Source organism: Acomys minous (assembly GCF_964271855.1).
Source record: "Acomys minous genome assembly, chromosome: 12".
Taxonomy (NCBI): domain Eukaryota; kingdom Metazoa; phylum Chordata; class Mammalia; order Rodentia; family Muridae; genus Acomys; species Acomys minous.
The window spans coordinates 81,515,888-81,587,001 of NC_140493.1; the positions used below are offsets into that span (position 1 = coordinate 81,515,888).

The window sequence follows — 71,114 nt, forward strand, 5'->3', positions numbered from 1 at the left end:
AGAGAAATCCAGCTCAGGGAGGAGAAATTAGCCTTTCTTGCCCAGAGCACCAGGGTCTCTCCGAAGCCGGCTGTCTCCACCAGATGTCAGCTGGGCCCACTTCTCTCAACAGCCAAGATCTTACTTAGAATCCTTCTCTTTGTACAGATACAAGTCAACCAACCTCTTTAAGAGGAAAGCTTCAGTTGGCTCTCGTTTTCCGAACAGATTAGTCCCCAAATAGACCCTGGAAAGGCTTCCAAAATCCACCTGCACTTACTTAAGATGTATAGCTAGCCACTTATGCTGTGCACATTCACAAGCGCAGGCGTGCTAATGTCACAGCACATGTATGGAGGTTAGGACGACGGCAAGTGACGGCAAGTGATGGCCGGTCATCTTCTGCCCTGAGACAGGTTTGCACACAGCTACACCAGGCTAGCTGCCCCGAGAGCTTCCTGGGGCTTCTCTGTGTCTCATCCTGTCATGGACACACTAGCAATACAGACGCACACTAGAGCATCCAGCCTTATGTGGGATCTGGGGTCCTCACACTTGCATTTTTCCCATCACCTCCGTTTATTTATTTATTTTTTAAAGTGAGGAACAGAGAGCAGGGAACTTGTGCCAAGTCAATAATATAGCACATGAGTCGAGCGGTGGTGGTGCACACCTTTAATCCCAGGACTTGGGAGGGAGAGGCAGTGGATCGCTGTGAGTTCGAGGCCAGCCTGGCCTACAAAGGGAGTCCAGGATAGCCAAGGCTACACAGAGAAACCTTGTCTTGAAAAACCAAAAAAAACCAAAACAAAACAAAAACAAAAACAAACAAACAAACAAAAAATATATATAGCACATATGTGGTCCTGAGGCCAGAGAAAAGATTGAGGCTGTGGATGTTTGATTTGGAAGGGCCCCCATAGGCTCATAGATTTGAATGCTTGGTCATTAGGGAGCAGCCCTATTTGACAGGGATTAGGAGGCGTGGCCTTATTGGGAGAAGTGTGTCACTGAGCACTGAGGAGGGCTCTGTGGTTTCAACTACCCAATCTAGGCCCCAGTGGCACTGTCTCTTCCTGTCAGTCTCAACCTCTCCAGCACCACGGCTGCTTGTGTGCCATGACAGTGATGGACTAAACCTAACAGTTTCCTTTTTTTTTTTTCCCTCTCTTCTTTTCCTTTTTTGGTCTTTTGGAACAGGGTTTCTCTGTGTGTAGCCGTGGCTATCCTGGAACTTACTTTGTAGACCAGACTGGCCTCGAACTCAAGAGATGCACCTGCCTCTGCCTCCCGGGTGCTGGGATTAAAGGTTTGCGCCACCACCTCCCAGCTGAATGTTTTCCTTTATAAGAGTCGCCTAGCCGGGTGCGGTGGCGCACACCTTTAATCCCAGCACTCAGGAGGCAAAGGCTGGTGGATCCCTGTGAGTTCAAGGCCAGCCTGATCTACAAAGTGAGTCCAGGACAGCCAAGGCTACATAGAGGAACCCTGTCTTGAAAAACTAAAGAGTTGCTTTGGTCATGGTGTCTCTTCACAGCAATAAAACACTGGCTATGAGAGGTACTTAAACGAACAGCACCAAGCAGGCTGAGCTAGAGATCACAGATGACACACAAACCTCATCCTGTTGGGCCCTCACCCCTACCTCCTTTACTCTCAAACATGGCTGACACTGGGCAGAGGGGGAAGGAAAGCATGAAAGAGCCCACCCCATCCCACCCCCGCCCCCCATCTCAGTCAGCCAGGATCCCTATGTGCAACCGGGCTGAAGGTCACTGTGTGTGTGTGTAGAAGGCAGGATTCTTGGCAAGGGACACCCAGTTAAGCAGAAATGCACAGCCAAACACTGTCAGGCAAAGAAGACATACACATTCTCACATTTAAGGTTCGCATGTCCTAACAGCAAAACACTCAGACATAGTCCAAATGAAAACCTCAGGGGCAGCAGTGTAAGGTGCAGGTGTGCAGTGAGGACGGCAAACAGCTGGATCAAAATATATTTTATAATGTTGACTGGTTTAATGTCACAATTCAGAGGCTCGAAGCCAAGGGAGTGGCACACATCTCTAACTCCAGCATCCTAGGACATAGGATTGAAAAGTCTGAGGCCAGCTTGGCCTATACGACAAGAACACACACACACACACACACACACACACTTTTACCAACATGTCTCTCAAGCACGCTTTTAAAACTACTACATGTGATGTGGTCACACATGTGCTGTGACATGAATATGGAGGTCAGAGGACAACTTTTGGAAACTGGTTTTCTACTTCCATCCTGAGTCTTAAACTGGGGGGTTGAACTCAGGTCATCAGGCTTGCACAGCAAATGCCTTTTCCTGGTGCTGAGACGCCATCTCCTGACCCGCCTTGTTTTTGACAACCGCCATATAGCCCAAGGCTGGCCTCAGTCCTCCTGCCTCTTGCCTCCAGAATGCTGCTTGTGTGGTGATGGCTGGTCCGTCGAGTGTTTCGAGTAAGAAACAGTACCACTAAGGCTGCTGCTGCTGAGACTGGTCCAGTCTTGCTGCCCAAGATAGGAGCCACAAGCCAGTTGCTGCAACAGAGCCCAGAAACGTGGACAGTCCGAGCAAAAAGGCTGCTGAGTGGAAGTCCACACCAGATCTTGAACTCTGAGGAGCTCCTCACTAATGCCTGTTATATGCTGAAGTGAACATTAAAATTCCTTGACTTTATCATAGCTCTCAGAATATTGTCACACTAGTAAATCAGGTTGTATTTCTATTATATTTCACCATACTAGAAAGAGACCCAGATTCTCTCGTGTACCCATGACATTGTCAAGGGAGATTAATCGTCACGCATTAAAAACATTCATTCACCCTTTGGCTCAGATGTTACAAATTTCTCCAGGCTTAATTCATGTTTAACTTAAAATTTTTTTAGTCTATTTTAAAGATTTATTTATTATTAGGTATACAGTGCTCTGCCTGCATGTATACCTGCAGGCCAGAAGAGGGCATTAAATCACATTATAGATGGTTGTGAGCCAATGTGGTTGCTGGGAATTGAACTCAGGACCTCTGGAAGAGCAGTCAGTGTTCTTAACCTCTGAGGCATCTCTCTAGCCCTAACTTAAATCTTAAAACAGAAACAAAACCACCTGTTGTTCCTGTATTCCCCTCTGCTCCCTATGACTTAAACTATCCCCTTGGCCAACCAAGGTGAGGAGGGTTCCATGTTGCTTAGCCTGAGGAATGGCTGGCTTTGTTACTTGGTTCTGCACTGTGTTCTAAGTAGCTCACTATGAGCTACTGCCTCATGGCCTGCACACTCTGCATCACCACAGCGAGCCACGGGTCGCTGTGGGAAGTACTCTAGACCTGTGGCACCTCATCTTGTTTTACCTTAAGCTACAAGTGACGTCAGTTCTCAAGAGCTGGGTGCTGATCCTGGTGTAGCAAAGCTGTACTTGTAGCAATAACCCCAGAACCCAGGCTCAATGACCAACCACTCCTCCTGTCTCTCGGGGCTCTGAGGACACTAACACCTGCAGCAAGCTGGAAGAATCTGTACTGCTGCAACCCAGCCCTTCATCCCCACAAGCTTCTGGTTCTTACTAAGATGCTTCCGGGTGACCACTAGCAGCAGGAGTCTTAGAGGAGCTTACCTGGAAAGCTCTAGAACACCTCCTTCCCTGAAGAGTGGGTGTTTGAAGAGTACATGTCCTTCATGACTGGCCCACCAACTCCCACACTCGTCCCATAGAACCACCCTCCAAGGACGACACCTTACTATCTGAAAGACCAAGAATCTACCCCCTCCCCACATCAGGACCACAGAGGCCTACACCTCTCTCCCCCACCTTTTTGTATCTTCTCCCTCTATCAGATCCTGTGATCTCTGAATGCAGAGGTCTGGGGAGGCTGGGCTGCCACCTGGCGGGGTAAGAGGAAGAACTGGCCAAAATGTCTTCCATTGGGGGATGGGGCGATCTTCTCTTTTATCATGGTCCTTGGAGAGCCACAGATAGACCCTCCTAGGGACCACACCTCTCACAACCACTTCTCCTCAGTCCCCAGCCACAAATCTTTGCCAGCACTTAAGAAAAATGGACTCCAAGTTATAGTTTATACAATTCAAGATTTATGTAAGTCCAAGATACTTAAGTTATTCTTAAATTGCACAATGCTAAAGACAGTCTATAAAAGAGTCAAACACGCCACTGCAAGTAATTCAATGATTTTTTTTTTTAAATTAATGTGTACAGGAAAAAAAAAATCCCCAAATGACAATCTCCCCTACAGCTTCCTGTGCAGGGGAAGCAGTGGGATTCCGGCGGTGGCGGCGGCAGCAGGGGTGCGGTCCCACTCTGTGGGATGGACTTCTGTTTCCAGGTGAAAAAACGTGGAAGAGTTTTGAGTTCCCTTTGTTCTCCAGTGTGTCTTGTACAAAATATTACATTTTTAAACATATATTTACATAGTTTGCACAAATAGAAAATGGTTACAAATTACAACCAGGCTTGGCAAGAGAATAGCTTCCCCTCTCCCCGCTCATTGGGGTCAGGTGTGACAATTGCTCCTTATTTACATCCATGTTTAAAAAAGTCTGAGCTCTAGAGACCTGGAGGAAGTATATAAAAACCGGCTAAACACCGTCAATTCATCCATGTGAGCTTTACAGTCCTTAAATATAGACTGAAATTGACCCTCTCAGCCAGCCCCACACCCGCCCTGGCCTGCCTGCTGCAGGGTGTGGGGTTTTGGTGGGGAGAGCGGAAGGAATGGAACGGGACAGCCTGGTAAGACCTCCCTGCAGCAGCCTCCAGCCGGGCTACGGGCTACGCCAGCTGGCTGCTGAAACGCCGTCCTAAGGTTCTGAATGGAACACGGAGCTCCACATCGAAGCTCCTCCTCAGAGAGGAATCGCCTTTCTGCACAGGACTACAGAATGGGGGAAAGAAGACTCGAGAGAACAACGTTTGTTACTCTGTTGTTAAATCTCTGTCCTGAGTGCCAAGCCCAACCTCAACAGTGCAAAAAAGACCGAAGCAGCTCAGGGGGCCGAGGTCAAAGGCTGGCATAGTAGCTGTCCACCCACTGTGCAAGGCCTCGCTCCACCAGCGACCGGTTTATCAACACCACCTGGAAAACAGAGTTTTCTTGAGAGTTCTGCATGGCACCTTTGGGCTAGGTCAGTGAGGGTCCTCCTGGCAAGTCTCCAGTCATCAGTCAGGGAGCAGGTGCAGACCCGGAGCACAGCTACAACAGGGTTCTACTCAGGTGCTGGCCGTGCCAAAGGGGCGGCTGCTAATATTCTGAAGAAACCCGAGCCTTGACAGTAAAGACAGGAGCAATGGACAGAGGTCCTGGAAGGGTAGAGGAGGGTCTCCCCTGCCTGGCACTAAGGGCACCTTGGCTTGCGAGAGGCTGTCCCAGAAGTTATATATTCAGCAGCACTAGCTTCATGGCACTACAAGACACTTCTAGCACATGGCACTACCATCACCATTCCCAACCATGGCATCCAGTGTCCTCTGGGTGGCAGCAGCCCACAGTCGTGTCATCTAACAATTACCAGAACTAGCACCCAGTCAGCCCACCGCTGCTGACAACAACTTGGGGGAAAAGGGGCAGACTCACTTCATCGCCAGCCACACTCCACAGCTGAATCAAAGGAAGGCCAGTTGCACTGTAGCTTGTCACCTGGAGAGATAGAGGCACAGAAAACACCTTAGCCTGTGCACCCTTAAAACTTGAGGCAAGCTTTATTATGTAACCTAGACAGGCCTCAAACTCAGAATCCTCCTGCTGTAGCCTACAGAGTGCTAGGGTTATAGGAGTGTGCCAGGCCTGGCTTATGTACTCCTTCAAGGTTGCTGGTCACTCCATAGGACACAAGGAATTTAAATGTCAGGACTCAAGAAGCCTGGACACTTAGTTGCACCAGGCAGGAACCTCCACTGACAGTCCTCTGGCTGGCCGGCCAGCCTCCCGCCCCAACCACACACCTGGGCCAGCAGTGCTGTGTTGCCCGTCATCTCACTCATGGCTGCGTCCGCCTCAGGTGAAAAGTGGTCATCATCTGTAAGAGAGGAAAGAGAAGGCGGTTTCAGATGCTGGCTGGGGCAAAGCAGTCTTGTCACCTGCAGGCCACTGCAGACGCTGCAGACTTCAGGACTGCGTCTAGGACAGCCATCTTGCCAGCAGAGCCTATGCCCCTGGTACTCAAGTGGTTGAACAGAGGGAAGGCCTGGATACATGCATCTCCTGAGCCTCAGGGCAGACAGAAAGGCTGCTAATGATGCAGGCAGGTCTCACCCCAGCTATCTGAGGGCCAGCTGTGATGAACAAGTGTGTGCACTTCCACCAAACTAGCAATGCCCCAGAAGACAGAAGGGCAGGTCCACTTAACGGACAAAGGCTTATCCCCAAGGCCAATCAGCTCCCACCATGTTGCAGGTGGCATTCCGACCCAAGCAGTTGGCCCAGTATGGGCAGTTACCCTCTAGGAGGCAGGACTCCGAGGCGTCTTCTACCAAGACGGTTTACAAAAGTAATGTATAAGAACATGCCCAAGGCAGGAAGTGGTGGGGTGGGAGGCAAGAGCTTGGACGGTGTGGTGGCGGGCGAGCTTTGCGACAAAGCAGGGCCTGGACAGATTGCTTAGATGGACAGGCAAGGCTAGGCCGAAGGGAAGGGACACGAAACAGAGACCAGGGCTGTCACAGCACTTCAGCTAGACTGTAATGTTTCTGCTTCCCTTTCTTTTTTTCCTTCCTTCCTTGCTTTTTTTTAAGGACAGAGTCTTGCTGTGTACTTAGCTCAGGCTGGCCTCAAACTCATGGTAATCCTCCTGCTCTGGCCTCCTGAGTACTAGGACTGCAAGTGTGCAGCAGCATGCCTCGCTATACTGTAGCATGTCTAGTGTACCTAAACTACTCTGGATGGGAGAAGGGGACAGGTTAAGCAGACTTTGCTACCTACAGCCATAAAAAGCTGGACCTGGCCACTTTCTACATTAGTACACATGGGACTCTCACAGCTACCTGAAAATCAAGTGCTGTGGCATCACGCCAAAGAGCACTAAGGCTAAGGAACATCTGCACCCCAGCCCTAGCCATACTTCCGGTCTCACAGGTCAGCACAGTCCCTACAATGCCTCAGTAGTATGCTGACCGAGCCTGCCCTCTCTGGACCACGTTGTGAAGTTCCTCACTGGAGCCCCTCAAGCTAACAGCTGGGTAAAGTGTAAAGCAGCAGGCCCTGGATGAGGGGCCACAGCAGCGTTGGCATCGCCCGGGGCCTTGCTAGAAATCCAAGGTCCTGGGCCTTGGACTCGACCTACTCAAGCAGAAGCTAACAGAGGCACCAACCATGTTAATATAGGCTGTAGGTGGGAGGAAGGACGCCCTGCCGTTACCTGACAGAGGAACCACGCTGTCCAGGAGGACTTCTGCTCCTTGGAATGGCAGAGTCACAAAGTCAGACCTAGAAAGACAAGAAAGGATTGAGTTTAACATGTGTCTGAATTTACCTTCCACTGGACACAGTGACAGCTACAGCCCAGGATGACGTGCACACCTGAATGCGAGCGGGCTACTGCTACAAGCCTGATGGCTCAGAGGGACATCCTTCACCAAACTCAAACGTGTCCCTCTCATTTTTCATGCCTGACACTTGGGGGCTTCTCCCACGGAGCAGCCTTCTAGTTCTGTGCAGCTGAGGCAGGCCATCATGTTTGTTTACACCTGACTGTTAACACAAGGTTGGCAGCGGGAAGAAAGACTCCAGCCCCATCTGTAGCTGGGAGGAACTGAGCCATGTACCCCATGCCATGCAGGGGTGACTTGTGACTGGCCAAGGAGTCCCACTCACCTAATTTGCCGGAGCACGTCGACTTTCACCCTCTTATATCCACCATAGTCCACGTAGCGAATCTCCACCTCATTGGTCTCCTCATAGGAGGCCACTACTTGGGCTCGCCACCAGGCCCCGTCCGCACCAGGGGCAGCGCAGATAACCGTTACTGCAGGGTGGGAGGACAAGTGTGTGGAACACGCGTGGCCTAGGACAGGGCTGAGGGCTACCCTGGTCATTGCTCCCCACCTTCCCACATTGTCAGGGGAAGGGACAGGGGCAACACGAATGAATCCGCCACAAAAACTTCTCCCAGAGCCCAAGATAAGCAAAGCAAAACCCAAAACACAGAAAATCCAGCTTAGCTTAGCCCCAAAACCACCCAACCCTGAAGGGCCTTCGGTCTAGATCTATGACTCTGAAATTTATTGCAGCCTAAAACTAGCACGAGAAACTCGGTGGACAGGGATGAGGGCCTGCCTTTGGCGTGTATGTGCACAGGTGTGGAGGTCAAATATAACTTAACTGTCATTCTTCAGATGCTATGCCTTTATTTTTTAAATGCTGGCTGGCCAGTGAACCCAAAGATTCTGTCTATCTCTGCCTCCCCAGTGCTGGGATCACAAGCATATACCAGGGCACACAGCTTTTTTTTTTTTTAATACAGGAAATCAAATTCACATCTTGACTGAGTTACCTCCCAGCCCCTGTGCCCAAGGAAAAGTCCCTGAGAGAATCAAGAACTGCCAAGCACGGCTGGGCTCAGTGGCCCAGTACCTAAGGTCTGGTCTACTCCACCCCATAACTCCAACGGAGAGCCTGACCAGAGGGCATCCTAGGTCTGTAGCTCACACCATCTGCCTCTGCTTTGAGAAGTACACAGTGGTCCAGGCAGCCACCAAAAGCTGGGCAGCCATGGGGGTGAGGGTCACAGCAGCTGACTACACTTGGTTGTGATCCGGACATCGAAGCTACAATGCAGCTACCCTTACACTCCTGTTCTATCTTTACTTCTGGCTAGAGTGTTAGAGAATCTGATCTTCCAAAGGTGGCATGGGGGGGGGGGGAGTGGGTCGGGGGCACGCTGCTACAGATAACCTCAAAATTTCCCCCATGCCTCAAAGCCCATGAGGAGCCTGGGAGGAGTGTTTTGACATTTAGTCCCCCTCCCCGCTGATAAAAGCAACAAAGGTACTGATAACATCCCAGCCCTGCTCAAGTGTTGCCTGAGAAAGTCCCTTCATTTCAGGGATGGTTTCCTCACCTGCCATGTGGCAACAACCCAGCCCACTGCACAGATGCTAAGTATATACCCGAAGTGCCCTACATGGAGAGCATAGCCACTCCACTTCCTGGTGGGCAAGCCTGGGTACCACTTGGAAGACACAAAGCTCAGGCTAGAGAGGTGGCTCACTGATTAGGAGCACATGGACCTGGGTTTGATTATAGTATCCATATGGTGGTTCACAACCATCCATAACTACAGTTCGGTGGCACCTGAAGCCTCTTCTGCCCTCCACAGGCATGGACACCAATAACATAAAATGAATAAATGTAATCTTACAAAATATTTTTTTAAAAAGACATAAAGTGTCAGGACTATGATCTGAGTCCACCATCAAAACACCACTCCAATCCTACTGCCTGGCCAGTCAGCAAAACACAAGCTAACACCAGCCAGTCAGAAAGCTCGGCTCAGCATAACTCCACGGCAATGCAAGAACTCAGGGATGCTGTCCATGAGGGAGTCCCGATCAGTCTTTCCTGGTCCACACCAAGGGCAGAAGGGGCAACCCACCTTGCTACAGGTCTCTGCCTAACTAGAAGCCAGGGCTCTCCCTGACTCTCAAGGTGGCACTTACTTTCCACCGGGGTGGGCAAGGTAGGGATTCCAGGCTGAGAGTAACAGAGGTACATCTGCTGGTCCAGGCTGCGCAGCGCATGGAAGGTGGGATGTGTGTGTTGCTGTACAAACAGGTGCCCAGCGTTGACCTGGTTGACCACGATGACTTCCACAGTGATACCATCAGGCAGCATGAGCTGGAGGCGGGGAGAGGCAGCCAACACTGTATCAGTTCTTCTCTTGTTTGAGATACATCCTGAGGCCCCAGGGCAAGTCCGTAAACTGGCACAGCTATCAATAACATGGTGCCAGAGAGCAGAGTGCTGTTGGTGGTTGTCTTGTAATACCAAGACCTGCCATTAGAGGGACCCTCACCTCAGGGTCAGACAGGGGCACCTCTACTCCAAGGCAGTCAGAGGCCAATTGCTGAATCCTCAACCCATGCTGGGCAGGGGTCCATCCCCTGGAGCATGCCCTCCCTCCCTCCCTCCCTCCTACTTCTAAATGAGTGAGCAGTTTGCTTAGAACAACAGGCCTGAGAATACCTGGTGAGCAGCCTCAGGCCCCTTTGGACCTGCAGCTGGCTCCAGAGCTCACCGCCTGGAGAAATTTCCCTGTCTCAAAACAAGCAGCAGCCCCAAGCCAGGCCCTCTGTTAAAGTCTGACAGAGCTGGTGTCCTAGGGCCCCTAGGTCACCCCACCCCCAATATCTTTGCTTTGGGCAGAGGTCTCGGCAGGGGTCTGTAGGTATGCTCAGCTGCTAAGGCCCTATGCAAAAAGTCCTAACAGGGGTCTTTAAAAGGCGGGCAATAGAGGCGCACACCTTTAGGTACAGCACTCGGGAGGCAGAGACAGGCACATCTCTCTGAGTTCAAGGCCAGCCTGATCTACAAAGTAGGTCCAGGCAGCCAAGGCTACACAGAGAAACCCTATCACTTTTCCTGATGCTATGCTATAGGCAGCAAAGCAAGGTTCTGCACACAGGATTTGGATTGCACCATCAAGCCTGGCGGTCCAAGAAGAACGTCCCTTGACTTCTATGGGTCCTCCAGGGCCTGCTGACTTCAAAGCACCTGGAGTCTCCTCCCTGGCCCCACTGAACAAGCATAATGCAAGGGAAGAAAACTACCCCCACTAGCTATTCCATTATTTACGAAGAGAGGCTCAGAAGTAAAGCATAGAGCAGGGCCCAGCCCATTCCCTAATGCCCACAGAAAGGAACACCCCGGCCTACCCTCCCATAGCACAAGCGTCTCTGGTGGGGGAATACAAAGCTGAAACACCGCCCATCCTAAACAAAACCCAAAGGGGCAATTTTCCTGAAGCAGCTTGCTCAGCCCATCTGTGAAATGCAGTAAACAGTCTGTAGCCCACAGAATGCGTGTCTATTCCCAGTGAAGGCAAGCGGCCTGACGAGGCCAGAGGCATGCCTCTCACTGCTCTGGGAGACAGTACCTTCCCTTCTGCTAACCTCTTGGGCTTCCAGGCTAGCGACTCTGCACTTACCAACTACAACCTAGGCAGCTCCTGGGGAGAGGGAAGAGGAGGGAATCCTTCACCAGGGCTGCTATTCAGACCAGCTGACTAGAAAGAACATAGTAGTCCACCTAAGTCTCACTCAAATCCATCTTGGCAGATCCTACCCAGGCCTCTGGCACTGGGAAGTGACTCTAGGTACAGCCCCAGCTTTTTAGAAGCCCCACACCCAGCCAACTGGCTCATTCCTCCATAGTCAAAAGCCTAGGGAGAAAAAAAGCATGCCTTGGTAGGTGGCAGGAGTGTGTGGGGTCAAAAGGCCCTGGCTTCTAGGGAACACTCTATCCTATCTTCAGAGGCAGCTAGCTGAGTAGAGGCCAGAGCAGACAGCACACACAGGAGGCTCGTGGGCCTGCGTGGGAGAAGTTTAGGGGAAGGGACAAGAACTGAGACCCTGGAGGGCATGCTCACCCAAGACGTCATCGGCAGGGAAGGTAGCGCCAGGGAAGGCAGTGGTGGCGCATAGATATTGGTGAGGTTCAGTTCCTTAAACTTCTTCCCAATCAAGTTCAGAGCTTTGTCTACATGGTGCTGAGAGCCTAAGGGCAAGGGACAGGACACACGGCCTCTGTGGGTACAAGAAAAGAGGCAGCAAACAAGACCCACCCACATGCCACCCCACAGGATTCTAATGTGAGAGAGTTTCCCAAGGGCCAAACACTTGGCTTTGCTTTAAATCCACTCCCCTTTGGCACCTTTGCCATTTTGACCCAGGCTTTGAATAGAAAAAGAAACTGGCAGATGAGAAAGACAAAAATGGACTCAACCAAAAGGTTCCTGTGCTCTGTGAGGAAAATGTGTGTGACAGTCACTGTGACCCAGGACCTTGGCTCTGTCCACTTAGCCCTCATCCTTATCCTGGCCAAACAGAGATGGCCAGTGTCTTGCAAGCACCTGGACCCAGCGTGCCCTCTACCTAGACACCTACTGTTTCTGCTCAGAGGCTAACATTCCAAATGGACAGTGGCAACCGGGATGCTATTGTCTTAGATTTCAGGCATGGGAGCCAGGCACGGGGCAGCACCAGCACTAACCTTCTATGTGGCAGATCTGGATGTTCTGTGTATAAGGCAGGGTAGAGATGTAGATCTTGGCACCGGATGTCTGCTTCAGAAAACTCACGTACCTGCCTTGCTTGCCAATCAGGCGACCGACTAAATGCTTCCAGGGAAAGAAAGAAGGGTGAGGGCAACAGGAAACCAAGTCCTCACCTCCCAAAGACCCAGGCTTGTTTTGTGTAAAGTCAAGCTCACACTATTGGTATCAGCAATTATTTTTCAGAACTCTTCTAAGCACTTACGTTCACTCATAGTACCTATGGACGACAAACTTATCATCTTACACAGGAAGAGAAACAAGCCAGAGCACACTCGGGAACCCACCCCAGCTGCTAAGGTATGCAGCTGAAGGTGGCAGCATCTCATCCCAACCATGTGGCCCAGACCGAGATAGCATACATACATTCTCTCCCCTCTCTCTCCCTCCTCTTTTTCTCTCTCTCTCCCTCTCTTCCTTCCTCCCTCCCTCCCTCCCTCCCTCCCTCCCTCCCCTCTCAATGTTCTGCTGCTAGAAGGGTTGACTTCCTCATATCTCTGCCCCTTCATGTCCACTAGGGACCACAGACAAAGGAACTGGTTGGACAATGAACCCCACTAAGGAACAGCATGTACAAGTGCCTAGTGCACCAGAGTTTAAGGCAAACAGAAGATGCCAGAGTTCCTTAACAATTCTAAACGACCCCAGCCCTGGAGGGTGGCAAGGGCCATGGTCCCTATTCACCCAGAGCCTCCCTCACCATGCCCTCTGTGACCACTGAGGGTAGGATTGCTAACAAGGTCACTGGGGAAGGAAACTACCACAGGAGCCAGCAGCCCGGGGTCAGCATAGGAGTCTTGACCTGAAAGTTCAGACTGAGCCAGCTCTCCAACTCAGCACGGAGCCAAGTGCCCTGGGAGTAAGCAGTCTGCCAATTATTTCTGAGCCCCAGCCATAAACACTAATAAGTTGTTAAGTTTTAACAGCAAGGGGCTAGAAACCACTCAGGCACTAGGGACTAGTGAGGCAACAGACACTCATGCGATGAATAATGCAGTTAAAACAATGTTTTTAAAGACTAGCATGGGAAAATTAAATTGTTAAATATTTAAAAGTATTAATTAAAACACCACAATCTTGGCTTCAACAATCACAGGGTATGAGTTTGGTGGGGGAGAGGCGAGCGTGCTCGAAGCTGCTCCCAGGCAGGGCTAGAGCTGGCCTGCCTTTGCGTCTCTGTGTCTAGGCTGTCTGCTCTCTGCGGTGGCTTAAGCTCTGCACAGTTACCTAGCACACTTCACAGTGCAGAGCAGGGTAGGGGCCTGATGCCCAGTCCTCAGGCTGATGTTTGCTAGCATTCCTAAGATCTGTGCCCCAGGCCACACAGAGGGACCTGGGGGACCAGCAAAGCATGTGAGTGAGGAACAGTGGCCAATGGTCCACCTGCAGCCTCCCAGCCTGGTCCATCTAATTCACTGCCTCCTTTAACCCTGGCATTAAGAACACTTCGAGAGCCCACAGAATCCAGCCTAAAGGAATGTTACCACCCTTACCTTTGGCACCTCGATCTCCCAGATGATGAGGTCAACCTTCTTAGGGTTGGGGTCTACCTGGACATTCTGGGGGCTTTCTGGTTTGGTAAGCCCACAACAGCTATCTGCTGAATCCATGCTGTTCCCGTCAGAACCTGCAGGGGAGGAAGCGGCATATATACACACACACACAGATGCCAGCTTAGCCCTAACTATCGCAGCTTCCCAAATTCACAATACTGGGAGGCCCTCCGCATGTGCGTGCATACACACTCTCACTCTCTCACACTCTCTCACACTCTCTCCTCTCTCTCTCTCTCTCTCCTCTCTCTCCTCTCTCCTCTCTCTCTCTCTCTCTCTCTCCTCTCTCTCTCTCTCTCTCTCTCTCTCTCTCTCTCTCTCTCTCTCTCTCTCTCTCTCCAAGCTTGGCAGACACCATTCAGCTCACAGACTAGAAGGCTTGGTAAAACCCAATGAGAAAAGGCTTAGGGTACCCATACACCTAATTTTAGCCTGTCACTTAACAGTCCCACTTGCTTATTTGGCAGCCGTGCCCAGCCACAGCTGCTGGGACAGACACACACGTGGTAAGCTAGAAAGAGACAGACACACTGTATACCCGGGGAGGGGAGCCAACAAGATGATCCACTGATCTACACGGTTTCAGGAGCTGGCCTTGACTTTCTTGTCACAACCACCTTGGTCCCTTTCCAAATGTCCCAGCCTCTCAAAGTCTCCAAGGTCTCGGGCCTAGCTTCAGGGGAGGAGGAGGAGCCCTGGGGTGGGGGACAAGACAGTAAGATAGCCTACTAAGGGTCCCATTCTCAGTCCTGACCAGGGCCCTGCTATGAGGACAAAGGCAGGTGAGCCTCCTCCCTTCCCCCTTGGCCTGGCTTGTAAAGCTCTGAATATGGGGTGGCTTGGTGAGACAGACCGAGCCTCATTATTCCAAGAGGACAGTGGGAAATGTGGCTCTGGCATCAACTTAGGCTGCTCAACTCTTTCCTGGGCCATGACAAAAGAAAGGACCATTGCAAAAACGAAAAAGAAGAAAAGGAAAAGACCAAGTAAACACCAGGGACCGTCCAGGGTAAGTTAAGAGATTCAGCCCTGGCTGAAATACCAACTCTGGCCTGAAATAGATCACCCTTGAGAGCCAACTAATTAGGCTATTTTCCACCTGGTTTCCCCAAACTCAGGACATAATTCTTCCCCAAACAATCCATGGACTGGATAAAAGACTGTGGTCCTCTGGCCCTAAGCAAGGAAGAGTCATCTCCCTCAATACTAGGCTTGAGGCATGGAACTCCTCCACTCCCACCCTCCTACCCATGCAAGAAAGTTCCTTGGCCAGCCTTCTGGAAGCAAAACAAAACTGGACTGGCCAATACCTGCATCTCCATGGCTCCCAGGAGTAACTCAGAACCATACCAGGCCTTTAGCGGGCGGCATTCACTGACTGTTTCTAGCTCCCTCGGTCTGACCCCCGCCCCCATACCCTGTTAGCTTCAACCTCAAGGGGAGCACACAAAGCAGGGTTAAGGAGAAGACGGTGTTGCTAGGCAGCCACCAAGCACTCACCAGTTACTATTCCCAGGCTATGACTGATGGGCCACCCTGCCTCCCCGCCCATTGACTATGGTCTCTTCTGTAGAGCTGTGCCCAGAAGCCTCAGGCATCTGTGCAGCTACTACAATCCATCCGGCACTGGCACAAGGCTGAGGGGCTCGTTCATCACAGTAACAGGCACCAGGCAAGTGGAAACACGTTATTCTTAAAAGTTTTTTAAAACCTTCCTTTTTGCCCATTTTAAGATGCAATTTTTTTATCTTAGCTTTTTAGAACTCCAGCATAGAATGTATGGTACAGTGTCCAGCCTCCCACAGTTACAATGGGCAGAATTTACTTGGGAGGCAGAGGCAGGTAGATCTCTCATTTTGAGGCCAGCCTGGGCTACATAGAGACACCCTGTTTCGGGGGAGGTGGGGGAGGAGAACAATGGGCAGGATTTGCTTTCTTTTAGAGGTATGTAAAATCATCATGGTCTCAATCAACGGCATTGTGGGGTGACAAAACATGTGGTCCCCCCAGGTTCTAATGACAGCAGTAAAACACCCAAGAAAAATGCCCAAGTTTCCTGGATGGAACTGAATGGCTGGGATGCTCCATGACAAACAAGCCATGAGCCACTTGGATGTCACTGGGAGATAAATCAAAGTACCCCTGGGGAGCTGCAAAGCAGGGTCAGGAGCTGCTGACCTGTGAGTTAGCGGTCTGAACTGTCTACGCTGGGGTCAGCACTCGAAAAACCCAGCGCACCCTTCGTTACCAAAGTGCCCTCTTTCCTGGGGTGGAACTGCAACTGCACAGAAAAAGGACGGCTGAGGCTCTGCGGAGGAGGAGGTCACAGCAACAACCCAAGACAGCGCGAGCCTCCCACCAGTGCTCAAAGCTGCGGCTGTCCTGGGGGAACTTACCCTGCGAGGGCTTCTGGTCGAGAGCAGGTGGAGACATGGAACAAGCACGTGAGTAAAGGAAGTCAGCCACTGAGAGATGCAAACCCATCCCGGGCGCTTAGGAGGGACCACTAAGGAGGCCTTGTTCTCAAAGGCCCATCAGAGGGCGTGTCCAAAGGAGAGGAGACACTAAGGCTGACTGGTGGACCCAACAGCCCTGGTCCCTTCTAAAGGTCTGGGGAGGTTCCCTGGCTAGCGAACCCATGGACAACTCTCACAGCCTTGGGATCTCGTGGTCACCTGACTTCTCGGGTACCCACCAGCTCCCTGAGGTGCCCAACTGGCTAGATAAGGGAGTTAGAGAGATGGGCGGCATTGTTTTTGTTGCACAAGAGGAGGGAAGGGTAGCCAGCAACTTTTGCCTAGCAAATAATAGGAGCCCTCCCCAAGGTCACCAAGAAAGCACCCAAGACCCTCCTACCTCCTGAGTGATCTGCTTCTGCATCCATGGTCCATCCATCGTCGGTCCCCAAGTCTGACAACTCCTCCTTCAGCACCCCATTGCTAAAAGGCTCAGTACTGTCTGGCAGTGGCAGGGTGATAGCCTTGTCTCCGGGGCTTGAGATGGTCTCTGTGCCAGAGTCTTCAAACCCCGAAGTACTGACAGAATCTGAGCCTTGCCCTAAGGAGGCCACTGAAAGGACATTCTGGCCGTTGTTGGACGTGCAGGTGACAAAGGTGTCATCTCCTTCCAGGTCATTTGTCCCATCCACAGACTGTCCCTGGAGGGTAACTGGTGGTGGGCATGGGGCCAGGGAGATATGGTGTGCAGAGTTCTTTGGCTTCTGGTCCTTGGTGGGGCCTGACAGAGGGCTGCTGAGACAGCTCACATAGGTCTTTGGTGGCAGGATTTCTGCTGGTGGGCTGGCAGTGGCACCTGTTGTGGTGGAAGCAGGATCTGGGGGGTCTTGTCCCACGCCAGTTCCCTGACTGTCTGGGACACAGCTCTCCTCCTGCCTCTGAGGCTGAGTGGCCGAGGTTGGATGCACTTGTGCCACAGTCTTGCCCACTGTGGTGGCCCGCATCTCTTCAGTCGCTTCCAAGATCACCTGGGAGACGATCTGGAAAGCAGCCTGCTCAATCTGATCATTTTTAGGCAAGGTCTCATCTTTGTCTAGCTCTCCAGCCAGGTCTCCGTCCCAAGTATTGCTACCTCTGACCTGGGGTACCAACGCCTCTTCATCCTTAACCAGCTCTGAGTGAACCGGCGCCACAAAGCTACTTGGCAACTTCCCAACATACTCTTCTTCCTTTGCAAGCTCAGCCATCTGTCGGGGAGCACTGCTCACCTTCTCTCCCTCACCTCCCCAGGCCTGGCTTGGAACCTCACTTTTCTCCACTTCTGAGACACACTCCTGGGACAGCAGGCCTTCCTCAGGTTCACTTTCCCCCAGCACAGCATCTCCAGTCCCCTCTGCCCTGCCTGTCTCTCTTGCTTTCTCTCCAGAGGCTGCACACTGGCTGAGCCTGCTCCTTCCAGGAGTTTTGCCCAATGCAGACTCTTGCTTGCACCCTCCCACTGCCTCACAGGGGAAGGGCACATCCTTTGGAAGGAAGGGGCATCCAAGAGGAACAGATTTGGCTTCGTCCCCCATCAGGGAGAGTTCCACCTTTGAGTTGTCATCTCTGCGCAGTCCTGGCTGTGACCTTGTGTCTATGTTGCTGGAGAGGCTGCCTGAGGACTCTGATCTTCGGCGGACCTGGCGTGTCCTGGGCAAGGCTGGGGGTTCTGTAGACAGCCTGCCCACGGAGAGCTGTTCCTTCTCTGGAGGCTGTGTGACACTGGGGGGCACGGATAGGACAACAGAACAGGCCTCTTCACTGGGGAGCCGGCCCTTGATGTGAGGGCCAACCTTCAGTGTCTCCACCTCCTTTTCATTACTGCTGAGTTGGTCTTTTTTACGAGAGAAAAACCACCACCAGCCAAGGAGCGCTAGCATTCCAGGCAGCGCCAAGGGGAAGAGTGAGCGGAACTGGATTGCCATCTTGGCGGCGAGGTGACGTAGCTATGCCTAGGGAAAGTGAGGAGAAGAAAAGAGGTGTGCACCATGGAAGCCAACTAAGAGCGAGTACAGGAAGCTGGGCATGGTGGTACGCCCCTGCAATCCCAACACTTGGGGAGCAGAGGCAGGCAGATCTCTGAATTCAAGGCCAGCCTGGTCTACATAGTAAGTGCCAGACCAGCCACTGGCACAGTAAAATTCTGTTCCAAAAACACAGTACAAACAAAACCAACTTGGAGTACAGGAACCGTACGTTGACATGGTACATTACATGTATACCATGTTTGTGTCTGGTTGCAGAGAGACAGTGTAAATGCCTCAGCAGTCCCCAGTTGGTGCTAACGTCCATCAGAGGTTAGGAACGCTGTTCTAGGACTACTGTTTCTCCCAAGTATGGGCTATAGATCAAAGGTGCTGCTCACGGCCCAGAACATGCTAGAAGTGTGTCCCTACTGAGTCACATCTATACTTTAACAAGATCTCCAGAAACGCTCTATGCACACTACAGTTAGGAGGAATGCTGGGACCACCCCCAAAATGAAGGAGATTGACAGGAGTGCAGGGCAAGAGGCCATCCCAGAAAGCCCTTCCGGCTGTAAAGATGGACCTCCTTTAAATATCCAAAGGCAAAGCAAGGAGATTGCTAAGTGCAGAGCAGGGCTGAGCAGGGATCGGACGACTTGAAAACACCCTCTGGGAAGAAACCTCCCATGATGCTACCTGTGGCTTCAGACTCAAGCAGAGCCACCCCGTACCATTTCGCTCTCAACCGGCCCACTCATCCTATCACAGCCTGAGTGGCTAAAAAACCTCAGTGTGATGCAGCTGAGGGACTGGGAGCCTAACTCCCATCGCACTTGTCGGTTGGCTGGTCCATGGGGGGAAGCTGTGCTGTGTGAGCCAAGAAATGAGGGAACTCATGCTAGCTTTGTAGAGCACCAGTCACAGCCCAGGAAACCTTATGAGCACACCCTATGATCCAGCAAGCCCACAGCTACAAACACAAGAAACAAAAATAACTACGCCTAGGCAGAGGCCCCGAAGAACCCCCACCAGGTTACGTTTGAAACAAAGTTGGAAGTAGCCTTTTTCAGAGCAATGGCAGTTAAACACACTGTAGAAACAACCGTTCTATGGCTGTACTGGTTACAGAAATTGCGCACTGACAGAAAACACTGTAATGAAGAAAACAAAGCTACAAGGGGAGACTTGATTAGGACTAAGCCTTCAGCCAGAGAAGGAGAAGTTTCTGCAAGTTGGTTTTGCATAGTGCGAATATGAACTCATTCCTAGTGTGGTTCTTCTCCTAGATCCTATCTACAGACAGAAAGCTCTCTGCATGTGTGGTTTTCCAACTTGGATCCACATACATCATTGAGGAAGCTTTTTTTTCTTTTTTTTACTTTAGGTGAGTGTTTTGCCTGAATGTACGTGTGTGTGTGTGTGTGCATGCCTGGTGCCCTCGGAGGTCAGGAGAAGGCATCTGATCCCTTGGAACTGGGCGTATGGATGGCTGTGAGCCACCTGTGGGTGCTAGGAATCAAGCTCAGGCTCCCTACAAAAGAAGTGCTCTTAACCACTGAGCCACCCCTCCAGCCCTCTCACTAAGATTTTACTTTGTTTTATTGGCCTCTCAAATACTGTGACTGCCACCGGGGCTACAAGTGCGAGCCAGCACACCCAGACGCTGAGGAGGCTTCCCAGGCCCAAGGCCAAGGTGGCACCCAAACTAACTAAATCTGGATCCAAGAAGCAAGAATCAACACCAGGTTTGGTTGGCTTTTAAACCCAGGTGATCCCAGTATTCAGTCAGGCTTGAGCACCTGTTATCTGCAGCATCCAACACACAAGAAAACACACGCGACTTACTGGATCCATGTTCAGTGCCATTCATATAAAATAGAAACTCCTTGACACACTATTAAGGAGTAAAAATGGAGCTTGGGACAGGGCAGGAGCCCACAGCCTGGAGTCAGGAAAACGCTGCCCAGCAGGCACACGATAGCAGGAAGTGGTGTTGGAGTCTGCACATGGCTATAAATTCCTGCCTGACTTTTTACTATGAAATATCTTCCCAGCAGCACTCATGGGTGATTCCTACAGAATTCTAGAGGTTCTCTGGTCTCAGGAAAAAGACTCAGTGGACTCGGGAGGCAGAGGCAAGTGGATCTCTGAGTTCCGAGTCCAGCCTGGTCTACAGAGCGAGTCCAGGACAGCCACGGCTACACAGAGAAACCTTGTCTTTAAAAAAAAAAAAAAAAAAAAAAAGACCCAGTGGAATAAGGGAGACAAAAAGAACACACACACAATCATTCCAACAAAGAGCATCTGTCCTTCTGACACACAAAAGGCGAAGACCACACAATCCTGAGTATGATTGCTAGCTTGGTACCTAAGAAAGAAATGGCTTCCAGTCCAGCTTTGAGGAGCTCTGCTCTTTGGAACTAAACTGATGCCCAGAGTCCCAACCTCTCCCTCAGGTTACAGGCCGCCCCACTCTATCTCCCCAGTCCCCTGAAGCTAGCTTCACAGCAATAAGGAGAGGCCCAGCAGCACACCCTGCAGTCTGGTTTCAGTCCAGCACAACGTGCCCGAGGCCCAGGCCAACCGTGCCAATGGCCTCCTTCCATCACGTCACCAGCTGTGCCCAGTCCTAGCTCAGACAGAATGCCCAGAACTGCGGCTCTGAGCACATCAGCTTATCACCACCACTGCCTACCTAAGCGTCCCCGCTGGACTTGCTCCCCAGAGACTGAGGCCCCAAGTCCCAAGCCTACCCAGTGCAGGTACATCTACTGTAGCAGCTTCAAAGTACAGCCTGCGAAAACAGTTCCGTGACATTTCCCAGCCAGACCCCCTCTCTTGTGCGGGCTGGCTCCTAAGTGGTGCTGAACACTAACCAGGACCAGCCAATACAAGGAACCTAGCAGAGATTCACAGTGCCCACCGCTCTGCAGCTAGTCTGAGCTGGTGTTGAGGGGGGTGAGTGGCTCAGAGCAGTTTCCAGGCAAAGACCAAAGACCTGTGTGAGGGAGTTCCCCCAAGAGACCTATAGAGGGCAGGATTTGTCTGTCCCCTGCTTCCAAGACAGTGGGTGGGATAAGAGACAACAGCTGTTCTCTACCAAGAGTGGCGCCCCTGGGATCAGCAGCTACACAAACATTAGAATGTCACCCACCAAGCCTAGCAGTGTCTTTTTAAGGGTGTCTGGTGCTAGGAGGCACCCACAGGGGCCTCTCCAAGGCAACTGATGCCCCTCCACCAACTCCACTTCCTACCAATCAAGGAAACAAATAGCCTCTCTCCTTCACACGTATGCCAGTCTCATGTCAGTCAAATATCTTCCTCCTTGCCCTGCCCCCAATTAACAAGGTCTAACAGGTCTATAAGAGGTGACATAGGATGCACCAACGTCCCTTGACAGTCCAGGGCACAAAGCTACACGCATGTACACACACGCTCTTCAGTCCCGCAAGGCTTCCCACTACCTTCCTTCTCTAACAAAGCTTGCTAGTTGCTCTTTGTCTTGAGCATTTGGTTTTTAAACCTGAATTTCCCAAGTGGACTGAACACTACAGGTACCAAAGCCCCCACTACACCCACAGCTAACTGGAGACTGTCTCGGAACCAGTTTCTCCCCCAGGAGGCAGGCTGCCTGCGATCAGGGAAAGCCTCCCACAAAGACGCTTCACAACCCTGCCTTAGGCTGGTGAGGAGGACACTCGGCTATTTTGAATCTGCTGGAATTAAACTCCTGCCTGCTTATTTTTAGCAGGTCCATTCGCCCAGGAATAGACGCATGCTGGCTTGCTGCCAAGCGGTCACACAGAGCTGAAGGCAGGCACGTGCTACAGCCAGCAGGCCTCCGCGGGCATCTGCTCGCTCCAGGCTCTAAAAGGATCCCTTCTCTTTCCAGAAGTACCTGTGGCTGCTCAGAATGGCCTAAAAGGCCTCACTCCCCAGCCAGCTGACAAACTTGTAGCAGTCTTTAGCAGTCTAGAGCCTTCCAAACAAGAAGATAATCCCTGGGAATGGCACAAAGCAGTGACTAAGTCAGTCAGTTTTGGCTGAAGTTACTGGGGAAAAGGGCTGCATGTAACTGACAGGAAAGCCAATCGTAAAAACAACAGCTTAGGAGCCAAGAGCCCAAGTCCACTCTGGGCTTGGCCCTGGCGGGTGGATCACACCACTTTGTGTTCTGAACTACTGTTCACACACCCTCTGATTGGAACTGGAACTTTCCTCCCATTTTTCCAGAGATGACCACCAAGAAAGTGTATGCCCTGGCCACTTTATCTATCTCCAGAGCAAAGCACAGCTTGCTCTTGATAAAATGTACCTTCTTCCCCTGGGCAGGCAACCAGGACTGAAAGCCTAGCTGGCCCCGCAGGCTCTCCTGTATCTCCTGTATAAAGAGCAGCAACAGGTTGCTGGCCTCCACAAGGAAGTTCCCTGGAGTAGGAATTGAGGAAGACCATGCAATCACGGCTCCCCATCTGGCAGCAAGAGAAAGAACCCGTAATTTCCATCCATCCGCAGCGGTTCCCAATTCTCGGCTCAGCTGCTCCCTTGCTCACCCACGTATTCAGATCTGTGCATGTTGCTTATTATAAAGAGTTCTACCAGAAGCTCAAGATCCAGGTAGAAGACTATCTCGGACAGACAGACACACACACACACACACACCCCACCTGCACAAGTACTGGAAGAATCCAGGAAAGCTTTTTTCTTTTTTCTTTTGTTTTTGTTTTGCTTTGTTTTTTGAAGACAGGGTTTCTCTAAGCAGTCTTGGCTGTCCTGGACTCACTTTGTAGACCAGGCTGGCCTCAAAATCACAGCGATCTGCCTGCCTCTGCCTCCCGAGTGCTGGGATTAAAGGCGTGCGCCACCACACCCGGCAAGGAAAGCTTTTTCAAAGACCCTGGATTAGGCTGGAGAGATGGCTCAGTGGTTAAGGGCACTTTTGCGCTTCCAGAGTACATAGGTCCAGTTCCCAGGACAAACAGGGAGGTGTATAATCATTAACTGCGGTTCCAGGGGTCTAACACCCTCTTCTGGCCTCTTTGGGCACCAGGCACACATATACGCATCCATATATGCAGTCAAAATAAAAATAAGTAAATCTTTTTCTAAGGCAAGGACTTCTATAGGTTGCAATAGATACGTGAGAGAAGTGACATTCTCTCTTCAAGGGTGGGCATCACCCTTTGAGCAAATTCCCTGGCCAGAGCCTGAAGGTGTCCTAGGAGCTGACCTAAAGAGCTGGTGAGGAGGCCTGGCAAAATAAGTTGTGACCTTTACAGTCCAAGCGGTGGCAGCCTGGTCAGAGTGGGGCAGATCACCAGAGGTAACTGCTGGGTAATTCCCATGTGGTGACTGCTGTCCAACACTGGCAGCCAGCCACTTAGCCACAGGAGGCTACTGAGCACTTGAAATATGACAAAAAGACTGAAGAACTCAGTTTCTAATCTTATGTAAAGTTCATTTAAATGTCCACATGCTGGTGGCAACAGCATGCACGTTGGCATACTACTTGAGGGTTTTTCTAGAAACTCCCAAGACATGAGAGGCCCTGATCAAAGCTACAGGGCCAGCACCTACCTTCCTGGCAGAGTGCAGTTTTGCCACTGAGGCTGGGGGTGATGGTGAGCCTGGGCCACTCTCCCACAGCAGCATGGCTGAGGCCTAGGGTCACAGCGATGGAGCCATGCCTCCAGTGTGCTGGTCTTAGCCCAGCCCCGGTGTTCCCTTCATCCCTGGGGACTCATGAAAGCACCCTCAAGATTCCATGTTAGCTCATAATGGGCTAGCTGGCCTCCCAGGGTTAGCCCTACACCCTCCATTGTGATGGCCGAACAGGGCAGCAAGCAAGCCAGGCAGACAAGACAGATAGATGCACCCCAGGGTAGCTCTAACTCCTGGCATAGGTGGGCCAGCCATCAGAACATCATGGAACATTTTCTCAGCCTGCTTCACAGTAGGAGGGCAGAAGCTCAACATACCATCTAAGTGGAGGAGCTGCTTGGTGAAACTTCTCTGGCCATAAAGGAAATAGAAAGGTCTAGAACCAGGAGGACCAGCTGAAAGGAAGAGCTGAAAGCCAAAACTCCCATACTAAACATGGGGTCTTCCCTGCCAGCCCAATCAGTAATTAACTGATTCAGGTTTAGAGGGTTTTATAACAAAGGCTAGAGATATGTTTCAGCTGTTGAGCTCATTGGCCGCTATTGCAAAGGACCAAGGTTCAATTCCCAGCACCCACACTGCTCCAAAACCCTCCATGACTCAGTCCCAGGGATCTGATGCCTTCTTGTTTCCTGAAGGCACTGTATGCACATGGTGAGCGTGACACACACACAAATAATGAAGATTGAAGAAAAAAGAACTTGGTAACAAAGGGAACCAACCAGCCAAGAGCAGAGCATCCGCCTCTCTCTGCTGACAGGCCCAGCCTCAGTCTTCTCCAGCGATGTGAGAGAACAGTCAAACCCTCCCACAGTGTTCTCCCCAGTTGCTTCACCTCAGGAAGCAGGTGTGTTTTTGAAAATTGTGTTGGGTCCACCCTGGCCTTCACCTTAGCCTCTTTATTATTGCTCGGTGTTACAAGTCCATCCTGAAAGGATCTGGGTGATGGCAAAGCGGATGCAGGAATGTACTCCTGGGTACATGGATTCCCACCTCACAGCAGAAGGCGCCACACAGGCCTGCCCCAAAGGCATGAGCTTAAAGGCCATAATCCCAGCACTCTGGAGGCTGAGACAGGAGGATCATGAGTTAGAAACCCTGACTCAAGACTGAGCAAACAAAAACCAATAAAGACGGTGTGTGGCTTCACAAGAGGTAAGAAAAGCTGTGGATATGTGGCCAACAACTAATGCAATGCCAACAACCAAGAAATCAAAAGTGTATGAGGAAAATGTTTATTCAATAAATATTTATTGGCAACTCCAAGTAGTAGGCAGAGCAGGGCAGAAATGAACAAGAAACTCTGAACCTTCCACAGCTTTTTGGAGGTTAAATTGCATGACCTCTCCCCCAGTAAGCTGCTCTGCTGCCCACACTGCTACTGGCTGGTCCAAGGACAGGAAAAGTATCTGGTGGTTGAAGGACTATGAGGAAGTACGGTGCCATTTTCCTCAGGCAGGGATGTTCCAGCATCCTTGTATGGAATAAGAGGACTGAACGCTTAAGAGGCAAGGACAGTTCGGTTGCAGTCAATAACCACTTTTGCAAAGCCCAAGTGCTCAAATCTAGCCCTCCCCTTCACAACTTCCAGAAGGTAAAGCCATCTGTTAGCTTGATGGAAGGGACCTCCTGGCTTAGTTGTCCTTGCGGACCACTCCTGTGTCACATATCCCCTAATGCACACCTTCAGAGGCACCTGCTCTTGGGCACACATCAGCATGCTTCTGGCTAGCCATCCATCTGCGTACGCACACTTTCCTGGTATCACATCCAAGAAGAAACACAACAGATGGAGAAAATTCCCAGGAGGAAGAGGAGATAGAGCCACCAGAGAGGGATACATCCCCAGAGCGACAGGGAACTCTTAGGAGGAGCCTGTATGTTTAACCACAAAAGCCTTCCCACCAATAACATGAGCCTGCCACAATAGCAGGGGCTCTGGAGAAGCAGCGAGCTAGTAAAGACAGCGGAAAGCACAGAAAGCAAGTAAGGCTAGGCATGATGGCATGTGTGCATAGCCCCAGTACTTGGGGTGGAGGTAGAGGGCTGAGGGAGGAGGGCAGTGAATACCGGACAAGCCTGGGCTACACAGAGAAAAAAAAAGACAAAGAATATGAAAAATTGAGAACTCTGTAATCACAGACAATGTTTATGAATAGCAACTATCAAATCATGCTAGTTCCATATAGAGAAAATGAGGAAGCAGGGGTAGGAATGAACTGAGTGCACACTCTTTCACAGTAGGAAACCAGACAGCATTTCCTTAAAAAAAAAAAAAAAAAAAAAAGCAACAAAGGAAAGGAAGAAAGAAAGAAGCAAGGAAGCAGACCAGAAACAGGTAAAAGTCAACAGGACAACTAGAAAGCTGGAGAGACCACTCAAAGCTGAGTTCAGGCCCCAGCACCCACACTCAGCTCACAACCACCTCTGAGTCCAGCTCCAGGGAACACAATTCCTCTGGCCTCTTTGGGTACTCATACACAGCAGGCAGGTGGCCTCACACATGCATACATGCACATACACACAGTTCAAAATAATGAGAGAGAAAAGGAAGGAAGGAAGGAAGGAAGGAAGGAAGGAAGGAAGGAAGGAAGGAAGAAAGAAAGGAAGGAAGGAAAGCAGGCAAGCTAAAGTTGCTTCCGTGGTACTCTCACAGGGAAAAGGACTGTCTGGGAATCAAACCCAGGGTCTGTCTGGTACAGTCTGGGTGAGCCCTGTGCCAGAGTCACACAGCCCCAGCAAAGAGCTATCTTCTCAAACCTTGTGCATAATCAAAAAGCCAGTATAGGGGGGCTGGAGAGATGGCTCAATAGTTAAGAGCACAGTCTGCTCTTCCAGAGGTCCTGAGTTCAATTCCCAGCACCTATATGGTGGCTCAACAATCTATGATGAGATCTGATGCCCTCTGCTGGCGTGCAGGAGTACATGCAGGCAGAATACTATATATGTAATAAATAAATAAAATCTTTTTTTAAAAAAAGTCAGAAGCCAGGAGGCGGTGGTGCACGCCTTTAATCCCAGCACTCAGGAGGCAAAGGTAGGTGGATTGCTGTGAGTTCGAGGCCAGCCTGGTCTACAAAGTTAGTCCAGGAGAGCCAAGGCTACTCAGAGAAACCTTGTCTCAAAAAAAAAAAAAAAAAAAAAGGCAGTGTGGCCTGCCTAGCTTCACTGGGTTCAATGCCCAGTGCTGTCACATAGACTTTGCTGTTGGTCTGGTGTTTGGGTTTTGAGACAGGTTCTTACTATGTAGCTCAATTAAATCTTTAAACCATACCCTTCCTAAACTGAGCACAGTGGTGCACACCTTTAATCCCAACACACAGGGAGGCAGAGACAAGTAGATCTCCTGTGAGTTCGAGGCCAGCCTGGTCTACAAAGTCCAGAACAGTCAAGGTTACAGAGAAACCTTGTCTCAAAAAACAAACAACAAACAAAAACCATAATCCTCCTGCCTCAGCCTCCCAAACACTGGGACTACACGCATATGCCACCACTCCCTGCCGAAACTTCATGCAACAGATGCTCTATTGCCACATAGTGTTTTTGCTAACCAAGATAAACATGTAGTAGCATCAACTCACACAAACTTGTAATCCTCTCTTTTCTCCTAACTGATGGCAATTTCGCTTCAGACACCCTGAAACTAAGAGGAAAACTCAAGACGAAACCATGCTCACTGATAGAGCTTTGGGAACCATGGCAACAGTCTCCCCACCCCTAAGTAGCAGGACCCCTCAGGACCCATCAATACCAAGCGTGAGCTAGTTCCATGGGGGCTGACAAGGGGCTGTCTCTCAGGCAGCAAATGTGGGGGGGGGGGGAGGACTCACATTTCAGATATTTAAATGCAATAGGATGCAATGAAGAACTTAATGTTATATGCCTTTAGTCTCTGCACTGCTTGAGAGCACAGAGCCCTAAGGCACCCCTGGCATATTGCCCATGCATGTAAAAGTAATAAGAGGATTAAGAAAAGTTTGCTGGCCAGACACTAGTGCCACCACCTTTAGTCCTAGCACTTGGGAGGCAGAGGCAGGCAGATCTTTGAGGCCAGCCTGGTTTACAGAGTGAGTTCCATTCCAGGACAGTCAAGTCTACAGAGATACCTTGTCTTGAGAACGAACAAGAAATGCTTGTCCATCTTTTCTGGGCCCTGTGGTTGGAATGAGAGAGGATAAGGAGAGTAGATGGGATGGGAAGCTCTGTGCAGAAGGGTGAGAGAAAGCCTCCTGGGAGAGCGGCCATCAGCACCTCAGAGCTGGAACAGCGGGGAGACATGCCAGGACGAAGGCGGTGCAGAAAAAGTCGCAGGCCGGAACAAGTCGGCTAGCTCAAGGGACGGCAAGGAGAGTCCAAGACGGGGCCGGAGGAATGGCTGGCTCCACACTTAAGGAACCACGGGACTCACAGAAACATACTGGGGCACACTTCCAGAGGGGCCACTGTCCTCAAGTGTTAAGGGGTTCTGTTCCGAATTCATAAACTGCCTCCAGAATCACGGGGCCCTGGCTAGAAACATAACAGGTATGCTTTGTGGGTAAACTGGCTCATTTTTTTTTACCCAAAGTCTCAGCAAGCATGCTTTCCGGGAATCCCTGCAACCCACTGCACATTAGCTTAGAGAGCCACTGCTGGACCAGTGTCCTCAGCCCTTACCCCTTAGTGGGCCCAGCCCACTAAGGGGCCCAGCCCCTAGAGGGAGGTGCAGACGCACACAGTGCACTCACAGCCTCGCATAAGCCCTCGCTACTCCTTCGAACCAGATCTTGCAACAACAGCCTCGCTCTGCAGCCAGCGTGAAGCACAGGCCGCAGAGGGCCTTATATGGCGTGAAGCCTTCTTAATCAGAAACAGAAAGATGGGCTGGAGTTGGCAGCTGAGTTAGAGGGAAGGAGGAAGGGGGGAGCGGGGAGACAAGTATGAGGAACAGGCAAACTTGTCAAACTCCTTTCTCATCCCTCTTCCGCCTCAGTGGCTTCTTCCTAGCAAAAAGAAAAAAAAACCAAAAAACAAAACAGTGGGGGTGAGAGGTGTGGGATGCAGATGAGGCTCAGGACACAGCCGCACACTTTCCTGGTTTTTTCACACACACACACACACACACACACACACACACACACACACACACACCTACCTCCTGGGACCACTTTGCCTCCCTGTGTTTGTACTTTGATGAAAGCCAGAAAAAATAATAATTGACTGCCAGTCAACAGATGGTTTCAGACTTTTTGTGCTACTCCATGGCCAACCCTTAGGTTTAGGCAGGGATGGGACGGGGAATGGCGGGGGTGGGGGGGGGTGGGGGGTTGGGGGGGGTTAATGTTTTTCTGGGGAAACAAGGGTCCCTCATTTCCTAAGAGAGTACCTGGCCCCTTTCCCTTGTTCACTGCTGGCCTCAGTCACATGCCTTTCTGGCCCAGCCCCAACCCAGAATAGAAAAGGCTACCTTAGAGACCTCTTAAGCAGCCCAGCACTCAGCCGCTACAGCAGTTTCTAAGGTGGCTTTAGTCTCCTCCTTCCACCGAAGGACCTGTCCTGGACACTTGCGGCCACGTGCACTCTCCTGAAGGATACCATCTGCTAAAAATAACCTGAAGCTTGGTGGAGTGGGTCCCACCAAAGCCAAAGGACAAAGCTGGGAGGTTATCCTCAAGAGCTGGTCCCTCTCCAGGCAACTGGACAAGTTGGGAGTCACTGCTCCGTCTCTGTGAGAGTGACAAGAGAGGAACAGTAGACAAGAGCTGCCTGCAAATGGGGTGCTGCCCCTCATGCTCACAAAGGCCCAGCCAGACCAAGGCTGGAGAGAAGGGTCTGGGGGCTGCCTTGGACTGACCTTACTGTCTCCTCCTCTCTTGGGTAACAGCCTGCAGAGGGCCAGGGGATGGTCTCATGACCTCCATGTGAGGTCTGACTGGTAATGTTATTATTAGCCAAGGAATGAGTGACTTCAAGGTTGTCTTGCAACCTGCTCAGTTTCCCAGCCCCCAGGCTTTCTTATTCAGTGCATTTCCTTCATGATGACAGGGCTCTGTAAAGAGTTGAGAGTAAGATCTGTACGCCAGTTTTCCATGAAATGGGACCAGCATTGCTAGCTCCACAGCGCTGTAGCGACTCAAAACACTTACAGGCTCCATCTGTGGGATAAACTTTTTTTTTTTTTTTTAAACATCTCATGAAAGAGCCAGGCCGTAGTGGTGCGTGCCTTTAATCTCAGCTCTGGGAGGCAGAGGCAGGCAGATCACTGTAAGGCCAGCCTGGTCTACAAATGGAGTCCAGGACAGCCAAGGGTACACAGAGAAATCCTGTCTCAAAAAAACAAACAAAAACACATACACATACACACACACACACACACACACACACACACAAAAAAAATCAACTCATGAAAGGTATGCTAGCTCTCTGCTTTTAATTCTATTTATTTTTCTTTTATATGTCTTGGTGCTTTGTTTGCATGTTAATCTGTGAGGGCATATGATCCACTGGAACTGGAGTTACACACAGTCGTGAGCTGTCATGTGGGTGCTGGGAACTGCTGGGTCCTTTGTAAGAACAGCCAGTGAGTGCTCTTAACTGCTAAGCCATCTCTCCAGCCCTTGTTTTTTGTTTGGTTGGTTGGTTGTTGGTTGGTTGATTTTTTTGAGACAGGGTTTCTCTGTGTAGCCTTGGCTGTCCTGGATTAAAGGCGTGGTAGGACTTTAATCTCAGCAGGAGACAGAGGCAGGAGGATCTCTGTTAGTTCAAGGCCAACCTGGTCTACAAGAGAAACCCTGTCTGGGGGGTGGGGTAGGGGGTCGGGAAGGAACACATTAACCCAGATCCAAAGCCAGTCCACCCATCCAGAGTTCTGGGGCGGGGGTTTATCTACCCTATTTGGGAATCTCAGTTTCAAACTAGAGATACTTAACTTCAGAGATGAAAGGATAAAAACAGTATGGTTTAAAACAAACAAGAGCCAGGCGTGGTAGTACATGCCGTTAATCCCAGCACTTGGGAGGCAGAGGCAGGCAGATTGATGTGAGTTCAGTTCGAGGCCAGCCTGGTCTACAAAGCTAGTCCAGGACAGCCAAGGCTACACAGAGAAACCTTGTCTCGAAAAACAAACAAACAAACAAACAAACAAACAAGGAAGCCAGGTAGGTAGACACAGGGGTATGTGTGCACCCGTAGTCTTAGTAACTTGGGAAGCTGAGAGAGGGTCCCTTGAGCCAAGGAGCCAAGACAACACAGTACAAGCCCACTTCCATAAATAAACAGATTAATTAATGTAGAGCATTCTAATAGGCTGCACATTTGTAGCATCAAATTCAAGGCCACTTTGGAAAGGTGTAAACAAAGCAGACCCAGAACCAGATAAATTGTTGTAGTAAGTTTCTTCCCAGACCAGAACACTGCCTCCTGCATGGGGGTAAACTTAAAAATTGACTTCAGGAACTCCCTAAAATTGAACAGATTCACTAGGCTCCTCCTTGTCAGAGTAAACTACAAAAGGTGAAAGACCCTCTCAGAGGGGAAAAACCTGAATCACAAAAAAGACAGGAAAGCTGCAAAAACAGACCAGCTGCCTGGAAGAGGTTTAGACCAGAGTCCCCTCGGAAGGACATTCTCCAACCCACTGAGCTGCCTGCAGTCTGTGCAGTGCGCTCCAGGTTCCCAGCTTTGTGAGCTGTCACCATGCGGGCTTGGGCCTCGGTGATGTGGCTGCCTTTTGAATAGTTTCTGCCCCTATAAGCAACCCCAATAAAACTCATAGGTTCACCAAGTTGGACTTAGGTGGTATCCACTTTGGTCTGTTGTGTGATCTCCCCAGGAAAAGTTTTGTCACACAACATGGCCACCTAAACCAGGTGTGGTGGTGCATGTCTTTAATCCCAGCACCTGGGAGACAGAGGCAGGTGGATCTTTTAGTTGGAGGCCAGCCTGCTCTACAAAGTGAGTTCCAGGCTAGCAAGGGCTATGTAAAGAAACTGTATCTCAGAAAGAAAGAAAGAAAGAAAGAAAGAAGGGTCACCTAGAATAAAGTCCACTCCCCATAGGCACACCCCACACCAGCATTTCAGGATCTACACTGTAGCCACTGCTCTTTTCCCCTTGCTTTCTTTAAAAGGACACCTAACATTAGCATGGGCTGCTGAGAATTCAGACACAGTAGCTCATGTCTGTAACGTCTGTAATTCCAATGCTTGGAAGGTTCTGACAGTGATCTGGGCCAGCTGGGGCTATACAGCACATGCCTGAGATACACAGGCAAATCCTGCCTTAAAAAAAAAAAAGATAGCTGGGCATGGTGGTGTACTACCTTAATCCCAACACTCAGGAGGTAGAGACAGGTGGATCTCTAAGTTTGAGGCCAGCCTGGTCTACAGAGTGAGTCCTATGACAGCCAAGGCTACACAGAGAAACCCTGTGTATTACAGGCACAGAATGAAAATTCAAACTTGTTGAGCAGAGAGGTTTCACACTGAGGTCCTTTTGGAAGCTATCAGGTCTGGTGACATGACATTTTGGAGATCAAGGACAATTGAACACAGACAGGTCTTAGAGAACCAGTAACGAACACGCTCCCAACCCCAAGTGGCTACCCGACGACCTCAGGTCTGTCTGCTCTGCTTTATGCTCCTGTGCCCAGGCCTCTCAGTAAGATTGTTTCTCAGTCTATTCCCTAAGGGACCGTTCCCCTCCTCACTGTAGACTAGAACTTGCTTCTTAGCATGCCATGGAAAGAAAACCTCTGTCACCAAAGTGACAGTGTTTGTGGACACTAAAACACAAACGTGCTTTTTAGACATTTACAGGTTGAGGCAACTAAGATTTCAGAGCAGGACAAAGAATATTCTAGACCTGCACCATCCAAAACTTTTCCTGCTGAGGGAGGTGGCAACCACAATCCTCTAACTGGCTCCAGATACTTCGCCCTAACTCCCACAGCAGAGTTAGAATACTTACTCTTCAGGTATAAGCCTGAGACTTGACCAGCTCTCTCATGCTCTCTCCAGCCCATAATTAGAATACTTTTAATGCCCTTAGTTCACCAAGTCTCCTTTACCAACTGAAAAAATAGACCCTAGATAGAGGGCCAACAGGCTGGTGGGAGTTGGGAGAGTGACAGCGACAGGCCTCCTCTGGCCTGAGCACTGCATGCTTTTCCTCCAGAACTCACCTCGTTGCCTTGCTCTGCTCCCGACACAAATGGGCTCTGATGACAAGGCTGAGCGAACACAAGCGGCCAGGCCAGCATACAGGACAGGGAACAGAACGTTTACTACTAAGAACTGCAAGGGCATCCAAACGAGGAGGACCTGGACAGATGACATGCACCATCAGGAGAAAAACTAAGTTAAGGAAAAGCAGTGAGCAGTGCTGGTATGTGCTTCTAACCCTAGCACATGGGAGCGTGAAGCAGGAGGATTGTGGGTTTAGGCTGGCCTCAGATACATAGCATGACTCTTGTTCCCCCCCCCCCAAAAAATAATAATAAAATTAAGAAAAGGCCACTTGGAGCTAATGCTCAAGGGTACACTACTTACCATGCATAAGGCTCCTATGTTCACTCTCAAGTACTTGGGAAAGACGAGACTGTCTAAGAAAGACGAGCCTGACTACACCAGGGGGAAGAATCAGCCTCGGGAAGCAAGATTTAGGACTTAAACACACCACACTGTAGAGGTTAGCAACTCTCAAACATGATGTGATGATTTCAGTGGCACTTGGGGCCCACAGAACCCCCTAGGGTGACTATTCAAAGAAACAAATGGCAGCTACAAACTCCCCACTGCACCCCACCCAGGAAAAGACTGGGCCGCAGAGAGGCCAGCACACGGCAAACTCACAAGGAGCATTAGGAAGGAATGGCCACAGAAAATGGAGCAGTTCTCCAAGCACATGAGCTCCGAGGCCTGGAGACTCGTTGACCCAGGAGGCTAGATGGCAAAGCATGGAGAACAGAATCTGTCTTCCTTTTCCTTCTAACCAAGTTACTAGGTCAGAGACTAGGGGAGGGAGTGCTTTTATTTTTAAATGTGTGAGTCAAACACAAGGATTGCGTGGGAGGGATGCCATAATTAAGTATGGTATATGCCTACCATATACCTGGCATCGTCCCAAGACTTTTTTGGGAGGCAGTAGGGAGGCGGGGTTCAGAGACAAGGTCTCTGTGTGTAGCCTTGGCTGTCTCAGACTCACTTTGTAGACCAGGCTGGCCTTGAACTCACAGCAAACCTCCTGCCTCTTGCCTCCCGAGTGGGGGTACTAAAGGTATGCACCACTACGCCCAGCTTCAAATCTTAAATATGATCTCCATCCATATTTAGAACGAGAAAGGGAAAACTGGAAGTTAAAACTACCTTCCTCCACAAACTCTGACTACGACCAGCCTGGGGAGCAGGTCCAAATATAATCTGGGTTACCGGGTAGCCAGACAAATTGCTTTAAAGTATTGATGCTCCGCAACCCGACACATCGCTTTTAGCATCTGAGCAGGCATCGTACAACAGATACCTGTATCTCTGCTGTTACCCAGCAGTGGCCAAGTGTGAATGCAATTTCTACAAACAGCTGGGAGATGCGAGCGGCTCCCTTAAGGAACTCCGCATAGACACAAACTCACTAACTAGACCCAGACTAGGTTTTACCACGCTGGGTTGGATTAGCCACGCCCACACTGCAGACCGAAGCCTACTGAATTCCCAAATTGTGGCTTTACTGATTTGCATATCTGTAGGCTACGAGGCCCTCCTCTAACCCAAGGCCATTTCTTTTATATTTCACAAGACTACACCCAGGAATTACCCAGAACCTACAAAACAGGTTAGAGGTGAGAGGCGGTTCAACACCAAGTTAGAAAAAGCTCCCCAAACATATAACTTCCCTTGTCCCTCCGGCTCTGAAAGGGTCCTAAATAATCTGCAGGTGAGCCACTTAAATGCCAGTAAGAGAAGGATCTGAAAAGAGAGCAACTCCTTCACAGAATTTATAAGTGTTTTGTAGCTTTAAAAGAGGAATGGGAGCTGGGAGACAGTCGCTCTAATCCCAGCCCTCAGGGAAACAGAGGCAGGTGGATCTTTTGTAAATTCGATGCTGGCCTGCTTTACAAAACCAAAGGGTGTCTAGGACAGGCAAGCCTATAGAGGAAAAAGTGGGGGGGGGGGGGAAGCTAGCCCTAAAAACAAAAAACCCACAGTTACTAATTTGGGAAATATTTTGCAGTTAAATGAGCGTGCGGGTTATTGATTTCAAGAAGGAATAGTTTTTTTGTGTGTGTGAACGGTGCTCAAGGATGGTAATTGGAATACACGGGTATAGAGGGAGGTGGCAAAGCAACATATATTAGGTCCAGCAGCCCTGATTTCACTGCAGGCATTAAATTTAAATTCCAAGCAGCCTCAACTTCAGTAAGGGAAAGAGCGGCAGTTTAACCTCAAGTTAATTGCCCTACACATACACCCTACCCCACCAGGTTTGAGAAGCCTCCACTCGCACCTGGAGCGAAGTCCACCAGGTTTGTGTTAGCCACAGCCCAAGGGTAGAAAGGTACTGGTCGCTCGAGGCATTTCCCGGAGGAGAAAGATGCCGTTATGCACAGGGCTTCCCAGAGGTCTCCTAGGCACAGCCCAATACCAATCATCAGCACCTTCCTCCCGCGTAAAGGAAACAGGAAAAGCCATAACCTAGGGCATAGGAGTAGTAGACACAAGTCGGCCCCTCGACGCGTCCGGAGGTCTCGTTTCTTACCTATAATCCTGGCAAAGTTCCCCCAAAGTCCCTCCAGATCACTGAGCCTAGACGCCCCCCCCCCAGGCCAGAAATTAGCAGGCACCTCGCGTTAGAGGTCCTCCTCCTCTTGGGACATGCTTACGGAGCCACAAACTCTAATCCCCTTTCAGACACCGAAGCCCTCGACCTCCAGACCCTAACTGTTCTTCCAGTCCTCCACCGCCAATAGGCTAGGGACCTGTCTGGCATCCCAGCCTCCCCGCTGCGACAGCACAGCCCGTTCCAATAGTTCGCGACACTGAACTCCAGGAACATTGCCTACCTGCTCCGGTTTGCCATCACTACCGGGCCAACCCAGAGCGAGTCAACCGGGCCCAGAAGTTAGGCGAAGCTCTGAAAGTGACCAATTCCAACTTCGAACCCTCGGCCAGGGAAGGGGTCCCCAAGGACCTCTTCTTTCGCCGTGGGCACTGGGTCCTGGACAGAGGCAGCCCTGCTGCCTCCTCTCCACGCTCAAACTGGGTACACACGACCTTTGAAAAGTAAACGCTAGAGAGACTGCACGACCTTGGGTGGGACGCGGTCGGGTTCGCTACCCAGGAGGGTGAGCCAGCACTGGGAAAGTTGAGGCGCACCGGGGCGCCCGGGGAATTGCGCCTTCATCTCCATCCTAGAGGCCAGTGACTGCGGGGGATGGGAGGGGGAAGCAGCAGCTCAGAACGGCGCCCCGAGCTCAGCGCACGCTTATCTGTCAGCAGCAGCCCGCAGGCAGACCGCCGGACACGGGAGGAGAGCCAGGGGGCGCGCTGGCCACCAAGGTACAATCCCGTCCGCTTGACAGCTGGCGCCGTGCACACGCCTCTCCGTCCCTGGAGCACCTGCCGCACGCGTCGCACACTGCACCTGCAGCTCAGGCTCCCCATCACCCCAACTCGCTTTCCCTCCGGGCCCGCAGGCGGATGCCCGTGTCAGCTGCCACTTACCTGCTCCCGGGCGACCGTCAAGGTACACAGTCCTCCCGCCACCACCCCCCCGGCCGCGACCTAGGCCTGCGGCTGTGCCCCGCAGCGATACACAGCGCTTCGGCCGCTCCCCCACGTGCTAGCCTAGGCCGGGCGAACACAGAGACATTAAATACTGAGGACGCGCAACGACGTGCCCGCGGCGCGACGCAAGGCCCCGCCCCTCGCCCTCGGGCCCTTGCCCCACCCCTTGCCAGCTAGCTCTTCTGCGCGTGCGCACCATCGGCCGCTCCCTCTCTCTACTTGCGCGCGCCTCTCTCCCAGCTGCGCCAAGAGGGGCGGCGGTCTGGAGCGCTCCGCTGACATCCCGGCGCCGCTCGGTCCCGCCCTGCTGGTGCTCTCGCGAGAGGAATTATAGTCTCCGCTGGGTGTAGCCGACCCTACGTCTCGCAACAAGGGCAGGGTTGTGTTACCAGTGTCTGCGTGCTGGGCACAATGAACTTGGCAGGTGTCGGAGCTCTGCTTCTAACCAGCTGTCAGCCAGGTTCCTGCCTTGGAATGGTGAGGGACAAGGCTACAATGTTGCCCTTGCCTAGGAATTTAGTTTCCCGGTAATGTTGCGAGTTATGGTATAGCATTGCGAGTAAGGTGGCCATTAATTGATCAGTAATATGGATACTGTGTAGCACTCGAATGCAAGTTGCTTTCCCATTTTCTCAACTTCAGTGATGTCGAAGTGACTTTCCTCTAAATGATTTGGGTTTTTTGGAAAGTTTGCCTTCGAAGAAAGATTCGTGGTCACCATGAGTCACTTCCTCCCCCCCAACAACTTGAGAAAATAAACTACCTTCAGACAGTTGCATAGGACAGGCTTTCCGCCTGCCCGCTAGCCCTGCTCTGATCCTTAAAACCCAGGCACTTTTTGTTTCTTGCTTGTTTATTTTGATACCCGGAGACTTGCCTCTCATGTAACCTACACTGGCAAGGTAGCGGAGGCTGACCTTGAACTCCCGATCCTCCTGCCTCCACCTCCCCAAGTGTAGGCCTTATAGAGGCCATGGGCCACTTTCTTTCTTTCTCTCTCTCTTTTTTTTTTTTTTTTTTTTTTTTTTTTTGGTGGGGGTGGTTTTTTCAAGACAGGGTTTTTCTGTGTAGCCTTAGCTGTCCTAGACTTGCTTTGTAGACCAGGCTGACCTCAAACGGTGATTCGCCTGCTCTGCCTCCCAAATTCGGGGATTAAAGGCATGCGCTACCACGCCCGGCTCACATGCCTCTTCACTGGTGATCAAATGTGAATTTAAATTTTAAAAAGAGACTGTATGCTTACTGAGTGGTAAATATAATTTCATATATAGTTTCATGTGTAACTCATTTATTTCATGAGCCGGCACTTGGGAAGCGGAGGCAGGAAGATTGTCACAATTTCAAGGTATGCTGGGCTACAAAGTTGAGGTACTACCTCAAAGTAAATGCCCCCCAAAAAAATGTTTCAAAAGATTTTTATTTTATGTATATGCTGTTTGTCCACATACAAGTACACATATCACTGTGTGTTCCTACCTGGTGCTTGTGGAGGCCAGATGATGCTATTAGACCTTCTGGAACCAGAGCTACAGACCAGTTTAGAGCCTCCATGTGGAGGCTGAGAACCAAACTCTGGTCCTCTGGAAGGTGCTCCTAGCCACGGAGCCATCTCTCCACCCCACCCCACCCCAACTTAAAGTCCAGCCATACCCGTTCTGTAAATAGTGGACTAGTGGCTGGCTATGGCAGAAGGGAGCAGACAAGAAGGTACAACGGTTAACTCATCTGAGACGAGATGTTGGCCTGGACTGACGATCCAACACTTTGGTGACTCTGTGGATGTTGGAAGTGGAGGGACAAGACTCATTCAAGCTGTTGTGGTTAAGGAAAGGGCAGCAGGGGATGCTAATCCCTCTGGCTTGAGTTGCTGTGGGAAGCAAGAATAGGGGAAGTACCAGTAGACAAGCTTTTGGTTTATTTGGGACCTGTTAACTTTGTACTGTTGTTTTGCAAATAGCAACTGAGTTGGATGGGCAAATCTGTGCATCAAAGGAGAATGGGTAGAAAATAGAGATATGTAAAATTTAAAAAGTGTAAGCAGGGAACACACACACTTGTACACACATTTGAGGATTTGTTGTTGTTGTTGTTGCTTTCCTTTAGGTAGGTTATTATTAGGTAACCCAGGCTGGCCTCAAAGTTGTGATTCCTTCATGTTAGTCTCCTAGATGCTCAGACAGCTGTGCATCACCATACCTGACTCAAAGTGGGGAGTGTTTTAAAGAAGAAAGGGAGAAGAGCAAGAAAAGAGAGGGAAAAATAATAGTAAAAACAAGGGGCTGGGGAGATCTCTTAAAGGCACAAGCAGTAAAAGCGCTTGCTGTACAGGCATGAAGGCCTGAGAATTCAGACCCTCAGCACGCTTGTTAAAATCTGGGTGTGGCAGCCGGGCGTGGTGGCGCATGCCTGTAATCCCAGCACTCGGGAGGCAGAGGCAGGTGGATCGATGTGAGTTCGAGGCCAGCCTGGTCTACAAAGTGAGTCCAGGACAGCCAAGGCTACACCGAGAAACCCTGTCTCGAAAAACCAAAAAAAAAAAAAAAATCTGGGTGTGGCAGCCGGGCGTGGTGGGCGTGTAGGCCTGACGAGATGCCACCTGCTCTAGAGTGCTGGTGTCACACATGTGCGTAACAACCCTGGTTTATGTGGCCTGGACTGGAGACCAAACCCAGGGCACTCTCCCAACTAAGCTACAGCCTAACCTCCGGTGAAGTCCCTTTAGTCTTCGCCTTAGCAATCCCTGCATCTCAAGGGCACATCTCTGAGAAGCATCCTCCCATTTCTTTTGGAAGAGTCCACAAAGACATCCCAAGGGAGGGTAAATCTGAGCTATCTCCTTTATGTGCATACACTAAAGGGGCTCCTCCTGCTCTCCACACTACCTCCAAGTCCCCTACAAAGAAAACGCTCTTAGTTATGCCCCAGGCCTGTATATCTGCAGGGCATACTCCTAGAGGCTCAGTGAGAGAGGTTGGGGGACAACTCTAACCACATGTGAGTAACCAGTACTCCCCAACACTTCATCCCCAGCAGGGAGCAAAAGTCTTTATCCTAATCCTTTAACCTCAAAACCTCCTATTATAATGTGTTCCTGTTTCATATCCCTTAGTCACAGCCAGCAACAAAGGCAAGCTTTCAGGCTCACAACCCACTGACTAATGGACTGGCTTTACCCATACCCTCAGGGAGCAGTTTTACACAGAGAAAAGCATCTGTTATGAGGAAAATTGTGTCCTCTAAAAAAAAAAAAAAAAAAAGATAAAGTCCTAACCCCCCTTTGCATCCAAATGCATCCCAATTTTTAGACTGTTTCAGGTGCTGAGTGGAGGTCACACTATTCCGGTAGGACTAGGGTTCTAAGAAGACATTAATTCTCGCTGAGCGTGGTGGCACATGCTTTTAATCCCAGCACTCAGGAGGCAGAGGCAGGTGGATCACTGTGAGTTCAAGGCCAGTCTGGTCTACAAATCGAGTCCAGGAGAGTCAAGGCTAACAACACAGAGAAACCCTGTCTCAAAAAACCAAAAAGAAAAAAAAAAAGCAGTTCTCAACCTTCCTAATGCTGCAACCCTTTAATACAATTGCTAATGTTGTAGTGACCCCACCCCCCAACCATAAAATTATTTTTGTTGCTATTTCGTAACTAAGTTTGCTTCTGTTATGAATCATCACATAAATATCTGATATGCAGGATATCTGATATACGACCTGCAGTTTGGGAACCATTGCTATAAGAAGAAACCCTAATTCCACCCACTGGGTGTGTGGCTCATCAGCTCTTATAAGTAGAGTCTTATAGGCTCTTATAAGTAGAGTCACAAAGTCAGTGAGACAGAGAGATCACCATATGAGAACGGAATGCAAGAGAAGGCTGGGGAAAGGCCGGGAACCATTCCTCCACAGCTGCCAGGGCACACACTGACACAGGCTTTCCTCCAGAAGCAGGTGACAGTTACTTTCTAGTTGTCATTACTGAACTCAGCTACTGCAGCCTTCATAAACTAACGCAGTACCCTCCTCTCCTGAGCCCTCGGAGAGCAAGTCATCAAAGGAAAGGGAGGGGTTACCTGCCTCCCCTTTGGCCTCACAGGGCAGGGCCCTTGTGCAGGTGGCTTTGATGAAGGGGCCTCAGATAACCATAGCCCAGGCCAGTTGCCACCAAGAACTACTTCTTAGGAATTTCTCCAGTCCCGGCTGCCCTTCTCCTGTTCAGTGTGCAGCTGGCCTAGGTATAATGGACCGTTTCCCGGAGCCCCACCCTTCCACTCTTCCCAGCTTCTTCTACTGGGCATTTCTGCTTGGAACTGGAGCATACAGAAATCTACACACTCTTAGCAGGGTGGAGTCTACCTAAAACTACGCGCCTAAGCTAATGTAAGCTTTCCGTGATGGCAAAACTAATGCAGGTAGAAAAGCAAGCCCATTAGCTCATTCATTGGATTCCTGAGAGGGAACAGTTAGGACCCTCCCAGAGGCTACTAAGCTTGCTGGATGCCAGTGTACAGCTACTTGGATGCTTGGATCTAGGTAATCCCATGTGCTGTGTTTATCTGGGCAGTTTGCATAGCTGCTCTGTACAATACTGCAGGAGGGCAATCCAGAAATCTCAAGTAACTCAGGGAAACCTGAGCTTCCCTGTGGGTGAGATGGCCAAGGTGCCCTCTTTCCAGGAGAGGTGGGGGGAGGCGGGGTACAGTATAGGAGCTGGCACCATGGAGCAGAATTTCCATTGTCCTCAGCTTCCACACTTTGCCCTGCTATTTGTCTAGAAACATTTTCTGGCTCTCCTCGTTCTAAAGTGCGGTAGATTCAGCTCATCTGAGAGAATGCCTGCCTAGGCATACACAAAGCCCTAGATTTGATTCCCAGTATTGCACAAACTGGTCGTGGCTGCACAGGCCTGTTATCCTAACACTGGTGGAGGCAAAAAGATAAGAAGCTCAATAAATAAATAAATAAATAAATAAATAAAAGGCTAAGAAGTTCAAGGTCAGCTGGGCACTGGTGGCCCATGCCTTTAATCCCAGCAGAGGCAGGCGGATCTCTGAGAATCAGAGGACAGCCTGGTCTACTGAGTGAGTTCCAAGACAGTCAGAGCTACACAGTGAAACACTCGCTTGTCTCAAAAAAAACCAAAAACAAACAACAGAAAAGTTCAAGATCGTCCTTGAATTTGGCTACATAGCAAGTTGGTAGTCAGGCTGGGCAACATAGTAAAACTGTCAACGAAAGAGGGAAAGAAACCCTCACCCCAGAAAAAACGCTTCCGCATTACAAACCATTGTAGATCTGCCTAGAGTACAGAGAAGGTGTGGGCATTGAAACATTGTGACCATGCAAGGATCTAATAGTAGCCAGTACTACTCTACATTTGAAACTCTACATTTGGAAACATTGTAACTGCAGATTTTGTTACTTGGGGAGAGAGGATGGCTGTTGTAGACCTTGGTGGCCTGGAGCTAATCATGGATCTCCTTAACTCTGCCTTCTGAGAGATAGGATTGTAGGTCTGTGCCAGCATACATGGGCTCATTTTTATTATTGTTGTTGTTTCTAGATAGAGCCTTGCTATGTTGCCAAGGCTGGCTTGGAACTCATTGTATAGGCCAGGATGGCTCAAACTGACTCTCACCATTCCTCCTGGTTTGGTCTCTCAAATGCTGAGATTGCAGATGTGTGCCACAGTGCCTGGCTAAAATAAAACCTTTTGAATCAACTTAATATCGGTCATCAATAACTAATTATGTTTTGCTTCTTTAATTAGATACTGGGTGTGCCATTTAAAGACTACATGGATTTAAAAGAAAAGAAAAGTGCCTTGGGCCGTGGTGGCACACACCTTTAATCCCAGCACTCAGGAGGCAGAGGCAGGTGGAGCTCTGTAAATTCGAGGCCAGCCTGGTCTACAAAGCGAGTCTGGGACAGCCAGGGCTACACAGAGAAGTCCTGTGTTGAAAAACCAGAGAGACAGACAGAGAGAGAGAGAGATTACTATGTGTATGGTCAGAGGACAATTTTATAGAATTTATTTTCTACTTCCACCTTTACGTGGGTTCTAGGGATCAAACTAGGTCACCAGGCTTGTCTCTACCAGTGAACCTATCTTGATGGCTCTCTACTTGTCTGTCTGTCTGTCTGTCTGTCTGTCTTAGATGGGGGTCTCTCACTTAAACTGGAGCTTACTTTTTCAGCGAGGCTGGCTAGTCCCAACCTCCCAGGATCGACCTTTTTCTGTCCCACAGCACTGGCTTTACAGATCTGTGCCTTCTCCATGCCTGGCTTTCATATGGGTGCTGGGACATCTGAAGTCAGGTCCTCATGCTTATGGGATGAGCACTTTACCCACTGAGCCATCATTCCTCTAGTCACATCTATGTAATCTTTTTCTTTTCTTTTCTTTTTTGGTTTTTTTGAGACAGGGTTTCTCTGTGTAGCCTTGGCTGTCCCAGACTCACTCTGTAGACTAGTCTGGCCTCGAACTCACAGCGATCCTCCTGGCTCTGCCTCCCAAGTGCTGGGATTAAAGGTGTATGCCACCACGCCTGACTGCAGACAGTGCTCTTAACCCCTTAGCCATCTCTCCAGCACTCTATGTAACATTTTTTAAAAACCCATAATACATGGCTGATGAATGTATGTGTATGAAGAAACAAAAAACAATTGTTTATAAAAATCAAATTCTGGCTGATAGATGCCTTAAAATCTGATATAAAAGAAAAAAGTGAAGCCGGGCGTTAGTAGCTCACACCTTTAATCCCATCACTTGGGAGGCAAAGGCAGGTGGATCACTGTGAGTTCAAGGCCAGCCTGGTTTACAGAGTGAGTTCCAAGACAGCCAAGGATACACAGAGAAACCTTCTTTTGAAAAACCAAAGAGAAAAAAAGAAAAGAAACGAAAAAAGAAAAAAAGGAAGTGATATATAATTGACCTTTCATATCCCCAAGGGTCCATGTTCATGGATCAAATCATCTAAGGGAAAAAACAAAACAAAACAACAGCAAATCATCTGAGAATTGACAATTCTCAGAAAACAAACATCTGAGATCCCAGGACATGGGCAATTGAAGCAAAGAAAAGGACTCTGAACTCAAAGCCAGGCTAGGTATACATCAAGATTATCTTAGGCCAGTCATAGTGATTCACACTTTTAACCCCAGTTCTCAGAAGGCAGAGAAGCAGATCTTTGAGTTCAAGGCTAGCCTGGTCTATATAGTGAGTCCCAGGCCAGCCAGGGAATCATAGTGAGACCATGTCTCAAAAAAAAAGAGTCTGTTTTCTTGTTGTTATTTACTATATCCTATAACCAGTGAACTAACTATAGGGCATCTGTGCTTTGTTAAATATTATGAACTTTCTAGAAATGGTTTAAAGAACACGTGACCTACTGGGGGGAATGCCCAGTAGGCTCATAACTGCCATACAAGCAGGAGGACCTGAATTCAAATCCTAAGCACCCACATAAAAGATGGAGTGAGACCGGGCGTGGTGGCACATGCCTTTAATCCCAGCACTAGGGAGGCAGAGGCAGGCAGATCGCTGTGAGTTCAAGGCCAGCCTGGTCTACAAAGTGAGTGTAGGACAGCCAAGGCTACACAGAGAAACCCTGTCTTGGGAAAACCAAAAACAAATAAAAGATGGAGTGAGGCTGTGTGTTCTTGCAACTTCAGTACTGGGCAGTGGACACAAGCAGATCCCCAAAGCTCATTGGCTAGCGAGACTAGCTCAAATAACAATCTTCTAACTCACTGAGAGACCTTGTCTCAAAGTACTATGGTGGAGATCGGTAGAGAAAACACCGGAATTCCTACTCGGGTCTCCATGTACACACCCACACCCACATATGTGCATGCATGTACAAAAGATACAAAAAGAAATTATAAAAAGTGCGTGTGAGAACCAGACAGTGACACACCCATTTGGTCTGTAATCCTATCCAGTAGGCAGCTAGAGCAGGAACTGTGCCTTGAGTTGGAGGCCAACCTGTGCTCTGTTACGACCTTGTCTCAGACAATTTTTAAAAGCACATGGCAGGATATGAGCAGGTTATGTGCACAGAAGAGACCACTTTATAAAAGTGCGTTGAACACCTTGGATCTCAGTACCTCCATGGGCTCCTGGAATCAATAGCTTCATGATACGTAGCACTTTCTCCCTCCCCGCCCCCCTTTCTCTCTGTGACTACATGATGTGTGGTGTATGTTTACTGACCATGCATGCAAAAGCCATTGGGTGTCCTGCTGTCCCTCTCCACTTAATTCTATTGAGACAGTCTCTCACTGAACCTGGAATAAGTCCAGCAACCAGCAGCCCCAGGAGTCCTCCTGTCTCTGCCCTGTGGGTATCTGTGGCCATTGTGGCTTTTTCCCTGGATGCTAGGAGCTGCGTCCAGGTCTCTGTGGTTGTGCAGCAAGCGTTCTTACTCCCTGAGCCAGGGTAAATTCTACCTCTTGATGGCAGTGGCCAAAGAGCACTGTGGTCATCTTCAGCCTTCCAAAACTGTTATATCCCTTTTTTTTTTTTTTTTTTTTTTTTTGGCCAACGCAGCTATGACTTTTGAAGTATCTCACTACTTCAGAAAATGATGGTAGGAAATTCAGTTCTTTGGGTGACAGAGTTCAAGCCCTACTTCAGTACCTCTGGGAAAGTTCCTAGGTCTTTCTCTCCATCCTTTTCTCACCTGTGAGAGGCAGTAAGATCTTCTGGGCCAGCAAGATGGCTCAGTGGCTAAAAGTACTGGTCATGCAGGCCTGACAGCCTGAGTTTAGCAACCCTAGAGCCCAGAGTGCCCCAACGTGAGGGGGCACACTCTGGTCCTCCTCCTGCTTTTTTGTTTTGTTTTGTTTTGTTTGTTTTGGTTTTGGTTTTGGTTTTGGTTTTTCAAGACAGGGTTTCTCTGTGTAGCCTTGGCTGTTCTGGACCCACTTTGTAGACCAGGTTGGCCTCAAACTCACAGAGATCCTCCTGCCTCTGCCCTCTCGAATAATAATTTTCTCGAAAGTTCCAACTTCCCAGAGTTCTTTAAGAAACAAAGATGATACAAGGACAATACTGGAGACAGTCTCTGAGTCAGGCTGCAGTGCCACTATTCACTCCATCCTGGTTAGGATTCCTGGCTTCTTGGTAATGTAATATGAGTGACAAAATGAAGCCACATCGTCCATCTGTCATGAGAAAATGGACTAGATCTGTAGTGCTGGCCACCCATGCTTGAAACCTCAGGGATTATGCCAGGGAGCTGGCGCTCTACAGATCTGTTCAATCATTGGAGAAGCAATTTAGTAATCATTAACAAGAGTCATAAAAAAAAAAAAAGCTCATATCCTTTGACCCAATAACCAGATTCCCACAAAATTGCCCAAGGGAACTGACTGGAAAGAAAACTCAAATCCACACATGTTGAACTTTTTGCTGTCATTTCCTCTACAACTAAAAGTAAAGGCATAGCTCAAAGGCCCACTAGTAGGGGAATACTCAATGGAATATTATGCAATTACTGTCACTATATGGTTGCATGATTCTTTTTTTTTTTTTTTCTTTTTTTTTTCTTTTTTGGTTTTTTGAAACAGGGTTTCTCTGTGTAGCCTTGACTGTCCTGGGCTCTCTTTGTAGACCAGGCTGGCCTCAAACTCATTAGCCTGCCTCTGCCTCCCAAGTGCTGGGATTAAAGGCATGGGCTACCACCACCCAGCTGAATTTTTTTTTATGATAAAAGTGCTGCTAAATCTGTACATATGATCAAAGACTGGAGCCACAAAAATAATATGTTTAGGCTTGGACAATTGATTTGGAATCGTTAGTTTTCCTTTTATAAAATGTTTGTCATTGTTATTTTAAAACAAAAAAATCAGGAAAAAAATTAAGCAAAGGCATATTGAAGTAGGGTTGGATATGTACTTCAGTGACAGAGTGTTTGCGTAGCCTATGCAAGGCTCTCATGTCATCCCTAGCACAGAGGAGTGGGGGAGAAAAAAGAAAATGGCTTTTTTAGAAATAAAGGATCTAGGTAGTAGCACACTCCTTTGATCCCAGTACTTGGGAGGCAGAGGACAGTGGATCTCTGTGAGTTCAAGGCTAGCCTGGTCTACAGAGTGAATTCCAGGACAGCCAGGGCTACACAGAGAAATGTCTCAAAAAAAAACAAAAACAAAAACATAAACATAGGATAAATCTCAGTTGGTAGAGTGTTTATCTAGAATGCAGGAAGTCCTGAGTCAATCCCCAGCACTCCACACACTGGGCGAGGCAGTGCACACCTGTGATCCAAGAACTTGGGAGTCAGAGGCAGGAGGATTAGGATACCAAGGTCGTAGCTATGTAGGAAATGTTAGTTCACCCAATGTTACATGAGACCTGGAAGAAATGGGAGAGGCAGGGAGAGAGGACCAGGGAGACCATCAATGCTGGCAGAGTGGCTTGCTGGGCTGTTAGAACCCCATGTCTTTGCTTCTCACTGCAGACCCAGGGGATTTCTGGGTGAGGCAAACCTGTATTTATTCCAAGTTCACACTTAAGTCAGATGCACCACAGGGTGAGATCTGCTGAGGGAAACACTCAGTGTTAATCCCTTCAGATAATCTCCAGAGGAAATACCCTCTGGTCAGAAACTGCAGTGCAAGGAAAATGTCAATCATCAGAACCCCACACCCGAGAGAACCTGTGCCTGCTCATGGGACTTTTACACGTCTCCTTTGTAGGCTTCTATAATACCTAATGCAGAAATATTGTAGGCTTCTATAATACCTAATGCAGAAATAGAAAGGACACGTGTGGTTCTGTACGATGTAAGGAAGCAAGAACCTGGGATGAGAGCTAAAGGCCTGGGCTGAGCAGGAGAAGCAGAAACAGAAGAAAATCTTGTTTCCGTCTAAGTCAGACAGTACTGATGGGATTATGAACTTGTCTTCCACTGTGACCAGCTATGGCCCTTTCCTGAGGGACAGGCGCATGGGACAGTGACATGAGAGATGGATTCATATTTTTCACTTTCTTTTGGAATTAGCTCACAGGGAATTGCCTTTTATTTATTTAACTTACACATAAACATTGTCTATATTGGATTAAGGGTTTAGCTCAGTAAAGTGCTTGCCTGGTATGTGACAGATTCTGAGTTAGATCTTCAGCAATGGTGTGTGTGGGGGGGGGAGCACATATTTATGGATGTTGTGCAATGCTGGCAACCATTAAAGACTGAAGAATGGATTTTGGCTGGGGGTATAGCTCAGGGGTAGAGTGCCCAACATGCACATGGCGCAAGGTTCAATCCCTGGTGCTCAGAAATAAATAGAAGGAAGGAAGAGGAGAAGGGAAGGAGAGAAAAGAAAGAGATGGGGGTGGGGAGAGAAACCAAGAGCAGAAACAGAGGCAGGGAGAGCTCAGGCTTGGTGGCTCATGCCTGGAATCCTAGCACTTGGGAGGTAGAGGCTGAAGGGTCAGAAGTTCAAGGCTAGCCTCCGCTTACATTGGATCCTGTCTCAAAAAGCCAAAACAAGCAGGGAACAGTGAAAGCTAAGTAGATCTTTGTCCCGCCCAGCTTAGCTTCACAGAATATTTTGAAGTACTTTGAGAAAATTCTAGGGTTAATTAATTAGTTTGGGGGGGGGGTCGAGATGAGATCTCATGAAGGTCAAACTGGCCTCTAATTTATAATATAGCAACTAATCAGTTTTCATGATGCCTCAGAAGTGCTCGGCATAAAGAAATTAGTATAAGCCAGAAACTGGTACATATCTTTAATCCCAGCACTTGGGAGGCAGAAGCAGGCAGATATCTGAGTTTGAGGCCAGCCTGGTCTACATGAGTTACAGGACAGCCAGGGCTACACGGTGAGACCCTGTCTCAAAGAAAAAGAAAGAAAGAATGAATGAATGAAAAGAAGAAAAAGGAAGTCTCTTGACAAACTCTTAGGACTAATGAGAAAGTTTCCCATAATATACAGTTTCAAAATGAGATAAGATTCTGAGAAGTGGAGCCCCTACCTTTTCCAGCTCAAGGTAAAAAGTTTTCCTCATCTTTTGCCAAGCAGCCATCCCTGAGGACATCATGTGAAGATTTTCCAGCACCACACTTTAGGCTTGTTCCGTACAGTAAATTGGACCCACAAAGCTAGTTGGTGGACTTTGCCTCAGAGCAGTGGTTTCCAACCTGTGGGTCCTGTCCCATCTGAAGGGTCAAACAACTTTTTCGAAAGGGTCACCAAAGACCATCGGAAAACACAGATATTTACACCACAATTCATAACAGCAGCAAAAGCACAGTTATGAAGTAGCAACAAAAATAACCTTATGGTTGGGAGTCACCACATCATGAGCTGGATTAAAGGGTCGCGGTATTAGGAATGTTGAGAACCACAGCATTAGAGAGTTGCCTCCCACCTTCCCGAATGCCAGCCTCTGCAGTGCCCCCTCCCCCACTCTTTTTCCTATCTGTGAAACCTCTTGATCTTCTCGCAGATCTATATATAGCCTTAGCCCTGCCACATGGTTTAGGACCGATTCTGTTTTCAGAAAGGATCTTTAAAGGAAGTTTAGCCCAAGCCAGACTTGATGGCAATTCATGTGCACTTGGACAGCCGAGGCAGAAAGATGATAATAGGCTGGCCTGGGATACATAGTTACCCCCTGTCTCCAGGATGTGGGGGGGGGGGGGTGAGGGGGGGGTGGCTGTAGCTCACTTGGTAAAGTGATTGCCTAGCATGTCTGAAGCCTTGGATTTTTTTTTTTTTTGAGACAGGATTTCTCTGTGTAGCCTTGGCTGTCCTGGACTCACTCTGTAGACCAGGCTGGCCTCGAACTCACAGTGATTCACCTGCCTCTGCTTCCCAAATGCCAGCATTAAAGGAGTACGCCACCATGCCCAGTTTTATGCAGTGCTGCTTGGAATCAAATCCAGGGCTTTAAGCTGGACAGTGGTGGCACACGCCTTTAATGCCAGCACTGGTCTACAAAGTGAGTCCAGGACAGCCAAGGCTACAGAGAGGAACCTTGTCTAAAAAAAAAAAAAAAAAAAAAAAACAAAGCAAACAACCCCCCCCCCCCCGCAAAAAAAAAAAAAAAGAAAAAGGAAGGAAGAAAAGAAAAAAAAGAGGACCGGGAGAGATGGTTAGGTGGTTAAAAGCACTGGCTGCTCTTCCAGAGGACGCAGGTTTGATTCCCAGTACCCACATGGCAGCTCACAACAATGTATAACTCCTGTTCCAGGGGATCTGATACCCTCTTGGGGCCTTCTTAGGCACCAGGAACACACATGATACACAGACCTACATGCAGGCAAAACACTCATACACATCAAAACAAAACAAACCCAGAAGTCTGTTTAACCGAAATGTTCTGGCAACATTTCACAAAGCTAGTTTACTATGGAGTCATCTTTGGTGTTTGTTAGCTGGCTCTCACCTCACTCTTTAGGCCAAAGGCCCTGTGATGATTTGTTGAGCATCCTTCAGTTCTCCCAGAACCAAGGGCTTGCCTTGTTTTGTCCCTCCTTGCCAGACTTTCCCCCTTCACCTGCCCAAGTCTGGCCTCTCAACTCCATCCAGCAGCCATCAGTGACTCTGCCACCTGTTCACAAGCTTGCCCAGTGTCAGCACCTACAGGCTCCTTTTCCATGAAAACAAACACATAACAAGCTTGAGCAATCCTTTTCTGAGCTGTGTCCACCCCTACACTGTTTGCCCAGCTGGCTCTTGTTCTCCAGAATCAACAGGGCATCTGCTTCTTATGAGTCACCTCTCCTCAAGGAGTCACTTCCTTTCCTTTTTCACTGAAGTGTAGTTTTCCTCAGATGTCTGTGCAATGATCAAACATTTTCCCTCTCACTGCTCTTACCATCTATCTTTTCTTTTAAAGGCCTTTAAAAGAATTTTATTATTTTGTTTATGTGTATGTATGTGCACCATGTGCATGCAGTGCACAAAGCGGCCAGAAGAGGGCATCAGATCCCTTAGGACTGGAGTTACAGATATATAACAGATATATAACTGATATATAGGACCAGAGTTATGAGCTGTCAGCCGGGCGGTGGTGGCACACGCCTTTAATCTCAGCACTCGGGAGGCAGAGGCAGGCAGATCGCTGTGGGTTCCAGGCCAGCCTGGTCTACAAAGTGGGTCCAGGACAGCCAAGGCTATAGAGAGAGACCCTGTCTTGAAAAACTAAAAACAAAACAAAACACAGTTATGAGCTGCCATATGAGTGCTGGAAATCAAACCTAGGTACTCTAAAAGAGCAACCAGTCCTCTTATCCCCTGAGCTATCACTTCAGCCCCCATGCTTGCATTTACATATGTACACCACATGAGTGCAGGTGACCTCAGAGTCCAGAAGAGGGCATCAGAGCCCCTGGAACTGCAGTTACAAGTGTTTACGAGCAGCCAGGTGGGTACTGGAAATTGAACCTGGGTCCTCTACAAGCGCAGCATGTTCCTCTAGCCACTGAACCCCTGCCCCTGCCCCCCACCTATGTTCTTATGTACACTACAAGTGGAATTGTTGATCTTCTAAGCCCAGGACAGCTACATTTGACATTTGGTTATTCCCCCTGCCCCCCCCCCACCTCTCTCTCCTTGGTTTTTCGAGACAGGACTTCTCTGTGTAGCCTTGGCTGTCTTGGACTCACTTTGTAGACCAGGCTGGCCTCGAACTCACAGCGATCCGCCTGCCTCTGTCTCCAGAGTGCTGGGATTAAAGGCGTGCGCCACCACACCCGGCAATTATATTTCATTTTCTTTAAATAATTTATTTGTTTTAATTTTGTGTGCATTGGTACTTTGTCTGCATGTATGTCTGTGTGAGGGTGTCAGATCTTGGAGTTATAGGCAGTTGTGAGCTCACGCTTGGGTGCTTGGAGAGCAATCAGCACTCTTAACCACTGAGCCATCTCCCCAGCCCCATGTCGTTTTCTTAATAAACTCCCCTTCGGTTTAATATCAAGGTCAGCAACTGACTTTCTAGAGTAAGAAGAAAAAGATCTCTCAAAAAAACCAGTGTTAGTGTTATATGTATTTATCGTGTCGGTGCTGAGGATGGGAGCCAGGGCCTTGTGCGTGCAAGACAAATGCTCTGCAACAGAACTATACTCCTCAGCCCTGATATTTCTTGCACATGTGCACAGCACATGCGTGCGCGCGCGCGCACACACACAGAGAACCATTTCTATTTATTCTTTGTTATTTTCGTGCGTGTATTCAGTATGTCTTGATCACATCTATACCCACACTATCCCCTTCATTCCCTCCAGACTCCCAACACATCTCCCTCCCACCTCCCTTTCTTTTATGACCCCCCCAAATCTAGTTAGTGTCCCTAATTAGTACATGGGTATGGAGCCATCTACCTGAGCATGGGCCACCTACCAACTGCCAAAGAAAAATGACTACCGCTGGACAGTGGAGGCGCACGCCTTTAATCCCAGCACTGGGGAGGGAGAGGCAGGTAGATGTCTGAGTTTGAGGCCAGTCTAGTCTAAAGAGCAAGTTCCAGGACAGCCAGGGCTACACAAAGAAACCCTGTCCCAAAACAAACAAACGCTGGGTGTGGTGGCACACACCTTTAATCCCAGCACTCGGGAGGCAGAGGTAGGCAGATTGATGCGAGTTCGAGGCCAGCCTGGTCTACAAAGCGAGTCCAGGAGAGCCAAGGCTAACACAGAGAGACCCTGTCTTGAAAAACCAACCAACCGGGGCTGGAGAGATGGCTCAGTGGTTAAGAGCACTGTCTGCTCTTCCAGAGGTCCTGAGTTCAATCCCCAGCAACCACATAGTGGCTCACAACCATCTATACTGGAATCTGATGCCCTCTTCTGGCATACAGGTGTATATGCAGATGGAGCATTCATACATAAAATAAATAAATAAAATCTTAAAAAAAAAAAAGAAAAAGAAAAACCAACCAACCAAACAAGACAAAACAAAAACAAAAAGAAAGAAAAATGACTGCCCCTCTCCAGTAGCCATCAATTGCCAGTAGTTCCTCAGCTAGGGCTGGGGGCTCATGAGAGCCTCCCCCATCCGTGCAGGAATGTTGACTGGCTTTGATCCTGTAAAGGTCCTGTGCAGGTGGATATTCATGGCTGCTGTTAGTTCATTAGTGCAATGGCCATGTGGTGTCCAGGAGACAGCACCTCTCAGTGCTTCTCCCCATCTTTGACCTCTTGCATTCTTTTTTGTTTGTTCATTTTGTTTTCCGAGACAGGGTTTCTCTGTGTAGCTGTCCTGGACTCACTTTGTAGACCAGGCTGGCCTCGAACTCACAGCGATCCACCTACCTCTCCCAAGTGCTGAGATTAAAGGCGTGTGCCACCACTGCCCGGCTGCCTCTTGCATTCTTTCTGCCACCTTTTCTGTGCTGTTCCCTAAGCACTGTGAAGGTTGGTATAAACGGTCCACCTAGCCTGAGTACTCACTCTCACGCTCAGCGCTTGAACTATTTCTGAGGCTCTGCATTAACCACTGCCCACCATAAGAACAAGCTCTTCTGACCAAGACCGAGAACAGCGTTAGTCTATGGGGTTTGAATACAAATATATTTAGAAGGAAATTTGACAGCATGTCCATTTAGTAAAACAACAGTAATAGGTATTCACCTGTGGTCTTTGTTTTCTTGAACCGTGGGAGTTTGACCAGGTTCACAGTACCAAGTGTGATGAATTCCTTCCTGTGGAGCAGGCCGGGCCTCAACTCCAGACAGAAAGTGGTTGTCTGCCCCTGTTTCCTTCATGCCACTGCTGCACCAGGGAGCTCATCTTCCTGCAGGTTAGCATGGTGGAATAAAGGCTCCACTGGCCACTTTCGGCACTATGAAACTACCAGCAAGGAGCAAGTTTCTCACTTGATTCTACTTTTTTTTTGGTTTGGTTTGGTTTTGGGTTTTTGTTTATTTGTTTGTGTGTTTGTTTGTTTAGTTGGTTTTGTTTTGCTTTGTTTTTTTTGTTTTGTTTTTTTTTATTTTTTGGTTTTTCGAGACAAGGTTTCCCTGTGTAGCCTTGACTGTCCTGGACTCACTTTGTAGACCAACCTGGCCTCAAGCTCCCAGGGATCTGCCTGCCTTAGGCTCCTTAGTGCTGGGGTTAAAGGTGTGAGCCACCACCATACCCAGTCTCAATCTTTTTTTTTTTTTAATGCATTGGTATAAGGGTGTCAGATCCTTGGAACTGGAGTTACAGACAGTTGTAAACTGCCATGTGGGTGCTGAGAATTGAACCCGGGTCCTTTGGAAGAGCAGACAGTGCTCTTAACCACTGAACCATCTCTCCAGCCCATGCCTCTTCAAACTTTTTGTCTGTTTGGTTAGTTGGTTGGTTGGTTTTTCAAGACAGGGTTTCTCTATGTAACAGCCCTTGCTGTCCTGGACTTTGCAGATCAGGCTGGCCTCACACTCACAGAGATCTTCCTGCTTCTGCCTCCTAAGTGCTGGGATTAAAGGCATGTGCCACCATGCCTGGTTATGCCTTCTTAAGCTTTTAATCCCCAGTGTTCTCACTCTATTTTAATTGTCATTTACTCTGTGTGTGTGTGTGTGTGTGTGTGTGTGTGTGTGTGTGTGTGTGTGTTAGAAGACAATTTACAGGGAGGGGTTTGTTCTCTCTTTTCACCATGTGGGTCCTAGGGATCGGACTTAAGTCATCAGGCTTGGTGGCAAATGCTTTTAGCTATCCCTCCCCTTACAAAGGAAAGTGTCAAATTCCCAGTTATGAACAAGCCCCACAGTCACACTTAGAAGGAATAGTGGCCCCTCACTTACACGTTGACATACTTGGGGGTTTCACATACTTGTCTTGGCAGGTTTACAAATGGCTATCGTGTGGCGCCATCAGTGCGAAGTGCTTCTGTGACAAAAGGCTGCGTGTCTTAGATCTTAGGCATCATTCAGACATTTTCTGTCCATGTGGGAGGAAGGAGCACACGCATGTGGCATGTGCACTTGGCATACTTTAGGTGTCTTCTCCAGTCATTCTTGGTTTTTCTGTTTCTTGTTTTTGTTTGTTTGTTTGTTTGTTTTGTTAGTTTGTTTGTTTCTAGACAGGGTTTCTCTGTGTAGCCTTGGCTGTCCTAGACTCACTGTTGTAGACCAGGCTGGCCTCGAACTCATAGAGATCCACCTGCCTCTGCCTCCCGGGTGCTGGGATTAATGGAGTGCGCCACTGCCCCCACTTAATTCTTCAGTCATTCTTCCTCTTATTTTTTAGAGACAGTGTCTCTCACTGAACCTGAAGCTCACCATTTCGGTGAGCTGGCTGGCCAGGGAGCCCCTGGGGTTCTCTTGTCTCCGATTCTCCAGTACTGGGGTTACAGACATGTGCTTACACCCACCTTTTATGTGGGTGCTCTCTCAGGTCCTCAGGCTTTTGCAGAAAGCACTTTACCCACTGACCCATTTCCCAAGCCCTTCAAAAGGTTTCACTGTTTTTCTTTTTCTTTCCTTTTAGGTTTTTTGAGACAGGGTTTCTCTGTTTAACAGTCCTGGCTTTCCTGGACTCGCTTTTGTAGACCAGGCTGGCCTCGAACTCACAGAGATCCACCTGCCTCTGCCTCTCAAGTGCTGGGATTAAAGGCGTGCGCCACCACTGCCAGGCCAGGTTTCACTGTTTTTCAAACAGTGCGCTGGGTGCCTCTGTGTAACCCAGGCTGGCCTGGAATTCACAGACGCTCCCCTGCCTTTGTTTCTTGAGTGCTGGGACTAAGGCTGTGCCCCACCATGCTCACCCAAAGGCATTCGGAATGGTGACTGTGCCACTCAGCTATGCCCTGGGTGTGACAGACGCTCTGTCCTGCCCTCTGTCGACTCATTACACCAGATGTGTCTCATGCCTCCTATTTACTAAACAATGAATTAATCATCATCAGTTAACCTGCTCTCTCAGTTTTTGAGCTCTGCCTGCCAAACCAGACAACCTGGCAGCACCCACACTATGGGCTGTTTTCCCAGGGCACTACCCAGGGCAGTGGGCATGTCAAGTGCCTTGTGTTTTCAGTGCTCTTGGCCAGGTTGCCTAAGATGACCATGGCATTTGCAGATACCCTGAGCTTGCTCCAAGGACATATATCAAGAGATAATAAAGATACCAGTGAGATAGCCTTGGATCATTAAGGCATCTCCTGTGAGCCATTCTAAACTCTTAACAAGTCAGGCAAGATCATTATTGGCCACTTTACGGCCATCAGATCAGGCTTTAGCACCAATGTACAACCCAATGAGGCTTTTCCGTGCCCCGCAGTTCATTGGACTTTCTGTGTGATCGCGGTTTACAGCACATTTAAGCCTGTATTGTGAAAGCTGGACCAGCAGACTTTTATTATTCTAGCTGATTGTTGACTTTATAATCTGTTTTTGTTTTTGTTTTTTCGAGACAGGATTTCTCTGTGTAGCCTTGGCTGTCCTGGACTCGCTTTGTAGACCAGGCTGGCCTCCAACTCACAGCAATCCACCCACCTCTGCCTCCCTAGTGCTGGGATTAAAGGCGTGCACCACCACACCCGGCCTTTTTTTTGTTGTTGTTAGAATGTAGTTTTTGTTTGGTCAATGCTCAGTTCTTATTTATTTGTTTGTTTATTGTTTTTCAAGACAGGGTTTCTCTGTGTAGCTTTGGCTGTCCTGGACTTGCTTTGTAGATAGGCTGTCCTCAAACTCACAGAGATCTACCTGCCTCTGCCTCCCCGAGTGCTGGATTACAGGCATACACCATGCCTGGCTTCAATGCTCAGTCTTTTCATCAGAGATGCTGTCTAATATTACTAGGATTACTACGAGAGAATGCACTATCTTTTTGTTTTGGTTTATTTACTTACTGTTGTGGTGCTGGACTTTGTGCATGCTAGGCAAGCACTCTGTGCTACAACCCTAGCCCCACTTTTCCCTTTAAAAATGTGTTGCCATTATATGTGCATGATGTTGGGAAGTGGAAATGAGTGAATAACTCTGTTTTGGTTTTTGTTTTGTTTGAGACAAGGTCTCTCTGTGTAGCCTTGGCTGTCCTAGACTCGCTTTGTAGACCAGGCTGGCCTCCAACTCACAGCAATCCGCTTGCCTCTGCCTCCCAAATTCTGGGATTAAAGGCATGCGCCACCACGCCCAACAAGTGGATAACTCTGTAGAGTTGGTTCTCTCCATCCACCTGGTGATCCAATTCAGGTTGCCAAGATTGCAAGGCAAACACTTGACTCTGCTAAACCATCTTGTTGGCCTTTCAAACCTCTCTCTTTTCGGGGAAGGGAAATTGAAGCAGCCTTGCTGTTGGCCTTGGCTGACCTGGTACTCTCAACGTATCCTAGGCTGGCCTGAAATTTGCCATAATCCTCCTGCGTTAGATTTGCAAGTGCTGGGATTACAGATATGAGCCATTCTGCCTGGTTTACCTCATTTCATTGGTTAGATGATCACTCTTTACCACTCAGCACACGGGTGAGAGTTTAACCTCAGGCTTTGGTCTGTGATTTCACATGGGAAGGACAGTGGGTAGGGTCTGAAAACCTGGGATAGAAATTATCTTGGCTAAAAAAAAAAAAAAAAAAAAAAAACTCAGTCTAGAATTCAGAACTATGAGGCTGGGCAATGGTGGCACACGCCTTTAATCCCAGCACTCGGGAGGCAAAGGCATGTGGATCACTGTGAGTTCGAGGCCAGCCTGGTCTACAAAGCAAGTCCAGGACAGCCAAGGCTACACAGAGAAACTCTGTCTCAAAAAAATAAAAATTAAAAAAAATCAGAAATATAACAGGTTCCCAACAGCAAGGGAAGTGACTCCCGAGCCAGGCTCCCCCTTCCCCAACCCCCATCTCTTTCCCCCACCCCCTCACCCCTTCCATACCCCCCACTCCACCCCAGCCCCACCTGCCCCCACTCCCCCAATACCGTGAACCTTCATTGTCAACCTGGCTGGATTTAGAATCACCTAGGAGATAGGGAGGTGCACCTGTGAGGGTGTATGTGGGGGTGTTTCCAGAAACGATTAACTAGGAAGGGAAGATCTGCCCTGAATGTGGGTGGCATTGTGCCTTGGGCTGGGGACCCAGGTAGACTCAAAGGAAGGAAAGGGAAAATTGAGAGGAGTGGCTTTTCCCACTTCCTGCTGGCTAAGGCCACGTCTACCTTGCCATGAAAAGCTGCACCTACATAAACTGATCTCCTTTAAATTGCTCTTGTCAGGTATCTGGTCCCAGCTACAGCAAAGTGATGAATGATACAGGATGTGGATCTTCAGCTTCCTCTAGTTTTCTTATGGGATTTGAGTTCTTCCTTTGTTCTTATAGTGTGTGTGTGTGTGTGTGTGTGTGTGTGCGCACGCGTGTGCACGCGCGAGCCTGTGTGTGTAGATCCCAGAGAACAACTTCAAGTGTCTTCCTTAAACATGTCATCCATGTCCTTTGAGACTGTGGCCTGGAGTTCACCACTAAGCAGGCCAGTGAGCCCCAGGGACCCTGCCCATCCCCAGGGCTGGGATTACAAGTGTATACTGCCATCCTGGCATTTTCATGTGAGATCTGGGGGTTCAACTCAGGCCTTCATGCTTGTGAGGCAAGTGCTTTACTGTCTAATCTGCCCAATCCTAAATCAATGTTCTACCAAAGCTTTGGGGTGATTTGGGGTTTTTTCTTTTTTCTTTTCTTTTCTTTTTTTTTTTTTTTTTTTGGTTTTTCAAGACAGGGTCTCTCTGTGTTAGCCTTGGCTGTCCTGGACTTGCTTTGTAGACCAGGCTGGCCTCAAACTCACAGCGATCTGCCTGCCTCTGCCTCCCGAGTGCTGAGATTAAAGGCATGCGCCACCAGGCCCGGCTTTTTGTTTTGTTTTGTTTTGTTTTGTTTTTCTTTTTCTTTTTTTATGTTATAAAAGAGTTTATTGAATGAGCATGGGGGAGAAGGAAAGGGGGGAGGGGTACCCCAGTGACAGACAGAGACAGAGACAGAGACAGAGACAGAGAGAGGAAGAGGAAGAGAGAGAGTGAAAAAGTAAGAAGAGCTTTTTTGTTTTTTCAAGGCAGGGTTTCTCTGTGTAGCCTTGGCTATCCTGGACTCACTTGGTAGACCAGGCTGGCCTCGAACTCATAGCGACCACCTACATCTGCCTCCCCAGTGCTGGGATTAAAGGCTTGCGCCACCATGCCCGGCAACTTTGGGTTGATTTGTTACAGGAGCAACAGGTAACTAATACAGCCTTCTAGTCTGCACATCCTAGAAGGTGGAGATTGAGATTATCTAGAGCTGTGATGCACGCTATGGTGGCCGCTAGTCCTGTGTGGCTATGGGACAATCGAAGTAGGCTACATAGAGGTAAATTAAAAAGAGGGTCTCACTATGTAGCCTTGGCTGACCCAGAGCTTACTGTGTAGACCAGGCTGGCTTGGAACTCACAGAGATCTGCATTTCTATGCCTTCTTTAGTATGAGAGTACATGGCACCATACATGGCTAAAACAGTATTAAAATCACCTTTAGGGGCTGGAGAGATGGCTCAGTGGTTAAGCGCCACCTGCTCTTCCAAAGGACCCGGGTTCAAGTCCCAATACCCACATGGCAGCTCACAACCATCTGTACTGAGATCTGATGCCCTCTTCTGGCTAGCAAATGTTTGTACATAATAATAAATAGAATATAAAATAACAAAATAAAATAAAATCACCTTAAGGGCGCACACCTTTAATCCCAGCACTCGGAAGGCAGAGTCTGGCAGATTGCTGTGAGTTCGAGACCAGCCTGGTCTACGAAGTGAGTCCAGGACAGCCAAGGCTACACAGAGAAACTCTGTCTCAGAAAAAAAAAATCACCTTTAAAAGTGTATGTACTTATTATTATTGTGTATGTCTAAGTACTGGGAGGAGAGTGCATGTACGCGGAGCATGTGTGGAAGTCATAGGAGAACTCAGTGGACTTGGATCTCTCCTTTACCTTATGTGTGTTCCTGACCTCAGGTCCTCAGTTTTGCATCTTTGGGCAGTAAGTGTGTACCCACTCAGCCATCTTGCTGGCCCTAAAATCGCCTTTTCCTGTTTGTTTTGACTTATGTGACTGTGACCACTAGAAAACATCAACTTGCCCGTGTGACCAGGGTCTGAGCTTGGCCCAGGCCTTGTGCTCATAAGTCATGGGCCTTTACCTGCACTTGCACTTGGTTCCTAGTACTCTGCCTTATATTTTTCAAACAAATTTTGTAAGTTGGGGGACATTTTAAAAAGAAGAGGCACAGAATTACACACGGGGCATGGAGCAATCTCTGGAAATGAGGCATCTTGACAATGGGGCTTTCATTAGCCTCTGCTCTCTAGATCTCAGCCGATGGCTCCTTTCCCTGGCTCCATCCTGTCAGGGCTCTTACTCTCCAGAGACCTTGAACCAGCTCCTGAGACAATTTGTAGTGTGTCTAACCTGTGGCACAAAGCAGCTACGAACACAAACCAGCCCCAAATTCTAAACTTGTCTAAAACACAATGGGATTTTTTTTTCTTTTGTAACTTGGCTGAGCAGTTGAAAAGTGAACTTTGTAGACCATAGCATTGTGTTGGAATGTCAAAAGGCTGGATGTGGCGTTGGGCTTGGTGGTGCACATCTTTAATCCCAGCACTCGGGAGGCAGAGGCAGGCAGATGGCTGTGAGTTCGAGGCCAGCCTGGTCTACAAAGTGAGTCCAAGACAGCCAAGGCTACACAAAGAAACCCTGTCTCAAAAACAAAACAAAACAAAAACAAAAAGTTGGACACGGCTTCCTGAGACGGCTTTGTGGGTAAAAGTGCTTGCTGCATAATCCTGATGACATGAGTTCAGGCCCCAGAACACACCCTGAAAGGACAGGACAGAATCCCCAAAGTTTCCTCTGACCTCCATATGGGAACACTATATAACAGAGGCACCCACGCTCTCTCTCTCACACACACACACATAAATAATAACAATTTTTTTTTAATATTGGACGCGCCTGACTCCAAAGTGCCACTGCCCTTAACCGTGGCAAACAGGAAGGACTCTCATGCTTCAGAAGACCCCATCTGTAGCAAACATAACAGATAATTATCTATTTACAATGTATTGCTTTGGGGCTGGAGAGATGGCTCAGAGGTTAAGAGCACTGTCTGTTCTTCCAGAGGTCCAGAGTTCAACTCCCAGAAACCACATGGTGGCTCATAATGAGATCTGACTCCCTCTTCTGGCCTGCAGGTGTACATGCAGGCAGAGCACTGTATACATAATAATAAAAAAAAATCTTGTCTGTTTTTGTTTTTTTTTAAGTATTTATTTGTTATTATGTATACATTGCTCTGCCTGCATGTACACCCACAGGCCAGAAGAGGGCATCAGATCATATTACATATGGTTGTGAGCCACCATGTGGTTGCTGGGAATTGAACTCAGGACCTCTGGAAGAGCAAGACAGTGCTCTTAACCACTGAGCCATCTCTCCAGCCCTGTTTTTGTTTTTTGAGACAGGGTTTCTCTATGTTATCTTGACTGTCCTGAACTCGCTTTGTAGACCAGGCTGTACTCGAACTCACAGCAATCTGCCTGCCTCTGCCTCCCGAGTGCTGGGATTATAAATAAATCTTATTTTAAAAAATGTATTGCTTTTATTTCTCACTGGGCATGAGAAGCATTTCACAACACACATGTGGAGGTCAGAGAAGAAGCTGCAGGAGTCCCTTTGTCCTCCTTCCCTCATGTGGGCCCTGGAGACTAAACTCAGGTTTCCAGGCTCATGAGAGGAGACCCTTCCCCTGCTGAGCCAGCTTGCTCGCTATGTATTTTAGACAGGGTTTTTATGTAGCACTGGCTGGTCTGGCACATGTTATGCAACACAGGCTGGCTGCAAACTCCCGGCAATCCTCCTGTCTCAACTCTGCAGCATTGGATTATCTGTGGCATTTGTGCATCAAGCAATGTCAGGGTTCTTACAACAATACTGCACTCTACGAGCTGTATACTGCACATCTCTCCTCAAGTCTTAAACTCTTCCCATCCCATGAAATTGCTTCTCTGCATTTTCTAGCCCTGCATCCTGGAGACAGAGAGAGAATGAGGCAAGATGCTATAGAGGAGTTCCACATAGTCCTGTTGCTAACACACAGCTAGACACTGCTTCTGAGCTCAGGGAGGAGGAGGTACTAAGAGGGGTGCCAGTGGGGGTAGCAATTATCTTTTCAAATCCTCCCAGCTAGCAGCAAAGTGATAGACTCGTGCGTGACAAGGTGTCATCTCTCTATGGTGCATGCTTCTGGAATTTGCAACTGTTGCAAAAGACGGCTGAGGCATACTTGTTGGATTAAATAAATAATTCATATTGCTGTTAAGTCTGTACATACATGGGTCTAGAGGCACCATTCCACAGCATGATCGAAACTGGCAACTAGACCAACAGACACAACGGCAGTGAGATGCACGTTAAATTCTAGAGTCGTAATTTTTTTTTATGTGGTGTTGAGAATTGAACCTGGGGGCTGGAGAGATGGCTCAGAGCTTAAGAGCACTGCCTGCTCTTCCAAAGGTCCTGTGTTCAATTCCCAGCAGCCACATGGTGGCTCACAACCATCTATAATGTGATCTGATGCCCTCTTCTGGCTTGTAGGTGTACATGCAGACAGAGCATTGTATACATAATAATAAATAAATAAATATTTTTTTAAAAAATCATTCGAAAGCCGGGCGTGGTGGCCCACCCCTTTAATCCCAGCACTCGGGAGGCAGAAGCAGGTGGATCCCTGTGAGTTCGAGGCCAGCCTGGTCTACAATGCGAGTTCAGGACAGCCAGGGCTACACAGAGAAACCCTGTATCAAAACACACACACACACACACACAAAAGGAAAGAAAAAAAAGATTACGCTAGAGAAAGAAAACAGAATCTAGAAATGGCGAAAGTGAGCTGATCTTGGCTGAGCCTGACCCATGTCATATTTGCTAACAGAGTCTTCTTAATTCTTTAATGAAGTTTTAACTACTAGTCCTTTGAAAATTAACAACAAAACCTTCAGACTTGCAGTTTGAAAAGATCAAATGGAGTCTAGGCAGAATCCTGCACTCTTCACTATTTGGGGACTTAAATACTGAACAAAATAATGAGAGCAATCAAAAAGAAATATTCATAAGAAACTCTTAACTCAGAAAGCCAAATGCAGCCCTGACCTGACCATTGGCATATGAACAAAATTGCATTAATAAAAGCTGCAGTTAAATGTGAAAATCGAGTTTATTTATGATGCTTATTAGATAGTGAGCATGAAAAATGGCTATCATAGCCTTCCGACAGAATAAACGCATTTCTTGAAAAAACACAATCCAATTCAAATTAACAACTGCACAACTGCCATTTTCCATTGCATCAACATGGCAGAAAATTTAGCATTTAATTTTACACTGACATTACTTTGGAAGGAGAAATTATTTTTTTAAAAAATAGCTTTTATGCTTGCATATCCGGAGAGTAAAAATATGCATTTTGTTATCATAATGAGAAGTTTACAACCAGACTTCAAGATTGGCCTCGACCAAGTGAAATGTGCAAGTCTGGAAAAGATCATGTTTTTGAGTTTTTTGTTTGTTTGTTTGTTTGTTTTTTCAGGACAGGGTTTCTAAGTGAGTCCAGGCTGGCCTCGCACTCACAGCGATCCGCCTGCCTCAACCTCCCAAGTGCTGGGATTAAAGGCGTGCGCCACCACACCCGGCTTGTGCAACTTTTATAAGTAACATTTTAAAGTTTTGTTTGTCTGTATATTCAGCTGGTGTGTGGGTATATGCACCAGTGCTCTCCTGTGAAAGGCAGAGGACATTAGCTGTCCTGTTGAGGTAAGGTCTCTCACTAAACTTGGATGTAGGCTGGAGGTCCAGCAAGCCCAGGAGACCATCCTGTTTCTACCACCAGCTCAGATCTGGTGTTACAGGCACCTCGGTGGCCACACCCAGCTTTTTACCTAAGTATTGAAAGCAAACCACCACGTTCACAGCCCCAGAAGTTTTTTGGGTGTTTTTGTTTTTTGTTTTTTGTTTTTTTCTTTTTCTTTTTTGGTTTGTTGAGACAGGGTTTCTCTGTGTAGCTTGGGCTGTCCCGTCCCCCGCCCCCACACACACTGCACGCGCACTTGCTCCCCGCCCCCACATCGCCTCCCATGTGTGTTTGAAGCCAGCCTGGACTACGGGTCTCAAGCCCACGACCCCCAATTGTATACGCCAGTCTCAAGTGTCAATTAAGTCTTTTATTACATTTTACTCATTGTGTTGTTTGTGTACTTTTGTGCACGTGAGAGGACAATTTGTGGGAGTTGGTTCTCTCTTTCCACTGTATGTGTACCATATAGGGCATCAGGCAATGAGCCTTTAAGCCGGTTCCCACCACATCCCTCAACCCCGTTTTTTTCACCTTTCACTCTTTTAAAACTTGACTGCTTCAAGCTTGGAAACTAAAAGGGAAAAGGAGGCGGGGTTGTTTCCTTGTTCCCCAAGTTCTTATCACTTAACTCACACACTCCCTCGCCCCTAGGGACCCTTGCTGGTCGGTGGCCTCGAGGGAGTGACCAGTTGTTTGTCCTTGGAGCCAGACAACCTTTCACTTTCGCGTGTCCGAAGGAAGGGCCAGGAACTGGGTGTGTCTTCCTAGACACCTGACAGGAAGCAGGCTCCTGGGGATTAATCACGAGCCGGCTCGCTGCCTTTCTGTGGAGGGAGAGGGCGGCGAGGTTTCTAGCGGCTCAGATTCCAGTCTTTCGTTTTCACGCTCATCATTTTAATCCCGAGCCCTCCCCCTACCCCACCCCCGCACACCCTCTAGACTGTCCGTCTTCTGCAGAACCATAAGACACAAGCAGCAGTCACAGGAGTACGGAAATGAGCTTGCAAACGCTGAAATAGCTAGATTAAAAGTCACTTTGGCAGAGGGAAGTAAGTAGATTTTTTTTTTTTTTTGGTTTTGTTTTAAGGCAGGTCTTCTCCCTAGGTTGTCCAAACTCCTCCTGTGCCTGAGGACGGCCTAGAACTTCAGACCCTTCTTCCCCCATCTCCCGAGAGCTGGCGGGAAAGGCTGGTGCCACCTGTCATTATGTGCAGTTCTAAGGGTGGAACCCAGTGCTTTACCGTGTCCTCAGCAAGCACTCTGTTTACTGAGCTATGACCCCAACAGCTGTTTTCTGGGTTTTGTTGTTGTTTTGTTTTGTTTTATTTTATTTCAGACAGGGTTTCAGTCAGCCACACTGGCTTTGAGTTCACTATGTAGCCAGTACCAGCCTTGACTTCCCAAGCCTCCTTGTATAGTGAGAGCCAGAAACATACGGTTTTATCATTTGACTGTCTTCTCTCAGCTGTAGGAATTAAAATTCCCCCTCCCTGCTCTCTCCTCTCTCCCACTCTCCCCGTTTCTTTGTCTGAAACAGGATCTAAGCAGCCTGCCTGGCTTTCAAACAGAATCCATCTGCCCCAATCTCCTGAGAGCTAGACTATTCCAAGATATCTGGCTTCCATTATGTTTTCATTATAAAATATGCAAAACTTAAAATTTACTATCTTAACCATTGGGGGTTTTGTTTTGTTTGTTTGTTTTTGAACCAGGGTCACACTATGTAACCCTAGCATGTCTGGAACTCATTATGAAGGATAGGCTGGCCTGCAACTCACAAATAGTAAAGGCTTGTGTATACTACTATACTCAGCCTTTTGGGGTTTTTGATTTTGTTTTTTGAGACAGGGTTTCTCTGTGTAGCCTTGGCTGTCCTGGACTTGTTTTGTAGACCAGGCTGGCCTCAAACTCACAGAGATCCGCCTGCCTCTGCTTCCTCAAGTGCTTGGGATATAGGCATGCACCACTCTATACCCAGCCACCTTAACTACGTATAAGTGTATAATTCAGTTGTGTCAAATACACGCATCAAGTTTTGGTGCCATCACCACAAGTATCCATGTTCAGAGCTCTTTTCATCTTATAAAACCGAAGCTTGGCCTGGAGAGATGGCTCAGAGGTTAAGAGAACTGTCTGCTCTTCCAAAGGTCCTGAGTTCAATTACCAGCAACCACATGGTGGCTCACAACCATCTATAATGAGATCTGGTGCCCCTTCTGGCCTGCAAACACACATGCAGAGAGAACATTGTATAAATAATACATAAATCTTAAACAAACAAACAAACAAAACCTGAAGCTTTATAGCCGTTTGGTAATAAAATCCATTCCCCTTTTCCACAGACCCTGACAACCATCTTTCTATTTCCTTTTATTTGTGAAGATTTATTTGTTTATGCCTATGTGTGGTTTAGAGCGTATATGTTCATGTAGAGACCAGCAGAGAGTATTGGGGTCTTCCTCTCCAATTAGTCCTTCGAGGCAAGGTCTCTCTCCCTGGATCTCAGGCTTCTTGAGTTTTCCCAGTTAGGCTAAGAAGCCAGTCAGTAAACTCCTGTGGTTGGTCCTGTCCTCACACACCGTGGAGCTGGGATTACAGGCATGCGCTGGACATCTGGCTTATTACCCAGGTGCCGGGCTACAAACTCCTGTCTTCAAAATTATGTAACAAGTGCTCTTAACTACTGAGCAGGTCGTCTCCTCTTCCGCTTCCTTCTTTATAATTTTGATTATTCTAAGTACTTCATGTAAGTACAAGCACACTTTGTTTATCCAGGGGCTGGATGGTCACTCGGATTACGAAGAATAGCACTGCAGTGAACACCTGGGGGACACAGCTTTTTGTGACCCTACTCTGACATTGGGGTGTAAAACCAGACACAAATTTGCTGGTTCATGTGAGAATTCTGTTTTGAACGTTTGGGAAAACTACACCGACCCCATAGGAGCAGCTGCTTTTTCCTGTTTGTGTTTTTCTTAGTTTGAAGTCTTTGTCTTAATTACTGTGTGGTGTGGTCACACTTCCCAGGGACTGTGCTGAGCCATCTTCCTGTGCTTATTGGCCACTTAGGTGTGCGTTTTGGTTTTTGTTTTAGGATTTTTAAACTTAAGTTTATTTCGTGTGTGTGTGTGTGTGTGTGTGTGTGTGTGTGTGTGTGTGTGTGTGTGTGTGTCCTTGAGCTCATGCTTGCATACGCTCAGTTAGGGAGCTGGTTTTCCCGTTCCACCACATGGATTCTGGGACTCCAGCTCATGTCCACCAGGCTTGGTTGCAAGCACCTTAACCCACTGAGCAATCTCACCAGATCCGTTTAGATATCTTGTTTGGAGAAAGAGCTGTTCACATTTTTTTTTCTCTCTCTTGAGACAGGATTTGTTTTTTGGTTTTTTGAGACAGGGTTCCTCTTGTAGTCCTGGCTGTCCTGGACTCACTTTGTAGACCAAGCTGGCCTTGAACTCACAGAGATCTGCTTCCCTCTGCCTCCTGAGTGCTGGGATTAAAAGTGTGCACCACCACTACTCAACTTCTTTGTCTTTATTTTTTTTTGGGTGGGTGGGGGGTTTCAAGACAGGGTTTTTCTGTGTAGCCTTGGCTGTCCTGGACTCACTTTGTAGACCAGGCTGGCCTCGAACTCATGGAGATCTGCCTGCCTCTGCCTCCAAGTGCTGGGATTACAAGCATGTGTCACCGTGCCAGGCTTCTTTTGTCTATTTTTTTGTTTGCTAGTATTTCAAGACAGGGTTTCTCTGTGTAGCCTTAGATAGCCTGGACTTGCTTTGTAGACTAGGCTGGCCTCGACCTCACATCAGCCAGCCTGCCTCTGCGTTCTGAATGCTGGGATTAAAGGGGTGCGCCACCACACCCATCTATTTTTACTTTTTCATACTCTTTCTCTCCCTTCCTGCCTCCTCCCTCTCCCTCTCTCTCTCCCTCTCTCTCTGTCTCTCTCTGTCTCTCTCTCCCCCCCTCCTTCCCTCTCTCTTTTGTCTTTCTCTCATACTTGAGCATGCACGCCTGTGTGTGTGTGTGGAATGTGCTTGAGTGCTGGTGTATTCTTGGGTCACCCCCTCACTGATGGTAGAAGAGCCTTCTTCTCACCCCACCTTTTTGGGGTAGCTATGTTGCTGGGCCAAGATTGGAAAGGAAGGACTCGAGGGGTTGTGACAGGGCTCTCGATGCACAGATTTTAACTTTTCATGGTGTCCGGTTTCTCTGGTTTCTCTTTGTCACAGCTGTCCTACATCATGATGGTCTTCCTTGTGACCCCACACCTTCTCCTTCTGCCTCTAGTCTTCCTTCTCACCCTCTTCTGTTGCATCTATTTGCTTATTCGTTTTAGTGTATTTAGGTTTCTTTTTCTTTTTTTGTTTTTTTGTTTTTTGTTTTTTTCCAAACAGGGTTTCTCTGTTGTAACAGCTCTAGCTGTCCTGGAACTCTCTCTCTGTAGACCAGGCAGGCCTTGAACTCACACAGATCCTCCTGCCTCTGCTTCCCAAGTGCTGGGATCTTTTTCTTTTTTTTTTTTTAACCAAAATCTAACTATATAGGGGTCGATACATAGTTTTATATAGGTCAATATATAGCCAATATATAGGTCAATATATCTAAAGTGACTAAAAACACTTGCTGCCAAGCCTAAAAACCTCAGTTTGCGGCAAGGAAGAACTAATTTTGGAAAGTTGTCCTCATGACTCCTGCACTACTCCTCTCTCACTTACAAATACACATGGAAAGTAAATAAATAAATTTATTAATGAAGTGTACAGTTATTTTTAGAATGACTTATGTTGCCCTGGCTGCCCTGAAACTCACTGTGGAGGCCAGGCTGGCCTTGAACTTGAATGTTCCTCCTGTTTTAGTCGTCTAAGTGTGGGGTTTCGGACTTGGGTGACTATAGAGAGATGGCTCAGTGGTTACGAGCACTTGATGCTCTTACAAAGGACCTGGGCTCAGTTACCAGCACTCACATGATGGATCACAACCATATGCAACTCCATTTCCAGTGTTTGTAGTGTCATCTTCTGGCCTCCATGGTCACCAGGCATGCACATGGTATGTGTACATACATGCAGATAACACACACACACAATTAAATTTTTTTATTTGTTATTGTTTTGGTTTTTTGAGATAGGGTCTTTCCATGCCATCTCGGTTGCCTTGGAGCTAATTATGTAGATTGGGTCGGGCTTGAATTCACAAAGATCTCCTTCCTGAGTGCCGAGATTAAAGGTGTGCACCACCACACCTGGCAAAATTAAAACTTAAGTTTATTATTTTTTTTCTGAGACAGGGTTTCTCCGTGCAGCCTTGGCTTTGTAGACCAGGCTGGCCTCAAACTCATAGCGATCCACCTGCCTCTGTCTCCGAGGGCTGAGATTAAAGGTGTGCGCCACCACGCCCAGCCAAAATTTAGTTTTTAAAGTAAAAAAATACATCTGTCTGGCACACACTTACTAAGTAATTGTTCCTTGCATTACGTTCAGATGTGAGGTATATGTCAACAGCAGAGTGATGCTGAGTAAGCACTGCCCTGAGCTCAGTTATCATCACCATCGGAAAAGGAAAACCACACAAGCATCCCTTCCTGCCCCAACTCCATCTCTCCCCACAGCAGAAGAATGCTTCCCTGGGCCCTAAAACACCCCACAGCTGCACACAGCCATCACTGGCACCCAAGGAACCACCTGCTAAATAGAGACACGAAACACTGTCGTGGGTCAGAAGGCTGGTCATCCGCCAAGCTAAACTCAGTGAAGCATGGTGTGGCACAGTCTGTGGTCTCGAGAGAGTGTTTAAGAGTATTTGCCGTGAACGCCGGGCGTGGCGGCGCACGCCTTTAATCCCAGCACTCGGGAGGCAGAGGCAGGGGGATCACTGTAAGTGCGAGACCAGCCTGGTCTACAAAGTGAGTCCAAGACAGCCAAGATTACACAGAGAAACCTTGTCTCGGAAAACCAAAAATAAATAAATAAGTAAAAGAAAAGAAAGAAAGAGGGGAAAAAAAAAAGAGTATTTGCCGTGAAAACCTGAGGACTGAAGTTTAGGTCCCAGCAACCGTGTAAAAAGTCAGGCATGGTCCTGGATGTGCCAACTGTAACCCCAGCACTGAGGTGGGCAGAGACAAGAGGATCACTGGGGATTGCCAGTTGCCAGCCTAGCTGAAAAGGTGTGAGCTGCAGGTCCCTTGAGAGACCCTGCCTCAAAGGAATAAGACAGGGCGTGATGGGCAACACTCAAAGGCCTCTGTGCACGTGCAGGAACATTGCACCCACGTGTACAGTGGGCATATACCTCACACAGAAAGACGTGGAGGTGGGGGGGGGAACTCTCAAGAACATGGCATGGTCAGGAATATTGGGGAAGATAAATAAGAGGGCTGGAAGCTGGAGTATAATATAAAACAGCTAAGCTAACTAGATAAGTGGAAAGATAGGACCCTAGGTGGAGGGGGGGAGGGGCGGGCTGGGGGTTACAGCAAAACTAGTCTTGGCAGGCTAGTGCACTCCTTCTGGCTGCTGAGGAGAACCTCAAGGGACTGCTGCCCTTTCTCCAAGTAAATGTCTCAACTTCATGGATAGTTACATTTGTATGCGTACTCTTGCATTTAAATGTAGCAGATTAAATTGTAAGAACGGCTTCTAAAAGCCAGGCGTGGTGGCGCATGCCTTTAATCCCAGCACTCAGGAGGCAGAGGCAGGCTGATTGCTGTGAGTTTGAGGCCAGCCTGGTCTACAAAGCAAGTCCAGGACAGCCAAGGCTGCACAGAGAAACAAACCCTGTCTCAAAAAAACAAAAACAAACAAACAAACAAACAAAACAAAACAAAACAAAAGCTTCTAAGAAAGCTTCCAAGAAGGTGACCCTAGTCTGCCCTCCCCCTGGGGTGGGGGTGGGTGGGGGGGCAGGGAGGGGCATGTCAAGGGGAGGAGAAATGGTGGACCAAGAGTTAAATCCAGATTCTAGAAGCAGTTCTTCTTACTGCTGCTCAGCCCTGTCCCTTCCCACTCTGGAGGACGGCCTCTTTGCTTTTGCTTTCTCTCTTGCTAAAAAATAAACTTCTAGCTGGGCGTGGTGGCACATGTCCTCAATCCCAGCACTCGGGAGGCAGAAGCAAGCGGATGGCTGTGAGTTCGAGGCCAGCCTGGTCTACGAAGCGAGTCCAGGACAGCCAAGGCTACCCAGTGAAACCTTGTCTCGAAAAATAATAATAATAATAATAATAATAATAAACTTCTTAACTTCCGGCTGCTTGCTGTGCCTTTGCCCTGCTGTGGTGACTCTTCCCCACCCTACCCCCACCCCCAAAGTTCAAGAACTAAGACTGCTCCTGCTTTTAATGTATTTTTCTGAGAAAAAAAAGACTCATTATATATAATCTTAGCTGTGCTGAAACTACCTTGTTGTGTAGCTAAGACTGGTCTTAAAGTTGCAGCAATCCTCCTGCCTCTGTCTCATGGTGAAACCTCTCTTCCCCAATTCCCTTCCAACCCAGGCTGGGGATCCACCTGTGTGAGTATTTTGCTGAACCACAAAAACACTTTAAAGTCCTGTTTCTCTGAAAAAGAGAGCCCTTGGGTTGAGGAGGTAACTCAGATGGTAGAGTGTTC

The 71,114-nt window shown here is 48.6% G+C and overlaps 1 protein-coding gene across 4 annotated transcripts; it reads right to left on the reverse strand.

Annotated features, from left to right (window-relative positions):
* Positions 1-4,068: 4,068 nt before the first annotated feature.
* Positions 4,069-36,837, reverse strand: AKAP1 (A-kinase anchoring protein 1). 4 transcript variants are annotated; one of them, XM_084748002.1, is made up of 12 exons: positions 36,653-36,837; positions 33,118-33,256; positions 16,691-18,281; positions 13,775-13,908; positions 12,221-12,347; positions 11,598-11,725; positions 9,670-9,847; positions 7,826-7,976; positions 7,371-7,438; positions 5,959-6,032; positions 5,591-5,653; positions 4,069-5,092 (listed from the first exon to the last, which is right to left on the reverse strand). In XM_084748002.1, exons 3-12 carry the CDS (start codon positions 18,252-18,254, stop codon positions 5,018-5,020), a joined length of 2,562 nt encoding a protein of 853 aa, XP_084604128.1. In that variant the 5' UTR covers positions 18,255-18,281; positions 33,118-33,256; positions 36,653-36,837; the 3' UTR covers positions 4,069-5,017. The 4 variants fall into 4 exon arrangements, 3 of the variants coding, with proteins under 3 accessions (XP_084604128.1, XP_084604127.1, XP_084604126.1); XM_084748001.1 differs by lacking the exon at positions 33,118-33,256 and having other exon boundaries at positions 36,653-36,836; XM_084748000.1 differs by lacking the exons at positions 33,118-33,256; positions 36,653-36,837 and adding an exon at positions 23,874-24,019.
* Between the last annotated feature and the right edge of the window lie 34,277 nt (positions 36,838-71,114).

Coding starts and splice junctions, on each gene's coding strand:
- AKAP1 (XM_084748002.1), bottom strand. CDS start 18,254: ATGGCAATCCAGTTCCGCTCACTCTTCCCCTTGGCGCTGCCTGGAATG. Junction 7,439..7,825: donor GACGTGCTCCGGCAAATTAG/GTGAGTGGGACT, acceptor TTGTCTTTCTAG/GTCTGACTTTGTGACTCTGC. Junction 5,654..5,958: donor ACACAGCACTGCTGGCCCAG/GTGTGTGGTTGG, acceptor CTATCTCTCCAG/GTGACAAGCTACAGTGCAAC.